The 72089-nt window shown below is 35.5% G+C and overlaps 2 protein-coding genes across 2 annotated transcripts; both read right to left on the reverse strand.

The window, feature by feature from the left end:
- Positions 1 to 23975: 23975 nt before the first annotated feature.
- LOC141659032 (uncharacterized) lies at positions 23976 to 32039 on the reverse strand. Its single transcript, XM_074465752.1, has 7 exons — positions 31524 to 32039; positions 30879 to 31167; positions 30659 to 30767; positions 30107 to 30227; positions 29214 to 29960; positions 25719 to 27615; positions 23976 to 24894 (listed from the first exon to the last, which is right to left on the reverse strand). The coding sequence occupies exons 2-7, from the start codon at positions 31072 to 31074 to the stop codon at positions 24467 to 24469; spliced, it is 3498 nt and encodes a 1165-aa protein (XP_074321853.1). The 5' UTR covers positions 31075 to 31167; positions 31524 to 32039; the 3' UTR covers positions 23976 to 24466.
- Positions 32040 to 52434: 20395 nt separating this feature from the next.
- On the reverse strand, positions 52435 to 53037 carry LOC141660949 (uncharacterized). Its single transcript, XM_074467927.1, has one exon. It carries the CDS (start codon positions 53035 to 53037, stop codon positions 52435 to 52437), a length of 603 nt encoding a protein of 200 aa, XP_074324028.1.
- Between the last annotated feature and the right edge of the window lie 19052 nt (positions 53038 to 72089).

Below are 72089 nucleotides of genomic sequence, written 5' to 3' on the forward strand. Positions count from 1 at the left end.
CTTCAGCTTCATTTTCATCAAGGCATTCCAAGCCTGGACACTTGTCATCATCAAAAGTCACATATGTGTTTTCCATAATCTTCTTTTGATTCATCACATAGACCTTGTTGGCAGTTCTCTCCAATGAATATCCCAGAAAAATTGCTTCAAAAACTTTTGAATCAAATTTTCCCACATATTCAGAGTTGTCTTTCAAAATATAACACTTGCTTCCAAACACATGAAGTTGTTTTACAGTAGGCTTTCTCTTAGACATGATTGAGTAAAGTGACTTTCCATGAGCCTTGTTAATGAGATATATGTTTTGATTGTAGTATGCAGTGTTAACAACCTCTTCCCAGAAAGTTGTTGGCAACTTGGCATCTTGCAGCATTGTTCTAGCAGCTTCAACTAATGTTCTATTTTTCCTTTCAACTACTCCATTTTGAGGTGTTCTAGCTGCTGAGAATTCTTGAACAATGCCTTTGTTTTTGTAGAATTCACTTAATGTTATATTCCTGAATTTTGTTCCATCATCACTTCTCAATCTTTTTACACAATTATGATCTTCAGCCTATTTTCTATCTTCTTTATGTGCTCAATTATGATATGTGGAGTTTCATCTTTAGAGTGCATGAACTCTACCTAAGTGTATCTTGAAAAATTATCCACCATCACAAGTGCATATTTGTTTCTTGAAATGGATAAGACATTTACTGGCCTAAACAAGTTCATGTGAATAAGTTGTAATGGTGCACTTACAGAATTCACAATTTTTGATTTGTGACTTGATCTTTTCATTTTTCCATTCTGACAAGTTTCACAAACTTCAACTTGAGCAAACTCCAGTTTAGGCATGTCTCTTACTAACTCTTTTTTGACTAAGGTGTTCATTGCCTTGAGGTTCAAGTGAGACAACTTCTTATGCCATAGCTTGCTTTGTTCTTCTGATGCCTTGTTATAGAAACAACAAATTACATCCTTATTTATTGAGTCCAAGTCTGAAACAAACAAGCTTCTTTTCCTTGCTCCTTTCATAGCAATTTCACCAGTTTTCTTGCTGATAAAAGTGCATTCTTCTTTGTTGAATAAAACTTCAAAACCTTTGTCTGCAAATTGGCTAACACTGAGAAGATTCACTTCAAGACCAGCTACCAGTTCTACATCATCAATGATAACATTTTCAGAAATCATCTTGCCATATCCCATTTTGAGTCCTTTGTTGTTGTCTCCAAAGGTCACCAAAGGGCCAGCCTTCTCCTCAAACTGTGATAGCAGGGCCTTATCACCTGTCATATATCTGGAACATCCACTATCTATGATCCATATGACCTTTTTCATTTTTTCCCTGCACACAATGAGTTTTAAGTGTGTTTAGCAACCCAAGCAGTGTTGGGTACTTTATTCTTGTTAACTAATTTAGCAGAAGTAAAATGAGTTGTTTCAGATAAAATAGAATTCAATGACTGTTGTGCATTTTCCCTATCTGCTATGGACCCAATTTTTGTTTCCTTGAAGTCTACTCTCAATTTGTGACAACTTTTCATCACTTTCAAGTTGCAAGGGATACAGTCAAACTTGTCACAGAATGAGTAGGGAACATTTGCATCTGCTTTATTGTATTTACAGGCTCCTTCAGCTGGCTTGCTAATAACCTTTTTACACATGTCAGTTAGGTGATTCACAGAGCCACATCTTTCACACTGCTTTCTTGAAGCATCAGCAACATTAGCAAAATTATTTCTTTAGTTTATCCCAATTTTCCCATTTCTGTTTTTCTTCTTCTTTCTTGCATCTTCAGTCTTGGTTTCTTTGACAGGTGTTTTAGAACTTTGATTATCCATGAGCTTCTCTTCAGTTTTGAAGGATTGAGTTGCTTCTGCATCTTTCTTCTCATTATCTTCGTCAGCAATTTCTTACTTGATAATCAACTATTCTTCACTAAAGTTAACTTCACATGCCTTGAACATAGGTGAGACAACCTTTTTCAGCATTGCTGGAACATTTTCATTTTATGTTGCTTTTTCTTTGTCACCTATATCTTTCTTCTTGTTGTTCAAGGCATCATCGTCAAGTCCAATAGCAATGTTTGCATATGGCTTATTTTTCTCATGGTATTGTCCAATTAACTCAGATGCATTCTTGAAGGACTTCACTTTAACTTCATTCTTTTCCAGCTTCTCCCTTAGCACTGCTTCATTTTCACTTGCACACTTGAGCTTGTTCTTCAGATATGCATTTTGTTGTCTTACAGTTTCAAGCTCCACCTACAACAATTTAGCTTCTTGTTTCTCACTTTCAAGCTTCTCATTTATCTTTGTCAGTCTGCTAACTTCTTCATTGGCAGCAACCATACTTGTATGTATGTGAAACATTTCTGTGCTCATCTTCTCTACAGTTTCCTTATATTGACTCACATTTAAATCAATGGTAGTGAGAGTCGGTACCTGTGATTTTGATGAGGATGACTCTCCTTTCTCCAAGGCCATTAGTGCATAATTTCCAACTTCCTCATCTTCATCATTATCAGAATCATCCCAATTTTTTCCCTCTGTAATATAAGCTTTGATTTGTTGTTTCTTCAGAAGAGCTTCATACTTTGCTTCCAGTTCAAGATAAGCTTTATCTTTCTTTGCTTTCTTGGGTTTCCTGTATTCTGTAGCAAAATGTCCTAGTCCATCACAATTGAAGCACCTTATCTTTGATCTGTCAACATATCCAGTTTTGTAACCATTTTTGCTATCAGGTGTGTACTTCTCTTTTCCTTTCCAGCTGCTGTCTTTGTTGAAAGACTGTCCTTTACCGTTGAAGAATCTTGGCTTCTTTACTCTTATGTTAGAGTACTTTCTTTCCAGATAGGCCATTGATTGATCAAGCTCATCAAGTTCATCTAAGGTGTAGAACTCATCTTCTCCAGTTCAGAATGACCTGTTCTTGTGAATCATTTGTTCTTTGCTCACTTGTTGAGGCAACTGGAGTTTAAGATCTTGGCACATCATTAAAGGTCTGGCTTTTATTGAAAATTAGAGCACTTGAACCATCTACAACATGCCCTTGACCAGTTCTCAATGATTTTCTTTGAATCATTTCTAATTCATAAGTTTTTAAGATTCCATAAAGAACTTCCAGTGTTATCCTTCTTAGATCTCTCCCTTCTCTGATTACTGAGATTTTCTATTCCAAATGATCAGGGAGTGTGAGCAAAAACTTCAAGTTCACATCTTCAGCTTCATAGGATTTATCATGGAGCTGCAAGTCATTTATGATCTTATTGAACCTTTCAAACACATCAGTGATACTTTCTTTTGGCTTGGTCATGAAACCCTCATATTGTGAAATTAGTGTCCTTCTTTGATTAAATCTAACTTCCTCAGTTCTTTCAGAGTATTTAAATCTTTTCCCAGATTTGCTTGGTAGTGTCACAGTTGACAATGTTGTTGTACATTACATTGTCAAGTGACTCTATCAATATCAGTTACAAGCCACTATCCAGGGAAACTTTCTTTTTTTCAGGCTCAGTGTACTCAGAAGGGTCTTTTGGAGCATAATGAGATGGAATGACCATATCACCATCTGTTGATTCTTTAACTCTAACCATAGAAGAGAATCTGAATATAGAGTGGATTGGCCATCCTGATAAACAACAACATTTTCTTTTTCCAAAGAGTGTAGTTAGCTTTGTCAAAGGTAGGAATTTTATTGCTACTAATTTTCTATGTTTTTATTATTCCAAGATCTTGAATCTTTTTACTTTCAGATTTTGCTCTGATACCACTTGTTGGGTAATGAATTACACACAGAGGGGGGTGGATGTGTTTTTGTGTTTTTATGCTTTTCTTGAACTATTTATGGTTGTGAACAAAGTAAATCAAATCTTGTAGTGAAATATGTTAATGCAGAAATTGAATAAAGAACACAGATCTTTCAAAACTCACTTAATTTTATATTAAAATTAAGAATGTTTTGCTACAAAATTTCTAGGCTCTTTGTTAACAAAGAGCTTAGCTTCTTTCTTGAGAGAATACAAGAGTTCCTGATCTAAAATTGTTACATCTAACAAAGGACCAGTGTTAACTTTATAATTTAGTTAACTGCTGGTTTACACAGTGTATAATAATACATGCTATTACCTTTAGTAAACTGTCATTTCTATTTTAGGAAAAGTATATCTTCCATTTCTGGATTAGAATATCTTTGCATATTGTGTTAACTTTGATCTTTCTTTATCAGTTAATCTTCGCCATTGATCTTGTACATTCTTCAAGCTGCTTTTTGTAGACTTGTCAATCCAGCTGGTTGGATTGTTTGTTGATTGTAAATCTTGGATGTTGAACCTGGTCTACAATTTTGTACTTTGAGATTTTACCTCGAGATCTCCAGTTTAGTTTACAGAGAACTTGACATCTCGATAAGTATATTGGCTTATCGAGATCTCTAATGCTCCATTGTAAATTTGACTTGTAGAGGTCTCTGAGTTCTCTACAAGAGAATTTGGCTTGTCGAGATCTCTAGTCTTCATATCTTCACTTTGACTTATTGATATCTCTTAGTTCTATAGTGGCTTATTGATTTATCGATAACTCAGAGTTCTCTAGTCAAATTTGACTTGTCGATAACTCAGAGTTCTCTAGTGAATTTTTTCTTATCGATATCTCTGAGTTCTCTAGTGGAATTTGATTTTTCGATAACTCATATTTCTCTAATGAATATTGTCTTGTCGATAACTCTGAGTTCTCTAGTGAAGAAATGACTTGTCAATATCTCCAATCTTCATATCTTCAATTTGGCTTGTCGTTATCTTTGAGTTCTTTATAAGTCATTCTGGAGTTCTCGAATTACTTCTCTATAACACTAAATTTGTGACTTGTAGAGATCTTGACTTAGAACATTTTTCCCAAAATATATTTATTCAACTCCAAGCTTCTTCATAATTCTTCTGAGGCATGATCTTCTTGATCTTCTTCCAAATAGAATTCTTAGGCTTGATATTGTTTAAAAGAAAAAGACTTCAGTCTGCTCTTTGACTTTTTACAGATTTTAAATGTTACAAAAACAAAATGCAAACTAAGATTACAATACAACTTACTTAGGGTCGTCAATTTGACTTAGTCTTATTATAGTACAGGCATGTCTTGCACAACAGACTTACTTCAGCACCAGCTTCTATCTCTAGAATACCTTGGTCTTCATTAGCAGCAGTTGTGAGTTGTAAAGATTGTTGTAGTCATAGTCAATTTTTTAACTCTTCTTTCATTTGTCTTACTCTATCCTCCTTGTCTAGATTGAGATCTAGTGATTTCTTTTAATGAACCACTAACTCCAACTAGCTCTTTACCTCTTCTTCTTTCACTGTTCTTCTGTCCCCCCTTATTACCTCCATCAAGATTTTCATCATTAGTATTTGTCAATGTCTGTTGTTTGCATTTAGATTTAATAGTTTTCTCCCCCTTTTTGGCTCACCAAGTAGTAGAGAAAGAATCAGCTCCATTGAATTTTGTACTTCTGTAAGTTGATCAGACATTTGAACTTGTTTAGCTTCCAATCTAGCTTGACTGGCTTCAATTGCAGTTTGTCCAGCAACTATTGGTGTAATTTGTTTCTGAATTTCTTGATGAGTAATCAGCCTTGAAGAAATCAATGATTTTTTGATTTGATTGATTTGAGAAGTTGTTGTTTCATGTGCTGTATATAAGGATCTGACAACCAAAGTTGATGCTTTCAGATGATTCAGCAGATCGGGATTCTCAATCTTCTGTTCTGTTATTTCCAGATGTACAACAGCTTTTGTTCTGGAAATAGAATATGTATCATCTTTCCATTTAGCATTCCAGAGATTATCAAAATAATCGTGTTCCTTCTTAGCATCTAACTCTTTCATTTTCTGTTGTCTCACATGTAAAGGCATATCTTCAGGGAAGAAAAGATCATCCTCAGGATCTATAAGAATATTTGAAACATTAGCTTTTTCACCATCATTAGATTCTTCAATAGAAACTGAATTCTGCACTATTTTTTGAACTTCATCACCATCTTCAGCAAGTAGAATAGAATTAGAAATTAGTACAGTATGTGATCCAGCAGCTTCAGAAGCTTCAACACCATCAGCAGTTAACCCCATATCTTCAAGAATTGAATATAAATCAACTAGAGCTTCAAAATTTACTTCCAGAACCTCAGTTCCCGTCGAAATGCCGTGGTGACCCTGAAATGGATGAAACTTTATGAATGGACTGTTGTGCAACTTCATCTTCAGCAACAACAGGGATTATGTCAGGTGATGGAATAGTAGAGTAAATGGACTATTTTTCAACAAAAACAGGAATTATCTCATGTGGTGGAATAGTAGAATGTATGGACTGCAAGAAAGTATCAGTACTTATGTGACACCCTCCAAACCCGGGGTCTAGATTTGGGGGGTCACTAGCCACTAAAATATAATAAAATAATCACAGCGGAATAATATAATTAATATGACCCCTTGCATGCACTGGATCGATCACAGATTATAGTATGGAACATGCACTAATACAAACCAACTGTTATCGTAAACCATAAGTCTAATTAGTTTTACAGATTATTCAAATTTTATTACAAACCTTTAGACTTATTCAAGCATCCCAAAACAGTCTACCTGGAAAAACACACCCAACCATCTACAAGCACTCGACTTCTGATCAAACCTGGAACTCAAGCCTGCTCTAGCTTAGCTGAAAGATTAGATTGACAAGTATGAGCGAAAAAAATGCTCAGCAAGCAGTATAAAATGTGCTTGAAATGATAAACCACATTCTGATAATAACTGAACAACAGGATAAAAATCAGTAATATTTGATCAATAATAAAAGCTTCACAAGCTATCAACATTAAACGATAATTTTTAGATTGGAATCCAAGTCCGACGGATGTACTATCACATGCAGATCAGCCCGTGTGATAGCACAAGGTCATGATTCGTAGAAATATGTCTCCAAAACACGAGTACTCAAATAAAAAGGTAATATACCTGCCTGTGGCAATAATGGTGTCATAATATTTCATATAATACATAGAAATAGCCCTTCGTTGGACCGTCCGTCCCGGTCACTTATGCATTCATCCAATCTATAAAATATTTTAATCAAAGGAGTCGAATCAAAGGACATCCTTAACCATATAACTCTCCATTTCTCATGGTCCAAAGTTATCTCAACAATCGATGGCGAAATAACTAGAACATTTAGTTATTCGCTAATCTCAATTCAATGTTTCAATGTATAGAGTAATTTATAGCGAAATATAAAATGTTTAATTATTCTGAACTTAGAATAGTATGGATATTGAAATAATAAAGTCCAGAGTCAATATCAATTGAATGATAAATGAAGATATAAGTACGTGCATAATATGATTCAAAATAAACGTCACTTGAACGATAAGTGAAGTTAGGGGTACTTGCCTGGTATGCTCGATAACAACTTACTATAACTCTGTTTATAGCTGCCGGCTACTATCTTCGTCTAACACTTGACAACACTCCCTGCTACTTGATTCCATAAACAAAAGGACTATCTTAAATGGATAGAACTAAACTTAATTGACGTAACTATACGTCTTGACATCTACCCGATCTTTTATAACTAAGCATGGCATTTTAAACTATAAACAGATAGCATACATATCACATAGCACGTAATCATGGTATTCATATATCACATAATCATATAGTTCATGTAACACATAAGTCAGATCGTTAAAAGGTAGGTCTCAGTGCGTTCAGAATGAAAATCGAGTCATTATTAGCATTTACCGATCAAATACCGACTCAAACTAATACACAAATCAAATGACATTATAATACAAAAGAAATTAGGACTTAAAAGTATTTTTATTGGAAGCGTAACATTTTTCTGAGTCTATACGCGTTCGTTTCGTATTAAACGGACGAACGGTTTAATTATTATGAATAAAATAAGAAATAAATAGATTTAAATCAATTAATAATAATATTAATTGATTTTTAAATACCAAAATATAATTTTTAAAACCTAAAAATAATTTTTTTAGAAATTATTTGAATTAATTATAAATAATTTACATTTATTTAACTATTTATAAATAAAATTAATTGATTAATTGATTTTTAATCAATTAATTAAATTCATAAATAATTAACTAAAATGAATTATAAATAATTAAATCAAATTGTATTTTTGAAAATAATAAAAGAAAATAATTTTAGAAATTTAAAATAATTCAAAAAATAATTTTTAGAATTAAAAATAATTATTAAATGATTTTTAAAATTAAAATAAATAATTTTTCAAAAATAGAAAATGTATTTTGATTTATTTTAAAACAGAAAATCTCCAAAAACAGAATTCTAGAAATCAATTGGGGTCTAGGGGATTAAAAATGGGTTATTTCCGGGTTTGAAAACGGGTCGTCCGGATTAATCCGGGTCGACGAAGAACATGAATAACCGCCGAAAAATTCTGCAGAATCCGGCGACTGCAGATTTTCCGGTTGGTTTCCGACCAGGCCAAAAACGGCCCTTCACAGCACGGATCGAACAGTTGGTTGGTCCTAAACGATTCTAAATTCATCCAGCAGTCCAGAACACACAACAACAACCATATATGCCGCTGCGATACTAAACTCCGTCCAAAAGCCATTAAAGCCGATGGGAACTTAAGGTTTTCCGGCGAAACACCCAAAACGTTCAATCCTCAACCAAAATTAACGATTCACATCACAAATCAAAGCTAGGAATCATACGAATACAGTCATATACTCAAAATCAACAACAAAACACGAATCAATCCCCAAAATCGAAATATAAAAACTGAAAACTCGAAAACTCGGGTTCGACAACCCGGGACTAAAACGATGCAACCAAATACACAAATCAATCCTAAACATCATTCTAAAGCTGTCTGTAACATCAAAATCAACCGAGAATCATCCAAAAACAAAAATTGATTTTCAAGAATAAAAAAATAAAAATCGACTTTTCGATTTACTGTACCTCAGATCAAGATGTTGATACCAATAGAAAGCTCTCGTTGAGAGGAAGATTTTGATTACTAGAACGTCTAATTTGGTTTCCAGAATCGATCAAAAATCACGATTGAAGTTGTTGCCCAGAATTTTACCCCCAAGAATGTTCTTGGTCTTTATGAATTTTCTGATTTTTAATAGAATAAAAATAAATAATTAAAACCAGTCCTGCTATTTATATTTTCACAAAAATTTTACCCCAAAATAAATTAAGGGTGTTTTTATCTCCTAATTATAATAATTAGGTCCCCAAAATAATAATTACGGGGAATAATTTTAAAAATGATAAAAATATAAAATTAATGTCAAAATTCCCCAAAAATTGCAAATAATTCGAAAATACAAAAATAAAGGGTATTTGAGATACGAATAATTTTATAAAAATAAAAACACGGATTTTGTGGGGTTCGACGTCCCGGTGGGGTCCCGGACCGTTGATTTTTGAAAAACGGAAATGATCCCTAAATTACCAGAAAATCCCGAAAACACGTAGAATACATTCAAACGCGCATAAAATGACATAAAACAGGTATCTTAATAAAGACGCTAATAAATACGCGTCCCGATTACAGATAAAGTCATATAATTGCAGTTTAAATGTATTTTAATCAATCGAAAATTTTTCTGGCCCACACAGAAACACACATAACAGTTATACCATCTAATATCATGGCAATAATCACTTTAAATTTATAAAACACATAATATTTATTTATTTAACACATAATATTTACATAATTTTTCCCGGATATTACAACTTAGACTTGCAGGAAATTAACAACACTTGGTACATCAGAGTTGATTTGAGGTTCAACAGACTGTTGTTCAGCATCTGTTTCTTTAGTACTCTGTGCACCTGCAAACATATAACAAGTAATACTTAATCTCTCTATTCTTTTAAAGTAGTCCCACTACTCCTCACACCACACATCTCATGACTTTTAATAGTCAGAGCTTCCTCACAAGGATTACTAAATCCTATCTCTCATCTACCTCTCCTTTTTCCAGGAAGGATCCTGCCTCTCTTTAATTCTATTTTTTCTCTCAATCTTTTCACACATCTCACAGAAAAAGCTCAGAAAGATTGTCCTACAGAAATAAGAGGTGGCTAAAGAAGGGTGATCTGTGGTCATATAACTAGAGGTAGTCCTTAAATAAGGTCTAGAAATAATCATACCAACAGGATTTATAGCATGAAGAATAAATGTTAAAAAGACTAAATTAGTATTTAGAATAAATGCTGATAAAGTAATAACAGTATTTATACCTTGTGAATCTGAAGTCACAATTGAACTCACAGTTAATACTGTGGTTATGACAGTTGTTGTTCACCAATAATGGGAACCTCCATTTGAATTGGAGAGGATTTAATCAGGTTACTGTCATGTACCATGATCTCAAACCTTGTTCTTCTTATAAAGAACTAACACATGAATGTGTTTATTGATAGCCGTCACAGAGTCTTCAGTAAAAACTAATGAAACCTATGTGTCTCTATTAGTATCATTAAGATATACCTCAGCAAGTAGTCTCTAACCAACTTAATGTTGTTTCTGAGTGGTGAGCATAATTTAAGAACTATGTCACTTAATTTTTGGCAACATTTGAGAAATGAATTCAAGTGTTTCAGTTGTAAGAAGAAATTTAAGATATAAGATTTATGAAGTTGAGACTGAGTGTGGACAACTTCATTGGTGGAAAAGAAAGTTTCAAAGAATGTTGATAAAACATAACACTTAAAGATTATAATTCTTATGAGATCGGAATTAAATCTTTCATAAATTTCTTCTGTTACTTCAGTTACTTCCTGTAGTGTGCTCAATCTAAACTGTAGTGATCATATGAACTTAAATAGAGATTAGTTTCTCACATGCACTATTAAAAAATTTCTGAAATTAAGCATGCAGTACTGATTTGAATATGAACAGTCAAAAGCATTCAAGCACAAAAAAGACAGTAAACATTCATTCACTTAAAGAGACAAAGAAAGTAGAAGAATATTATCATTAATTAAGAAGCAAAGTACAAGATTTTATAGAATTTTAAACATAAAACCCTAAAACAATCTAACCACTCAGACTTCTTCTTCTTTTCATCTTCTAGCTTCTTCATCGCCCTACGATGGAAGATGCATGACATAAAACCTGCAAAAGAAAATATATTCTCTTGCAATGTCAACCATTCAAGGCGACGTTGTTCTTCCTCGAGGCGACGTTGCTCAGCCTCCTCAGCCCTTGTCATCTCCTCGAAGTGGACGTCCATTTCAAAAAGATGAAGTCAGAGAGTGTCATCCCATTTAAGTCGATTAAAAATCGACTATGAAAGTCCATATGGAGGATAATCTTTGCCATTTAAGATTACCCTGAGAAGAAAGGGATCAAAATATAGCCTTCCATATTCAGGATTAACAACTGGTCGATAAACTCCATGAGTAAGAGAATAGACAGTGGCCATAGATTCTGAGAATACTGAATGAAGAATTTTGAGTATAGTTGAAATTTTTGAATGAAAAGGTAGTGAGAAGTTTTGGAAGTGGAGGGTATGTATTTATAGCAGAGGAGATAGAAACTGAAAAGACACTTTGATTAACCATGTAATAATTCATCATAATATGTATACACGATTACGCGTATCTAGGTGAACAAAAAGTAATCTCTCTCTTCATAATCCCAATGTAAGTAGTCAAGTGTTATTAGATACTTACATCAGTAGTTAACCCATTCAAGCAATTAAAAGATATTACACTAACTCACTGTTAATTAAAAATACTGCTTAACCATTTATTTCGAATAAATTCAAAATTAGCAATGAATTATAAACGTCAATCATGGTTTGACCATTATCAGTATTTTAATTACGACTATCAGGATTTATCAGTCAACACAGGTTTGACCAATATCAGAATTTAACAACTACGATCTATTAATTAAAGCAAGTTCAACTAATAACAGAACATATAAGCATAATCAATAGTTCTAACATGCAGCTTACAGATAGTATTCATTGAAGATAATTGCATGTTATCATGGCATCAACATTTAGCATAATAATCAGTATCTAACAAGTCCTAACACATAATAAGATACCATGCTTCAAATATCAGCAGTCTTAATTATCAGAGTTTGAGAATTGTCCTGATATCATTCCCAATTCATTCACCAATCTTGTGAAAGTAGCTTCACAGAGAGGCTTGGTAAATATATCTGCTGCTTGATGATCTGTTGGAACAAAGACCAATTCCACTATACCTGCTTCCACATATTCCCTTATGAAATGGTACCTGATGCTGATGTGTTTAGTCATTGAATGCTGCACTGGATTTCCAGTCATTGTAATAGCACTTTGATTATCACAATATATAGGAATAGCAGAATAATCTAACCTATAATCCAGTAACTGATTCTTCATCCATTGAATTTAAGCACAACTGCTTCCTGCAACAATATATTTTGCTTCTGCAGTTGATGTGGAAATTGACTTTTGTTTCGTGCTATACCAAGAAACCAATTTGAACCTAAGAAATTAGCAGCTTCCAAAAGTGCTTTTCCTGTCTATTTTGCAACCTAAAGAATCAGCATCCGAATATCCAATTAGCTTAAAATCTGAATCTCAAGGATACCATAATCCCAGATTCATGGTGCCTTTGAGATACTAAAAAAAATCATAACTAATAGATGAGGTACTCTTGGATCAGCTTGGAACCTTGCATAGAGACAGGTAGCATACATGATATCAGGTCTACTAGCAGTCAGATATAGGAGTGAGCTAATCATACCAATGTAGTCAATTATATCTACTGAAAAACCAGTATTTAAATCTAACTTGGTTGTAGTGGCCATGGGAGTTGATGTAGTTGAGCAGTCTTGCATTTCAAATCTTTTGAGTAAATTCCTGGTGTATTTGGATTGATTTATGAAGATCCCTTCATCAGTCTGTTTAACTTATAACCCCAGAAAGTAACTCAATTCTCCCATTATACTCATTTGATACATGGACTGCATTAACTTTGCAAATCTCTCATAGAGTTTATCATTAGTAGATCCAAAAATGATATCATCAACATATATGTGTACTAATAACAAATCCTTACCATGGTATTTATAAAAGAGAGTTTTGTCAATTGTGCCTCTTGTGAAACCACTTTCTAGCAAAAATAGAGCAAGTGTTTCATACCAGGCTCTTGGAGCTTGCTTCAGTCCATAGAGTGCTTTCTCCAGTAAGTAGACATGATATGGATACTTTGGATCAATAAACCCTGGAGGCTATTCAACATAAACTTCCTCTTCAAGTTCTCCATTTAGAAATGCACTATTTACATCCATGTGGAACACCTTAAACTTCTTCTGAGCAGCATAGGCTAGAAAAATTCTAATTACCTCAAGCCTTGTAACTGAAGCAAGTGTCTCATCATAATCAATTCCTTCTTATTGTGAATTACCCTTTGTAACCAGTCTTGCTTTATTCCCTGTGATAATGCCCTCACTGTCAGTTTTGTTTCTGAACACCCACTTTGTGCCAACTACAGATCTGTTCTTTGGTCTTGGCACAAGAGTCCGGACTTTGTTCCTTTCAAATTCATGAAACTCCTCTTGCATTGTTGTGACCCGGTCAGCATCTTGCAGAGCTTCTTCAACCTTCTTGGGTTCAGTTTGAGATAGAAAAGAATGGTAGAGACATTTATTTTGAGTGGCTTTTCTTGTTCTTACACCACTGTCAGGGTTTTCAATGATTAAATCAAGTGTGTGTGACTTAGACCATTTTCTTGCAGATGGAAGTTGACTCCTTGAAGACGAACCTCCCCCTTGATTCATGAACTCTCTATTGTTTATTTGACTAGTACCACTGTTATTTCCTGATGCTCCCGTTGAATCAGTGTTCCCATTGTTATCAGCATTTGACTCATCGGAGTTTGAGGAATATGAGTCTGATGATATTTCTTGAGTTGAATCACTTGTAGAAGTCTATGAATTTGAATCATATTGCTCCCCCTCAACATGTGCTTCAGTGTTAGAGAAAAATTTCCCCTGTTATGTGGAACATCAGAGCTTTGAGTAATATCAGGATTTACTGTATCAGGATCAAGATTTAAAAGTTCCGCATAAGGTACTTCATTTTTAAATCTCAATTTATCATGATCATCTGCATCTTCTAGACCTTTTATCTTCTTGTCACCAAAAGATACATGTATAGATTTTAAATCTTTTGAGTAAATTCCTGGTATATTTGGATTGATTTATGAAGATCCCTTCATCAGTCTGTTTAACTTGTAACCCCAGAAAGTAACTCAATTCTCCCATTATACTCATTTGATACATGGACTGCATTAGCTTTGCAAATCTCTCATAGAGTTTATCATTAGTAGATCCAAAAATGATATCATCAACATATATGTGTACTAATAACGAATCCTTACCATGGTATTTATAAAAGAGAGTTTTGTCAATTGTGCCTCTTGTGAAACCACTTTCTAGCAAAAATAGAGCAAGTGTTTCATACCAGGCTCTTGGAGCTTGCTTCAGTCCATAGAGTGCTTTATCCAGTAAGTAGACATGATATGGATACTTTGGATCAATGAACCCTGGAGGATGTTCAACATAAACTTCCTCTTCAAGTTCTCCATTTAGAAATGCACTATTTACATCCATGTGGAACACCTTAAACTTCTTTTGAGCAGCATAGGCTAGAAAAATTCTAATTACCTCAAGCCTTGTAACTGAAGCAAGTGTCTCATCATAATCAATTCCTTCTTATTGTGAATTACCCTTTGTAACCAGTCTTGCTTTATTCCCTGTGATAATGCCCTCACTGTCAGTTTTGTTTCTGAACACCCATTTTGTGCCAACTACAGATCTTTTCTTTGGTCTTGGCACAAGAGTCCGGACTTTGTTCCTTTCAAATTCATGAAACTCCTCTTGCATTGTTGTGACCCGGTCAGCATCTTGCAGAGCTTCTTCAACCTTCTTGGGTTCAGTTTGAGATAGAAAAGAATGGTAGAGACATTTATTTTGAGTGGCTTTTCTTGTTCTTACACCACTGTCAGGGTTTTCAATGATTAAATCAAGTGTGTGTGACTTAGACCATTTTCTTGCAGATGGAAGTTGACTCCTTGAAGACGAACCTCCCCCTTGATTCATGAACTCTCTGTTGTTTATTTGACTAGTACCACTGTTATTTCCTGATGCTCCCGCTGAATCAGTGTTCCCATTGTTATCAGCATTTGACTCATCAGAGTTTGAGGAATATGAGTCTGATGATCTTTCTACTGATATTTCTTGAGTTGAATCACTTGTAGAAGTCTATGAATTTAAATCATGTTGCTCCCCCTCAACATGTGCTTCAGTGTTAGAGAAAAATTTCCCCTGTTATGTGGAACATCAGAGCTTTGAGTAATATCAGGATTTACTGTATCAGGATCAAGATTTAAAAGTTCCGTATAAGGTACTTCATTTTCAAATCTCAATTTGTCATGATCATCTGCATCTTCTAGACCTTTTATCTTCTTGTCACCAAAAGATACATGTATAGATTTTAAATCTTTTGAGTAAATTCCTGGTGTATTTGGATTGATTTATGAAGATCCCTTCATCAGTCTGTTTAACTTGTAACCCCAGAAAGTAACTCAATTCTCCCATTATACTCATTTGATACATGGACTGCATTAGCTTTGCAAATCTCTCATAGAGTTTATCATTAGTAGATCCAAAAATGATATCATCAACATATATGTGTACTAATAACAAATCCTTACCATGGTATTTATAAAAGAGAGTTTTGTCAATTGTACCTCTTGTGAAACCACTTTCTAGCAGAAATAGAGCAAGTATTTCATACCAGGCTCTTGGAGCTTGCTTCAGTCCATAGAGTGCTTTATCCAGTAAGTAGACATGATATGGATACTTTGGATCAATGAACCCTGGAGGCTGTTCAACATAAACTTCCTCTTCAAGTTCTCCATTTAGAAATGCACTATTTACATCCATGTGGAACACCTTAAACTTCTTTTGAGCAGCATAGGCTAGAAAAATTCTAATTACCTCAAGCCTTGTAACTGAAGCAAGTGTCTCATCATAATCAATTCCTTCTTATTGTGAATTACCCTTTGTAACCAGTCTTGCTTTATTCCCTGTGATAATGCCCTCACTGTCAGTTTTGTTTCTGAACACCCACTTTGTGCCAACTACAGATCTTTTCTTTGGTCTTGGCACAAGAGTCCGGACTTTGTTCCTTTCAAATTCATGAAACTCCTCTTGCATTGTTGTGACCCGGTCAGTATCTTGCAGAGCTTCTTCAACCTTCTTGGGTTCAGTTTGAGATAGAAAAGAATGGTAGAGACATTTATTTTGAGTGGCTTTTCTTGTTCTTACACCACTGTCAGGGTTTTCAATGATTAAATCAAGTGTGTGTGACTTAGACCATTTTCTTGTAGATGGAAGTTGACTCCTTGAAGACGAACCTCCCCCTTGATTCATGAACTCTCTGTTGTTTATTTGACTAGTACCACTGTTATTTCCTGATGCTCCCGCTGAATCAGTGTTCCCGTTGTTATCAGCATTTGACTCATCAGAGTTTGAGGAATATGAGTCTGATGATCTTTCTACTGATATTTCTTGAGTTGAATCACTTGTAGAAGTCTATGAATTTGAATCATGTTGCTCCCCATCAACATGTGCTTAGTGTTAGAGAAAAATTTCCCCTGTTATGTGGAACATCAGAGCTTTGAGTAATATCAGGATTTACTGTATCAGGATCAGGATTTAAAAGTTCCGCATAAGGTACTTCATTTTCAAATCTCAATTTGTCATGATCATCTGCATCTTCTAGACCTTTTATCTTCTTGTCATCAAAAGATACATGTATAGATTCCATGACTGTCTTTGTTCTCTGATTATAAACTCTGAAGGCTTTTGTGGATAATGGATATCCTACAAAAATTTCTCCATTAGCTTTTAGATCAAATTTGGTCAGCTGTTTTGGATGAGTTTTGAGAACAAAACACTTACAACCAAAAATGTGAAAATACTTCAAATTTGGCTTCTTTGCCTTCACCATCTCAAATGGTGTTTTTCCATGCATGTTGATCAATGTTGCATTTTATGTAAAGTAAGCAGTTTGCACAGCCTAATCCCAGAAGTAGGTAGGCAATCTTACTTCTTTTAGCATGGTTCTTGCAGCTTCTATGAGAGTTCTATTATTTATTTCAACAACTCCATTTTGTTGTGGAGTTCCAGGAGCAGAAAACTCATGTTTTATCCCCTTGAGTTTGCAGAACTCTTTCATAAAGCTATTCTTGAATTCAGTTCCATTATCACTTCTGATGATTTCACTTTGTATGTTGATCTTTTTTTCAGCTACCTCACATGATCAAGAAGAATGGATGGAGATTCATCCTTGGTGTGCCGAAAATACACCCATGTGTATCTTGAATATTCATCAACAATTACGAGTGCATACCTCTTTTTGGCAATTGGCATAACATTCACTGGACCAAAGAGATCAATATGAAGTAGTTGATATGGTTCAAGAATGGAGGATTCAGTTTTACTCTTGAAAGATGTTTTCCTTTGCTTGGATTTCTAGCATGAGTCACATAAGCCATCAGGAGTAAACATTGCATTGGGAAATCCTCTCACAAGATCTTTGCTCACAAGTTCATTGATATTGTTGAAGTTGAGGTGAGAAAGTCTTTTATGACAGTTCCAGCTGTCTTCCACAGAAGCTCTACTCAGTAGACAAACTTCCGATTTATCAGTACTTGTGGAGACCATGGCTTCATATAAACTACCATGTCTTACACCAGTCATTGCAATCTTGCCATCAGACTTACTGACAATTTCACAATGCTCCTCATAGAAGTTGACATGGTAACCTCTGTCATATATTTGACTCACACTGATCAGATTATGCTTGAGTCCTGCAACTAGAGCTACATTTTCAATGATGACATTTTCAATTTTGATTTTTCCATATCCCAAGATTTTTCCTAAGTTGCCATCTCCATAAGAAACACTTGGGCCAACTTTCTCCTCAAATTCTGGTAGCAAAGATTTATAACCAGTCATGTGTCCTGAGCATCCACTATCCAAGACTAGAGTGTTCTTCTTATTACCCTTTAATTCAGCATTATCAGCCTCAGCATCAGTATTTTCCATGAGAGCATAATTGACTCCATCATTTGAATCTAATGAATCATCCTAGTTTCTCTTCTTTGAGATCAAGGCTGGTTTCTTCTCAGCTCTAGGTTTTCGGCAGTCAGCTGCAAAGTGTCCAATTCCATCACAGTTGTAACATCTCTCCTTTGACTTGTCAAGTTTTCCAGATCTTGATTTGTTCCAATAAATATTTCTTCTATTGTTCCTCTTATCAGAGTTTTAGGAACTGGAACCTTTTCTGGAAAATCTTCTCCCTTTCTTGAAGTTCTTGTAGACCATCTTCTTGAAGCTTTTAACCAGTAGAGCATCCATTTGATCTATGTCTTCATTGTTGTTATGTCACTGTCAACATCTGATTCATTATCAGTATTTGAGTCATCATCAGAGTTTGATGATTCATTATCTAACTTTGCAATCATGGTTTTTCCTTTGGAGTAGCTTTTCCTCCTAGCTTTCTCCTTTGGCTTCTCTTCAACTTTGAGTGCTACTGGTCTAGATTTAGATCCTTTCCTCTTGCTTCTTTGCTCCATCTGTAGTTCATGAGTTTTCAGAACTCCATAGATATCATCTAGAAGTGTGTTATCAAGTTGATAGTTATCCCTTATTGATATGACTTTAAAGTTCCACTTTTCAGGGAGAGCAAGTAGGAACTTCAAGTTTGAGTCCTCCAAATCATATTCTTTGTTGACAAGGGATAAATCATTCAGCAGCTTCTGAAATCTGTTATAGATCTCAGTTAAGGACTCATTGTCTCTTGAGTCGAAGTGCTCATATTCATGAGTAAGTACTGTACTCCGGTTCTTCTTGATAGTAGTTGTACCTTGACACTTTACTTCTAAAGCATCCCATATCTCTTTTGTTGTCTTACATTTAATAACCCTATTGGACATAACACTATCAAGACTGTTGTGCAAGATGTGTCTGACTTTAGTATCCTTCATAATAGATGAAAGATATTCAGGAGTATAGTCATTCTTGTCTTTGTCAACCATCTTCTCTGGTTCTCTTCCAACAGAAACAACTACCTTCATTGGTTTATGAGGACCATCATAAATCCTGTTTAGATATTCAGGATTTGTGGCTTCCAAACACATGGCCATCCTGACTTTCCAGTTTGGATATTCATGTATCTTCAGGATTGGCACCTTGATTGCTTCATAGCTACTCATGTTGCTGCTTATCTGTGATGTGGCTAGGGTTGGTGGTTTTGGATTCTGTGGTTCTTCTTCTTTGTCTGACATTATAGTTTGATTTTCAGATCTTAAACTGTTTGTATGTTAACAGCAAACTCTGATACCAATTGTTAGGCCCGTAATCAACTGTAAAGGGGGGTGAATACAGTTAATACAATCAATTCGACAAAATTTCGACATAATCAACAGTTTTTATATAAACAGATAAAAATGATTACAAACGTACTCTCTCGAAAGGATGAACAAATATCCATGAAAGTTTCTAGGTTATGCGAAAGATATAACAATGTTCGTAATACTTTTAGCATAAAACTAATATGTGCTTTATATAGAGCACAACTACACAATGTATACGGAATCCTATTTCATTAACAAAAAGGAAACCTAATACAATGCTTCTGAGATAAAGTCTTTCACCGCCTTGAGTTCATATTTCTTTTTCCTTATCGAAGTTTAACTGATGTGACAAATACTGATTACATCATCCGTTGACATCATCATCCGTTGATATCATCATCCGTTGATATAAGTTCTGATGTGAACTTCTGATAGTTTCTACTGATATCATCAATTGCTTCTAACACCATGTGACTCTGTCAACTTCTGTCAAGTCCCTATCAACTACTATCTTGTTTGATTATCCGTTGAAGCTTCTTAGATGTTATCCGTTGACACTACATTGGTGTCATCCGTTGAAACTTTCTTGATAGTATCCGTTGACAGCTTTAACTGATATTTGCTGAAGGCTTGACTTTTTTGTTGAAGGCATATTGGTTTATCAGTTGAAGTTTGTAGAGTCATCCGTTGAAACTTTGTAGATTAGCAGTTGAAGTTGTTTATTTAGCAGTTGATACTCTTTCACTTATACAAATTTATAGGGCATTTTATATTTACCCTTAACCCACTTAACATGACTTATAAACTACTAAACTTGCCAAAACCTAAAGCTATATAGTATACAGAATTTGTTACATACTTATTTACATAAGCTACTTCTTCAACGGATAGAAAACTGTGATTATTCGTTGAAGTCTACAAAAGAAACTAAATAAATCTAGTTAAGGTGTTTTGGTGAATTATCATCAATACTACAACATATTCCTAAAATGATCATTTTCCTATATATAATTATATAATTTTTTTAAAAAATCCGTGCATCGTAAATGGTCTAAACTAGTATAAAAAATGACGAATATTTTGCACAGGTGGAAATATAGTTAGTTTTATGCAAACTTAAATATTTGTTGTATCTATACAACTGTATGCTAACTTATTACCTGGATCACTTCAAATTTATGTGAATAAATTATTATTTGTTTGAAATTACCACTTGGTTCGTCGGATGTGTTTGATTTATTCTTATCTTTCCCTTTTTATACATTCGGCACATTTTAATTCGAGAAAATTTTACGAAACAGTCTCTTCCTTTTTTAAGATAACTAACATAAATCCAGTGCGATGCACGGGTTTCCATTAATATTTTAAATTTTTATTTATCAAATTATATTATATTTTTAAAATATTTATATAAATATATAATGATTATAAATTTATAATAAAAATAATAGAATAACATGTGGTCGTAATTTACTAGAATAAATATACTATTTCTAGTAGTTTAACAATTTAGTAGTTTAGCAGATATGTAACACTATTATTTATATCTTTTAATAATATGATAAGTTGTATTCGTAGTTTAGTATGATAAATATACTATATTTAGTAGTAGTTTAATAATTTAGTAGTTTATTAGATATATAACACTATTTATCTATTTTTGTAATATTCAAAATTAGGGAATTATCGTTGAACCAAACCGTTGAACCAAATTATCTCTATTCCGGCTATTATAATATACTAGCATAAATCCCGTGCGATGCACGGTTTTCATTAATATTTTAAATTTTTATTTATCAAGTTATATTATATTTTTAAAATATTTATATAAATATATAATGATTATAAATTTATAATAAAAATAATAGAATAACATGTGGTCGTAATTTAGTATAATAAATACACTATTTCTAGTAGTTTAATAATTTAGTAGTTTAACAGATATGTAACACTATTATTTATATCTTTTAATAATATGATAAATTGTATTCATAATTTAGTAGGATAAGTATATTATATTTAGTAGTAGTTTAATAATTTAGTAGTTTATTAGATATATAACACTATTTATCTATTTTTGTAATAATCAAAATTAGGGAATTATCGTTGAACAAAACCGTTGAACCAAATTATCTCTATTCCGGCTATTATAGTATAGTATAGACTAGCATAAATCCCGTGTGATGCACAGGTTCCCATTAATATTTTAATTTATTTATCAAGTTATATTATATTTTTAAAATATTTATATAAATATATAATGATTATAAATTTATCATAAAAATAATTGAATAACATGTGATCGTAATTTAGTAGAATAAATAGACTATTTCTAGTAGTTTAACAATTTAGTAGTTTAGCGGATATGTAACACTATTATTTATATCTTTTAATAATATGATAAGTTGTGTTCGTAGTTTAATAGGATAAGTATACTATATTTAGTAGTAGTTTAATAATTTAGTAGTTTATTAGATATATAACACTATTTATCTATTTTTGCAATAATCAAAATTAGGGAATTATCGTTGAACCAAACCGTTGAACCAAATTATCTCTATTCCGGCTATTATAGTATAGTATAGACTAGCATAAATCCCGTGTGATGCACAGGTTCCCATTAATATTTTAATTTATTTATCAAGTTATATTATATTTTTAAAATATTTATATAAATATATAATGATTATAAATTTATCATAAAAATAATTGAATAACATGTGATCGTAATTTAGTAGAATAAATAGACTATTTCTAGTAGTTTAACAATTTAGTAGTTTAGCGGATATGTAACACTATTATTTATATCTTTTAATAATATGATAAGTTGTGTTCGTAGTTTAATAGGATAAGTATACTATATTTAGTAGTAGTTTAATAATTTAGTAGTTTATTAGATATATAACACTATTTATCTATTTTTGTAATAATCAAAATTAGGGAATTATCGTTAAACCAAACCGTTGAACCAAATTATCTCTATTCCGGCTATTATAATAAAATAATTATATAAATATATAATGATTATAAATTTATAATAAAAATAATAGAATAACATGTGGTCGTTATTTAGTAGAATAAATACATTATTTCTAGTAGTTTAATAATTTAGTAGTTTAACAGATATGTAACACTATTATTTATATTTTTTAATAATATGATAAATTGTATTCATATTTTAGTAGGATAAGTATATTATATTTAGTAGTAGTTTAATAATTTAGTAGTTTATTAGATATATAACACTATTTATCTATTTTGTAATAATCAAAATTATGGAATTATCGTTGAACCAAACCATTGAACCAAATTATCTCTATTCCGGCTATTATAATAGCTTAAATCCCCGTGCGATGCACGGGTTCCCATTAATATTTTAAATTTTTATTTATCCAATTATATTATATTTTTAAAATATTTATATAAATATATAATGATTATAAATTTATAATAAAAATAATAAAATAACATGTGATCGTAATTTAGTAGAATAAATAGACTATTTCTAATAGTTTAACGATTTAGTAGTTTAGCAAATATATAACACTATTATTTATATCTTTTAATAATAGGATAAGTTGTATTCGTAGTTTAGTAGAATAAGTATACTATATTTAGTAGTAGTTTAATAATTTAGTAGTTTATTAGATATATAACACTATTTATCTATTTTTGTAATAATCAAAATTAGGGAATTATCGTTGAACCAAACCGTTGAACCAAATTATCTCTATTCCGGCTATTATAGTATAGTATAGACTAGCATAAATCCCGTGTGATGCACAGGTTCCCATTAATATTTTAATTTATTTATCAAGTTATATTATATTTTTAAAATATTTATATAAATATATAATGATTATAAATTTATCATAAAAATAATTGAATAACATGTGATCGTAATTTAGTAGAATAAATAGACTATTTCTAGTAGTTTAACAATTTAGTAGTTTAGCGGATATGTAACACTATTATTTATATCTTTTAATAATATGATAAGTTGTATTCGTAGTTTAATAGGATAAGTATACTATATTTAGTAGTAGTTTAATAATTTAGTAGTTTATTAGATATATAACACTATTTATCTATTTTTGTAATAATCAAAATTAGAGAATTATCGTTGAACTAAACCGTTGAACCAAATTATCTCTATTCCGGCTATTATAGTATAGTATAGATATAGATAGTATAGATATATACTATATAGTATATAGATTTGTCTACAACTTTCCCTAGACATAGATAGGGTCTTTCACAAAATAGCTTCTTCATTCTTTCCTATCTACACCTGGCCCCAAATTAATTTATGCACCGAATATGTTTAATTTGATTTATGTCTATTTATAAATATGTACTTGAAATTGTTCATAGTTAGCTGTTTACTTTTTTTTTTGCTTTCTTGCAGTTAACCAAATGTTAAACTTGTGTTCTATACTTCTATAATTTATATTTTTATAATTGACCCATAACAAAAAAATCCCTCACTCTTCATACAAAATAAGATGAGACCCCTCTAGTATTTTCTCACTAATATGAACAAATAAAATACACTTTATTGTTTTTCATCTATCTTTAAACTACTATAGGTCAATACAAACAGCTGCTTTCAAGAAATTAGCCACATATACATATAGATCAAGAAGGTAAATGAACACAACTGCTCATGTTGATGACATTACCATTCCTCTTATCACCTCAACAAGGTACTTGAAGCTTGCTCTAGTTGTCGAAGACCATTACCAAGTACAAATGACTAACAACCTTCAATATCTTGGTACTATTAGCCTAATAAATATCTGAACTTTACAAAGATTATGACACTACAAAGATGTGTTGTTACTAATAAACTATGCGAAAACAAATAGCATCTGGCCATGATGCTGTAAAAATCAACCCAAACAAATGAAAAAGACCCAGTACCTTTTCTTCCGAATTGGACGAAGAAAGAAGCACTTGCAGCCAATAGCACACTTCCAAGTGAACTTCTTTTTACATTATTGTACAATTGCATTTGGACTCCAGCTTAGGAGGTGCTTTCATACTCTTGGCATCACTATCATATGCTCCAACAATACGGTTTGTAGAAACGTCAATGTTTTCATCGTTACTGGTGTTGCTGGGAGGCTTCATGTCGCTTTCAGCTTGCCTTGGCTTAGTTTTTTGTTTTGAAGTGCGTTTCACTGCAGTTCTGGGTTGGACATCCTTTCTTTCAGGGTTCGCTTTTCCCAATATAGTAACCATCGGCCGAGATCCTTCCAATGGAGCAGGGTTTTCCTTTTCTATTGCTATGGTTGCAGCATCATAGGCCATATCATGAACAATAGAGCTGCAGAATAGTATTGTATCTGTTGCTTCTTCCAGAGTCAAGCTTCTAGCTTTAGATCCACCTTTACCCTCGACCATCACCGTCGATTCCTCTGTAATGAGCATGTTATTACTTATTAGAGTATCCACAATACAGAATACACTTGCAGGTTTATTTTGAGCAGGCTAAAAGATGTAAACATGCACACACCCGCATGTATTAATAAACGAGAACAAGAACATTAAAAACGTGATTGACTAATTGATACCTTGGCTTAAAACTAGGGTACTTGATATTAGATAAAGTTCTTCAATTTTATTATTAAATAATATAATACTATAATCCCAATGGTCATAGCTATTCTCCTCCCTTCTCTCTTGGAATGCTTCGGTACCTATCATGGACACTGGAACCTGTCAAATAACTAGTGCAACTTTCTTTCTTTTCTTCTGGAACTTTTTTCCTAAAAAACGTTGGCAAACTGATAAACTAACTGTATCAACTCCTATTTCTTGTACCTAGTTTTATTATTTTTCATTACTTATATGTGGCTTAGTATTAACAAGATTATGAGTCAGTTCTTATGGCATGGGTAAAAAGAAGTTGATGCTAGGGTAGGTACAATTTCTTTACCCTTAGAAACAGGTTTTTGCCTAGCAAATATTATGTTCAGTTACAGGTGACGACTGGGAGGAGCTTCTCCAAGTCAAAAGTATTTCAGATACAGAGTGGATCTAAATATACGGTGAACCTTACAATATTGTCAATCTAGTGTTAGAATATTTTTATCGACCTTGGCAGTGATTTTTGCACATGCATAATCTTTATTCTCCAATTATGTCATCTACAAGAAGAAGGATGTACCTACCAAGGACACAATATACGTGACTTCAAACATTAATATAATCTTAAAATATCGTATACACATGTACGTACCAAGGGTGCGATGTTCGACATTTGAATTATCAGGTTCCGGAAAGAAAATATCTTTATCAGATGTGGTAGTATTGTGAAGATCCAGTAATTCACCCATGCTGCTTCTTGAACTCGAGGAGACAGTATCATAAGGCATCTCCGGAGAACCTTGATGAACACTCTTAGTTTCTACTTCAGAAATTCTATCCAAAGAACTTTGAGAACTAAATTGAGGACCTTTCACCATGTCATCAGAAGAACTTGGCACGATTTCCTCCCCTACAACAGAAGACTCCAAGGAAATGACTGGTACTTCTACAGCCCCAACATTTTTCACATTGTTGGTCAAGTCTTCACCATTCTCGTATGGAGAAGACTCTTCAGAGTTCGCAAATGAAGTAAATATACTAAGCTGATGCTTTTCTAGTACATTGGTTGATGATTCCAAAGGAAAAGCATCCACGGTTCCACACTTATAGGTACTCTCACCATCAGTGTACACATTATCTTCTTCCATAGTTTCTGAAGATAGTAACTGGTCCTGAGCATCTACAAGTTTTACAACTGCATCATTTCTATCTTGGGAAAGTGATGCATCAGAACTTTGTTCAAGCATGCCTGGTGTAAGACTTGAACTTTGCAATGCAGGATTTGAAGCAGCAGACAAAGATGATCCAGTTCGTCGGTGTTTAGTGTTCATGTCATGCTTATAATTTTCCAGGTCAGATTGTTTCCCACTTTGCTGCCGTTGAACACGAGCCTCTGTTTGTTTATACAAACCCAAGTCAACCGAAGATGATGCAGACAAACTGCCATGTCCATAAGAGCTTCTTAAGCTATATGCACTATCTCTTACATATGATGAATCATCATACGAATTACTGCTGGCGGTAAAAGACCTGCTTTGGAGAAATGCACCTCTCCCACTGCTTGATCTGTTCAGCAGTACAGAGATGCCCGTACCTCCTGAAGCATTAACAGGTGGATAGTCAAGAGACTTTTTCATTTGCAGATCACCGGTAGCACCATCAGGTACACTGTAGGTAGTAGGTTGACCTACTACTTGCGGGTTAGCATGCCTCCTATCTCCTCCTTCTACCAAGTTCCCCGGAACAGAATCTGTGGACAGGAAATCCCAAATTGGCTCACTGTAGGAACTCGGGTTTTCCTTAGTCTCATGTTGGCGGATTCCTGAATCAAATATGATAGTCACTCCAGCAGACACCGGTAACACAACAGGAGGATCTGTTATGCCAAATGAACCCGACTCTTCCAAAATTTTCGTAGAAAATACCGGAGAGTTCCCAGCACTGATTGGGGTTGTCACAATATTGCTGATAGTCAAGAACACATCTGACCTGCAATCCTGACAAACATTTAATTCCCCATCTGTTATATCAGTAGCATAATATGTATTCCCGCAGCTCTGACAAAGTAACATGTCTTCAGGACCGTCATGATCCAAAGCAGCGTCAGAAGTTCCAGAGGCTGCAATAGTTTCCATACCAGTAGCATAGTTACTGCAATTTTCATAGCTACCTGTATCACAGTCAACCGTTAAGCTTCCACCTAAGTCAGCATGCTGAGAACAAAGAGATCCATCTTGTGTTTCAAGCGTAATACTTTCAATTAGTGCATCGCCCTTATCAAAATCAAAATCCTCATCCCGAGTATACACAAGAGTTGCCTCAAGGCACTCCACAAACGAACTAGTTACGTCCTCCTGATTTTGTTCACTTCCTTCAGTATCATGCTCTCCACCAGTGACCTGATCAGAACTTGCATTGCTGCTAGTTGTGATTGAATTTCTAGATGTAATTGCATGCTTTGCAGCACTTGTTTTCCCAGCATACAAGGTTGAACTGGGAACACTAGATAACAGCGGCCTGAACATATTCTGTGGACTTTTGCGATGATCCTACGAATAAAATGATAAATTATCTTTTCATGCGAGACGCATATACATTTAGAAAACACATGTACATTTAGCAATATACGTTACGACTTGCATAACAATCACACTAATTCCAATTCTCACATAACAAACCATTTAATAAAAATACTGAATATTCAAAATATAACAGTGAGATATCTTGATCTAGTATCTTTTCAGCATTTAGTGTGCATGCATAATCCTCAGCTCTGCTTTAAAAATTATTCTCATCTTAAAATGTTGCAAAATACTTCGGTGATAATCTAATATATATTTTTATGTCTATTTACACTATTTCTGTAGCAACATTAGAACTTCCAAATTATCATCACAGTGATAACTTGATAGTATATACAACGTTGCCCAGTTCAAAATTACAAGAACGTGATCAAATCGAACCGCCATACTTATATAACATATTTACTGATCCTAATCATTTTGCAAAGAATAACAGACAAATTTAAAGAAAGACTATCAGATTCAATATCACACACATTTAAAAAAATGTTCATATTACATCTAAGTTTTGCTCAAATTTTAGAAGAAGCCAACCAAAGTTCGAAACGTAGAATTAGTCACATAATGTTCATGTGACACTCAGTATTTCTCCATGCATCTCAGCAAGATCTGTGTCAAGTATGGATTTCGAGAAATATCAACAGGTGATGCTATAGGCATAACAGAACTGGATGATGAAAAACATTTATCTAACCTAAAAACAGTGATATGTGCATTGGGCTAACCTCAGGCGGCTATATAGGATAGCCCCATTTTTATTCAAGTCCGTGTATGTTATATTCATCACTTCAAACTGGGTAACTAGGTTATATAGGATATTCTGACCTTAAAACATTAAACCCTGAGCAATTTTATTTTTTTCCCTAAATGGAGGATGCATGCAAAATCTGACATTTGGATTTATATATGATTGTAAATCTTATTGTGTGTTTACGGAACTTTAAAATTTTCTTGGCAGGGAGGGACTTTAGGAAAGTATCATTGCTAATTAAATCTTTATTACTATTATTTTGGAAGTTCTAGCGTACATTAGTTGTCTTACGTTCCAAGATAGGTTAACTTAATTATTTAATACAAGTCTTATTATATCCGCATATAAAGGTCTGATGTACATTGATTATTTAAAATCGAGAACATTTAACGTTTTTCGGATTATGATCCATTAAATTTTCTCCTTTCAGCGGTCGAGAAACCCTTGGGGATAATGGTTCCTCCAAGTCCCGCGGTTACGGCAGCCTAGTTCTATCTTTTCATTGTTTTATTCCATAATTTTGTCATTTTGTGCGCTGGTTCCCGTCTATTGAAACCCTTGACATGTAACAGATATATACAAAGGCAGAAAATGAAATTATAGTACCAGGTACAGAAAAGTTATTCATTCTGTTTAATCAAATCAAATTTATATTATCTCCTGGTTCCAAATTAGGTTTATTGCTTCAGACGAATCAGTTTAATGAAGAAATCACTTAGATGAACAGCAGGATATCACATGTTTAAGTGCCAAGTCAAATCATATAAACTGATAAAACAATAAATTAATATTAATCAAACAAATAGCAAAATACCATTTGTCGAAGTGCCAAGTCGAAGGATCTCTTCGGAGCAGAACTAGAGGCTACTGTTCTATATAGTTTTTTGGAAAATGCTGGAGCTCTTTTATTTGGAGATGAACCCATCCTCCTTGTCGACAATTGCTCTGAGCTACCTATTGGAATGGATAGAAGAGAATCAGCATCATCATCACCAGAAGATGCAATTGAACCTTTACTTCGAGAGCTAAATCGATCTCGATCATGACTATGTGATGAACCGATACTTCTGGTTGTAGTTGGCGACATCGATTGTCGGCCAGACTTAGAAGGAAACTCTCTACCATTTCTGGATGCTGGTGAAGATCCCCGCACATATGATGCTGGTCGATCAGCAAGGGAAGTACGAAGATTGGGAGGTGCCTCAGAGGGAAAACCAGGAATGTTCGATTGCCAAGCCCTTACTTTTGGTGAAGCGGAGTTTCCTCTATTTGACTTTACGGGGGATATACCCCTTATACCAGAAGCCGCATTACTGATAGAACTTGTGCTCACCCTTCTTGGTGTTGGTGTGGTTGACCTTCGAGTGGGTGTCAAGGGTTTGCCAGGTGGGGGAGATGGCCTACGCAAAGGACTGACATGTCGTGAACTAGGGGTTGGACTTGAATGAGGTGCTGATGACGTCCTGCCTCTTGCTTGGACAACATTGCTGCTAGACTTGGGAGATGGGCTTAGGCGATTTGGACTGGCACTACCTCTACTGCTTCTTCGACTCTTTTCCATCTGTCATCACACATCAGTATTAGTGTTGTAAGCAAGGGATAGGAAGAAAAGAAAAAAAGACAATAGAAGAGTCAAATAACAATTTATAATATGAGGAAACTGCCAATAAATGTCGAGCCTACTAAAATAAAGTAAATTTATGATACCGTGGAAGATCTTGAGATTGAAATGGGTTGACTTCGTGGTCTTCCCCTCTGTGGAAAATTCAGTGGAGGTACCTCATCATCTAGAGAAGTGAAAAGCGGAGTGTCTGGAGGTGTTAACAACCTGCAAGAGTCCACACTTATGAAAACAAATACATATGTCTTGATGATAAAGATTAAGATTGCAACAATAGTGACAGAATAATGATCATTCATTCTTGAGCAAAAATAAATATTCAAAAGTAATATAGTTGTCCGCACAATGTCTTATTCAAAAGTCAAATTGTACAAACAGTTGTATAAGTACTCCACGTAACCACATTCTTCTCGTCAAATTTATGATGAAATGCAATTTGCTAATTTAGTGTAACTTTATGATCCGTTATAAACATGGTAACTTTATCTGAATGATTGGTACACAGAATACGGCTATCGGGAGTTGTTAACTTTGATTCCAAAAATATTAATCTAACTCTACATTTAAAAATACTGCAAAATGTGGATTAAAGAAGCATAGATAACAAACATTATAAAGTGTAGATCACAAAAACAAACCAGTCATAGTCATTCTTTTCCTCCTCGTCGTTTAGCAGGTTGCTACTTTCTCCTCGTACAGGAATGGATAACCCAAGCTTATGATCTGAAAAGTATCTCAACTTTGTAGCTGCAAACATAAACATCCAGATAAAAACAATTGTCAACATATTACAAACATAGCAAAACATTCTCACAATTCAAACAGGACTTGTATACAGAAGTAGGTATCGGGAATTACAGAAAGTGTCTTCAAAATCATCAGTAGACTGGAGCAGGAAATTGTCACGTTCTCTATTTTGAACCTCGTTAAATAAAGCAAGATCTTCTTCCTTCTCTTTAAAGAGTATCCCGCCTTCAAGACTGCGCCCTCTCTTGTGATTGTCTGGTTTAAGCTCCCGTCCAGGTGAGCGTCTCACTGATGGAGACGGAGGCATCTCCACTAACTAAATTATCTAAATGAGAACTTTAAACTGATTTCACTCTCATTGAACTTAAATGACCCCAACTCAAACTCCAATTGCACACCACTGTATAAACCAAACAGCATATAATGGAAAACAACACAAACAGTTAGTATAAACTTAAGCAGATGCACATTACTAACACCATTACAACTACATTACTAAACCAAAGATTCACAGACTCAAATGTATCAAAATTCCAGTCATAGAATCATAACCAATTCCATTAAACCGAAACCCGAAACGAGTAGCACAATAAACAAAAATTCTTGAAAGCAAGAAAGGTTCAAGATCCCACCTTTTTCACAACAATCAAGTAAACAACAATCAAAGATCCAATCTTTACAGCAAGCACATAAAATAAAACCCAAAATTCACAAAAAATAGAATACAATAAAACCACAATTGAGTAGTTGACTTACCAAAGACAAAAGTGAAGCAAGCTGAAAGTTGAAGGATTGAAAATGTGAAGAAAACAGAAAGAATGGGGTCAGATCTGGTGGAATTAAAGTTGGGTAAGCTTGAGATGAGAGTGAAATTCACTCTAAACCGCAATTATCCTTTTCTTGCAGTCTGAATATAAAAATGAAGACCTATCTATACACACACACATATACATACAAAGATAAAAAAAAAGGGGGGGATTGAGAGAAGCAGAGAAGCAGCAAGAAAGAATTAGAGGGGGGGGGCAGAAGGGTGGGGGGTTAAAGCTTAAATTTGGTCAGACTTTGTTTGTTTCTTCCCTCATCCGCAAGCTTCCATTTCTCTGTGCCTCCTCCTTGATGATGATTTGTTTTTATTTTCACTTTTTATTTTAATTTTTTAGTTGGCAAATACGTACTACAATTCACTATTATTTAAGTGGAAAGGGAAGGTTATTACAGGAGATGCCAAGCTGGAGCATAAAGAGAGAGAGATAGAAGAGGGGGTGTTTGACGTAGGATAAGGAATGTTTTGTTTTATGATTAGGTGGTCATTTTATGATTATTATTAATGTCTTTAATTAACTTTGCTTGCATTATTACGGCGGAGACTTTGTTTATTATGCGTGGTTTCACAGTTAACTGCCGCCTTTTCTGTCCCTCTTCAATATATTACTACTATCATGTGTCCATGTCTTAATTGGAGAAATATTGCCGAAAATATATTATTTTTACATTTTAAATGTCAAAAATATCGATGGTAAGAAGTGTCCGTTCAACGTACCGCGAATGCGTATTTCATTTTTTATAATTTTGATAAAGAATGTGTATTTGCCTTTAAAATTTTTAACGCATGACTACATAAAAAATAATAATATACATGCTAGATATGCATATTTTTTCTTAAAATTTAAAATGTCGAATACACATCCTCATACATATATTTTGTGAGTATTTTGAGCGGACATTCCCGTCAATTAATATTTTATAGGATGGTAATTTGGTCAATCGAAACGAGTTTAGTAAAAATTAAACCCGAACCCGATTTTTTAGTCAAACCCCCACACGAACCCGGAAAACCCCGAACCCATCAGATTTTGTTCGGGTTTAGTTCAGGTTCGGGTTGTAGATCTTTACCAAATTACACCTTAATTTTCAAAAACTCTAGTGAAAGATTATTAGTATCTGATTTGAGCAAAGTGCTCATAAGTTTAACAATATTGACATTTTTTGGGTTAAAAAATATGGTTCATAGAAGAAAATGAATCATAATTCTAAGAAAAAAATGTCTGTAAAATAATGCAACAATCCAAGCCTTTAGTATATTGGTATTGAAATGCTACTGAAAAGATTTTTAACGAAAATGTATAACTTTCTAGTACTAATATTAGTAATATATTATATTATATACTATATTAATACTTTTAAAATGTAAAATATTATTTATATATTAACACGGGTTTCTGATCGGGTTCGGGTCGAAACGGAATGGGTTTGGGATTTCGGTCGGGTTCGAAGAGATATGTTTTAAACCCGAATCCAAAACCGAAATATTCAGGTTCGATAAAACCCGATCGAATCGGTATGGATCGAGTATCCATCGATTCGGTACAAATTGTCATCCATAGTATTTTGGACACTTGCCCCCAAATGATGGTTATTTTGAGTTTTCACCCTTAATTTAATTCCATGTGTTTTTGTTTTGAAAAATGGAAATGTCACGTAGTGGAATGGAACTCTGAATTCACATCTATATCTGCATTTAAATTATTTAATATTATCATAATTTTTGTACTTATTTTTGTGGCTCTAACATTATTCTTTTATTTTTATAAATGGATATATTTTTGTTTTAATACTTGATTCATATTATGATTATGTCTTTCGATCAAATTTTCTTATATTTGATGTTATTCCCAGTGGACTAACAATGAGATTTACAGAAGGGGGGTTGAATGTAAATCTCAAAACTTTTTCAAGTTTTGAGCAGTTTCTAAGGCTAAGTGTTTTTGAGAACAAGTGTGTGTGAATTGCTTGAAGCCAATGCAGACAGATATATATTCAAACACAAATGTAAAGAACACAAAGATCTTAAAAACTTTTCTGGTGGATTTGTTGTTCCACCAGAGATGTGTTATTTCAGAAAATCTGTGATTCAAAGAATTAAATCAAAGTTGTTTCCTAGTACAAACTAGATGATTTTCTCTCTGGATATTTCTAAACAGCTCAGGAAAATTCTCTTCTAATTACTAGCTGCTACTTGGTTTATATATCACCAAGTTTACAAGTGAAGACAAAACTGTAAAATACAATTAAAAAGGTTCTTCACATGTTTCTTCTTCATTTCTCTATCAAATGCAATTTAGGCTTGGTTGTTGATCTTTGAATACTTCCTTGTTTGCATCAGAATGGAAATGCTGCATTTTCTTGATTCCTCCTAGAGGCTTCCACATTCCAGTTTGTCTCTGTCAACCCATGTGCCTCTGTCAGCTTATGAATTGTCACTATCAACTGCTAATGAACTAAGCATCCGTTGAAACTTTCATCCGTTGATGCCTTATCCGTTGAAGCTTTATCCGTTGATGCATTATCAGTTGAAGTTTTTATCCGTTGAAGCACTTGTCCGTTGATGGATATTATCCGTTGAAGCATTAGAGACATCCGTTGAAGCTTTGTTTCTTATCCGTTGAAGGTCTCCAATATCAGTTGATACTTCTTCACTTATACAAAATTACAAGGCATGAAATATTTACAATTAGCCCTCCTATTTGCATATCCACTAGTAGTCAACATGACTGATACTTTCCTACAACATCTAAGAATTACAACTTGAATCCAGAGAATGAAATATGCTACAATACTAAACTTATTGCTAAGTAAAGCTACTCCTTCAACGGATAGCCAAGATGGTCTTATCCGTTGAGGCTACAAACACTAGATTTCTACTTAAGTGTTTTGTTTAACTTATCATCAAACTAATACACATATTCCTAACAATCTCCCCCTATTTATGTCTACTAGAACTGTAGGCATAAATTTGGGTTTAGCTTGATGATAACAAAATACTTGACAAATATATTAACTGTAATAAAGCAGAAATTCAAAAGTGCTGCAAAAATATGTATGCTGAGATGGAATTGAAGAATTACATTATTTCCAAGGGTGCTCCTTTAGCCTGAGCAGATTAATTTCTTTTCCTTTGATCCCTTGTTCTCTTTCCTAGCCTCCTGTCATTCTCCTCTATTTGAAGTTGAAGTTGTCTGTAGTACTCAGCTTCATCTTCTTCATTGATGTCCAACTTAGATTGCATATCCTTGAGAGTTTCATTACTGGCAATCTTGAGCTGATCTTCAAGTCTGAAAAATCTTCTGACTCCTTTGTTGTCTCTGAACTCCATCAACCAATGAGGTGATTTGTGAACTGTTATTCCTCTTTCTTGAATGAGTAATGTTCTAGGCAAGGCATTGGGCTCCCACCAAGTTTTCCTTATGTTGGCAATCTTGTTGAGAATCTCAGTCTTGGCAGTCCTGGTAAAGCCAGAATCCCTTTGTATGGCTGAGTAGACTCTAACCAAGGTGGAGTAGCCTTCATTCAGAATCCTGTAGAGAGGCCAAGTTCTTTCCCCACTTCCTTTGTATTTGAACACTAGTCTTTCTGGTAGCTGTCTGTAGGCAGCAATTTCCCTTACTTCCTCCAGCTCATCCAGATAGAGTTCAATATCTGAAAATTCTTTTATGTCACAAATGTGAACATAGTCATCCTTAGAGGCTTGAGGCTTAGGCTTAGGCTTCTGAGTAAATTTGATTGAGGTTTTAGAGGGTGTTGATTTGATTCTTCTTTTCTGCTTCTTTGATGGTGGAGAAGAGGTTAAGAAGGTAGGCAATTTGATGGTGTCCCAATCAATTGGTTCCTCCTTAGGAATGATTGTTTCACCATGAATGTTCATGAAGGGGTCAGGCACAATGGGTTCAGGAATAGAAGGTAGTGGTTTGGATTTTGATTGGGTTTCTTTAGTCTTATCTACCATCTTTCTCTTTGTATTGGCCTTCTTTCTGTTCCCTTTCTGCCATTCCTCTCTTTCCTTACTTCTTTCTTCCATATCATTATCAACCATGTCCCCCATACCTTCATCTTCACTTTTGTCTTCAATTTCTTTCTTTTCTTCAGCTTGACTTGACTTTAGCTATTTTTCAAGCTTTGCTTGTGCTCTTTTGTCAGCCTTTAGCTTTTTGGCTTCTTCCTTCAACCTTCTGGTTTCTTCCCTCTTGGCTATTGAGAATTTGGGATGTCCTTGCATCACACATATGCTCTTTCCCTTTCTGAAGATAATAGCCATGTTCCTCCTTACAGCCATATCCATGGTCTCTTTGTGCTTTATGATACTTCCACCCAAAACCTTGTCTTCATCAGGTTTTGGAGGAGGAAAATCCACTTCTTTCATCTGAGCAAGGCTTAGAGGATTCTTTGTAGAGTCCTTATTGGATCTGTTGTTGGGCTTGAGAACCATAGGTTTCAGATTCTTGGAAGAAGTCTCTCCAACCTTATTCCTCCTTACTGGCTTGAGCTCCATAATAATTGGTTGCACCTTTGTGCTATGCTTCACAGATTGTGATTTAGAAGTTGTAGAACCAAAAATTTGTTGCATCTTTTCATCAATTTTCCTCCTTTTCTCTTTGACTTGCAATTAAGCTGCTGCTATCTGGATTAGATCAATTCCATCAAGCTTTCCTTTGATTTGAATAGTTGGAGAAGTGGTGATGGCAGGAACTAGCACTTGAGATATTTGAACTGTTGTTGATGGCTCTCCTTCCCCTTCCCCTTTATTCTCCCCCTTTTTATTATCATCAAGGGTAGGGGTCAAGCCTTGTGCTTTTGCCAGCTGCATTAGTAGATTTGTCTGAGTTTGTTGATTCTGAAGAATGGTGACCATAGAGTCTTCAATGATCTGAACTCTGTTTTCCAACCTGGGCAGCCTCTTGTCAGCATCAGATGCTTTCCTCAGTCTCCCCAACAAATCTTGCATAGTATCATAAGGCATGACTGAATCCAACTTCTCAGCATTGTAGGATTTCAGATCAGCAATGTCCTGCTTGAGTTCATCCACACTTAGATTCTGTTTGAAGTGCTGCAACTGCAAGAGATGCAGAGAGTCCAGATGAGCTTGAAGAATTGCCTTGGTACCAGCATCTGTAGTCTCCTGAAGGGCCTTCTGAATAGTCATTACTTGCCTGACCAAAGTGACACCAAACTCTCCTGGTGTAGATGCCTTTGCCCATGCCCAATCAGGGAGATCTGGAACAGAACTTGGGCCTGCTTCTCCCCCTAAGTTCATGCTCTCATCCAAAGAATCAGAGTCATTATCATTAGAATTTACTCCAAATTCTTCAGATGGCTCACCAGCTTGAGAAGGCAGCCTGTTAACAGCAGCTTTGTCTCTGAGAAGAGATTCTGAAGTGTGTACAATGTTTAAAGTCTGTTCTGCCTCCACATTGCCCTGAGCAGCCAATAATTGATAGGCTGGAACAGGGTGAGTAAAAGTGTCAGCATCCAAGGAAATGTTATCAATTACAGCTTTGTAATGTTGCTGAAATTGTCTTTCCTTTTCTGCATCATCCACTATCATTGACTCACTAGCAATGGCTAGATCCACCCTTATAGCTTCTGTACCTGCCTTTCTCTCATTTTCTCTATTTTCTTGCATCAGGGGCTCCCCCTGGCTCACACACACCCTCACACCCTCACCCTCACCTTCTAAGGTGGCACTCCTCTCACTTACTTTTGCCATGTTGGAAGAAATAGCATGCATATGAAGACTCTCAACCTCTCCTTTTGCCTGGGAGCAACCCAGCCTCTCACTCAAGATATCACTCCCTTCCCTCAAACCTAAAAGTGATTGTACAGTAACCATGTCTTCTACAGTTGGAGTTGTTTCTGTTATATGTGTGAAGACCATCAACGGATAGGGAGTATCCGTTGAAGTGGAAACTGATGGTATCAACGGATAACTGCTGTTAAGCTTATCCGTCGAAGAACAACCACTTGTCAACGGATGAGAGATATCCGTTGAAGAAGGAAAAGATGTAGATATAGAAAGTGACATAATTGTTGAATCTGTGTGAATTGATTTTAAGTGAGGTGACACAGATTCTTCAACCATATCTGAAAGAATTGGCTGATGATCCAACAAATCATCTAAAAGATGATGATCATCAGGTTTTGAGTAAGGCTCCTCCCTGAGTTTTAAGGAGGGAGAATCAGGAATTGATATGAATATCATATCCACATCCAGAGAGGGTGATGGAGAGTTTGATGATTGATATGTTTCTATTATGAGAGAATGGGGCTGTGACTCCACATTTGCTGGAATCACATCAAGCTGAATTTGAGAAGGCAAAGATACAGGTGGATGTATCTGTGCTGTGTGTGCCCCTTGTGTGGAAACTAGGATCTTGGCCTTCTTCTTCCTTGAAAAGGCTTTGATTGGTGAATGTGTGGCTTCAGTGTCCCTCCCTCTTTTGTTCTGTGTCCCTGGTTGGGGACTATTTTCAATAGTTGCACCCTTTTGGGAGGATGCAACTAGGAATGTGTTTGACACCTTTTGAACCACCACAGTCTTTTGAGAGACTGTGGTTTGGCTGGCTGGGGTACCACTCACCTCTCCCACCTTATCCTGGGGGGTTTCTTGATGTTCACCCCTCCCCTCACCACTCACACCCTGTTCACTCCCTTCAGGGTTTATGGTAGTTATTACAACTGTTGTCTTTTGAGAGACAACATAGGTGGTTTTCTTTGACTTGTGTTTTGAAATTTTAGTTTTGGTGGCTTTGGTAGGAACCTGTTTGGACAAAGACACAGATTCCATTGCCACACTGAAAGACAAAGAAACAATGGGGTTGGAAACAGTAGGAGTTATAGAAGTGTTTACCTCACTTACCTGTGGTGCATTCATGATTGGCAAATATACCAATGGCACCTGGCTGTTGAGGTTCATTCTCACAAGGTCTGCAAGGACCCTTTTCTCTTGTGCCCAGCATTTGAGTTTATTGTTCTCATTTGATATAATCAATCCTTCAGCAACATGGTTATCCAATAACATAAAGAATCTAGCATAGTAGATGTTATGTGGTCTATTAGCTTTGTTACCTAATCTGGAACCTAATTCTAGCATGACACAGTTGCTAAAATTAAAGTACCTATCAGAAACTAGCATATAGAGCATATTGACAAGAGATGAAGTTATGACATTTAAATTGCTAATCTTCCTAGAGAAAACTGTAATAAAGGCATCTCCAAGAAAACTCCATTCTTTCCTAAGGCCCTTCCTTCTAATACTACCTAAACTAGCAGAATCAAAAGCATAGCCTATGGAATCTAGCATAGCAGATACATCTTTATCAGTGTGTGATGTCATGGCATTGTTCTCAGGCAACTTAAAGCAAGACCGTATATCATCACAATTAATGCAATAATCCTTACCTTTGAGAGAGAAGGCAATAGTCATATCTATAGAGTTGAACTCTGTAGTTGTCCAAATCTCCTCAATCACCTCACAGTAGATGGTTGGGGCTTCCAGCATTGCATAGCTTAGTTTGCAGTTTTTGATGAAGTCCATCATCTTCTGATAATCAGAATGGGCTTCATTCTTTTCAACCAAGGCTACGAAATTATTCTTTTCATAAACAAATCCAGATTGAGACATAATTTTAACTACTGGTGCCATTGTTGTGAGTAGAGGTTGCAGAGAAAAACTTGAGAATTTTGGGAGAGAAGGAGAATAAAAATTACAAGAAAGCGTAAAGTGAAAATTAGAATTCAATGGGCTTTTATACTTTCTTGAATTAAAATATAAATAAAATGATTAAATGATACTTTTAAGTAAATTACAGTCGTTTAAGAATAACGAAAACTGTAGAAATTCTGAAAACTGCCTTTAATACAAATACATACAACAGTGTATATCTGTATCAACGGTTGAGGAAAAGAATCAACGGTTGTGACTCACTTAAAGTAACTGATGTGACACTTCAACGGATAAGGTAAATAGTTATCCGTTGATGATCAACACTATTTTATCCGTTGAGGGATAAAATTACCAGAAATGTATTTGTCTTTCAACGGATAATGAACATCCGTTGATAGAACAATTTTGGCTTTCAACGGATAGGGAATATCCATTGATAGGATAAGTCTTACTTAAAGCCAACTTTGTTCTTGCAGCAAATTCATTTCAGGCTTCAAGGCAGATTATATAGAGGACATAAATTATGAATAATTAAGCATACCTAGCTCACTTACTAATCTTGTGAATGTTGATTCATCAAGTGGCTTGGTAAATATGTCTGCAATCTGCTTTTCACTTGGAACAAAATGAAGTTCCACTGTACCTTTCATCACATGTTCCCTAATGAAGTGGTACTTGATATCAATGTGCTTGGTTCTTGAGTGCTGCACTGGATTTTCAGTAATGGCAATGGCACTTGTGTTGTCACAGAATATAGGAATTTTGTCAACAGTTAGTCCAAAGTCAAATAGTTGATTCCTCATCCATAGTATCTGTGCACAGCAACTACCAGCAGCAATGTACTCAGCTTCAGCTGTTGATGTAGAAACAGAATTTTGCTTCTTGATGAACCATGACACAAGCTTGTTCCCTAGAAATTGACAGGTGCCAGCTGTGCTTCTCCTGTCTATTTTGTAGCCTGCATAATCTGCATCTGAGTAGCCAATTAGATCAAAACCAGACTCTCTAGGGTACTAAATTCCTAGATTTGGAGTCCCTTTGAGATATCTGAAGATTCTTTTAATAGCCACTAAGTGAGATTCTTTAGGGTCAGCTTGAAATCTAGCACAAAGACATGTAGAGAACATTATATCAGGTCTACTAGCAGTTAAATATAAAAGTGAGCCAACCATGCCTCTATAACTTGAAATGTCCACAGACTTTTTAGCCTTGTTTAATTCAAGCTTGGTGGCAGTGGCCATGGGAGTTTTTGCAGATGAACAGTCAATTAAGTCAAACTTCTTTAAAAGATCATAAATATATTTAGTTTGACTAATGAAAATTCCACCACTAACTTGTTTAACTTGTAAACCAAGAAAATAAGTTAGCTCTCCCATCATGCTCATTTCATATTTACTTTGCATTAACTTAACAAACTTTTTACAAAGCTTATCATCTGTAGATCCAAATATAATATCATCTACATAAATTTGAACAAGTATTGTAGAGCCATTAACATTTCTAAAGAAAAGAGTTTTGTCAACAGTACCTCTTGTGAAGTGATTATCTAGAATAAATTTTGACAAAGTCTCATACCAGGCTCTAGGTGCTTGCTTTAGTCCATAGAGTGCTTTCAACAGATAATACACATAGTCTGGAAAGTTTGGGTCTTCAAATCCTGGAGGTTGGCTTACATAAACTTCTTCCTCCAGTTCCCCATTTAGAAATGCACTCTTGACATCCATTTGATAGACTTTGAAATTGGCATGGGCTGCATAGGCTAGAAAGATTCTGATGGCTTCAATTCTGGCAACTGGAGCAAATTTTTCATCAAAATCTATTCCCTCTTGTTGAGAATAGCCTTTATCAACCAATTTGGCTTTATTCCTTATGACAATGCCATTTTCATCCATCTTGTTTCTGAATACCCATTTTGTGTCAATAGAACTCTTGTTCTTTGGCTTGGGTACCAGCTTCCATACTTTGTTCCTCTCAAATTGGTTTAGCTCCTCTTGCATTGCTAAAATCCAATCTGGATCCAATAGAGCTTCTTCTACTCTCTTAGGTTCCTCCTGTGATAGAAAGCTACTATACAGACATTCATCTTGAGTAGCCCTTCTAGTTTGCACTTTACTTGTAGCATCACCAATAATCAGTTCAAAAGGGTGATTCTTGGTCCATTTCCTTTGAGGTGGTAGATTAGCTCTAGATGAGGTTGCCTCAGTATTGTCATATGTGAGATAGAATGTTGATTGGTTGACACTCCCCCTGAGTTTCTGATCCTTTGGAAGGAGTTGGGAGCTTTATCAACTGATGAAGTGACTTGATTATCCGTTGGCAGACTATGATCAACGGATGCTTCATTATGAACTTCAACGGATGATGCACTTTGTCTTTCAACGGATGCTGCATTGCTTCTTTCAACGGAAGCTGAATTATGACTTTCAACGGATGCAGTATTCTGTGCATTATCCAAAGGCAGATTTTGAATTCTTCTTGAGATGCCTTCTTCATCATTCTCATCTTCACTATCATCACAATATATCTCAATATTGTCAAATTTGAGTCCTTCATGATGTGCCTCATCTGTTAGTCCATCAATCTTTTTATCATCAAACACAACATGCACAGATTCCATGACAATGTTGGTTCTTAGATTGTAGACCCTATATGATTTTCCAGAAGAGTAACCAACAAATATTCCTTCATCAGCCTTTGCATCAAACTTCCCTTTGTGATCAGATTGATTCCTTAAGATGTAACATTTACAACCAAAGACATGCAGAAAGTTTAAAATTGGTTTTCTTCTCTTGAATAATTGATAGGGAGTCATGCCTTTTGCTTGATTGATTAGAGAAATATTCTGAGTATAACATGCACAGTTAACAGCCTCAGCCCAAAATTAAGTTGGGAGTTTTGACTCTTCAAGCATTGTCCTTGCAGCTTCAATTAGTGATCTGTTCTTCCTTTCCACCACACCATTTTGTTGTGGGGTCCTTGGAGCTGAGAACTCATGCATGATCCCATTTTCTTCACAGAACAACTTCATGGTTGAATTCTTGAACTCAGTTCCATTGTCACTCCTAATATTCCTTACATTAAAATCAGGGTGATTGTTGACTTGCTTGATATGATTGATAATGATTTCACTAGCTTCATCCTTTGATCCAATAAAATAGACCCATGAAAACTTTGAGAAATCATCTACAATCACTAGGCAATATCGTTTCCTTGAAATTGACAATACATTGACTGGTCCAAAAAGATCCATGTGTAGCAGTTGTAATGGTTCATCAATTGCCGATTCAAGCTTCTTACTGAGTGATACTTTCTTTTGCTTTCCTTTCTGACAAGCATCATACAGTCCATCCCTTGTGAATTCTACTAGAGGCATTCCTCTAACTAAGTCCTTTTTGACTAGATCATTCATTGTCTTGAAATTCAAATGGGACAGCTTCTTGTGCCATAGCCAACTTTCAACTGAGCTTGCTTTGCTGAGAAGACAAGTAATGGATTCTACATCTGTAGAGTTGAAGTCAGCTAAGTACACATTCCCTTTTCTAACTCCAGTTAGAACCACTTTATTGTCCTTCTTACTTGTGACAATACAGGCTTCAGAATTGAAGGAAACAGTATTCCCTCTGTCACATAGTTGACTGATGCTCAATAAATTGTGTTTGAGACCATCAACCAATGCAACTTCATCAATGATGACATTTTCTTTTGAAATCAAGCCATATCCCATAGTGAATCCCTTGCTGTCATCTCCAAAGGTTATGCTAGGGCCAGCTCTCTCCTTAAACTCTGTGAGCAGGGTGAAATCTCCTGTCATGTGTCTTGAACAGCCACTGTCCAAGTACCATAGATTCCTTCTTTTTCCCTGCACACAACAAAATCAATCAAGTTGATTTTGGTACCCAAGTTTCCTTGGGTCCAGCCTTGTTAGTCTTTTTCCTAGACTTCATTCCTCCTGCATCTTTTGACTTAGGTAACTTTGGGTCAACCTTGATCTCAGATGTGGTTGGTTGAAGTGTAGGGTTAGTCACAGAATCATTTAGCACATTTGATTGAATTTGATAAGGCATAGATTGTGCAAACATGTTATTCCACATAGGCATATTGTATGGCATGTGAGGCATACTAAATACAGTAAAATAAGGATTATTAATATATGGCGCATGTTTGCAAAATGTGCATGAGGATTCTGGTGAGACATAACAGGCATAGCATGCAGAGGTGACATAGACATGTTAGACATGGAGGGATTTGAAGGCATGGGAGCATGTTTAACAGATTTGCAATTATCAGATAGGTGATTAACACTTTTACAATGTACACAACTTTTTCTAGGAGCATACCTATCAGGTGTGTAATTGTTATGTTTATTAATCCCTACCTTCCCATTTCTTTTAGATTTTCTTTTAGTTTCCTTCTTATCCTCAACCAACTTAAGCCTATTTTTCAGCTGATCTAAAGTCATGTGTCCTATATTCACCTTACTGGCATCTTTGGATGTACTGGCTCCTTCTTTGACAAAGTTCTTGAAAGTTGAATCATCCTTCTTATTGAGATTTTTATTTTTAAAATTACTTGCCTGTTTTAATTGATGAGCCTTCAACGGATGCTCCTTTTCTTCCTTCAACGGATAACTTTCATCATCCGTTGATTCCACATCCGTTGATAATCCATCAATTAATTCTAACTCCTTTTTGTTTTTCTTCCAGGCATCCTCACAGAATGATTCAATTCCCTGAACCTTGGCAATCTGAACACTGACATCCCTAGATGTTTTCCAGGCCTTGATTACCTCTTGCTCACTTTCTAGCTATTTAGAAAGAATTTCTACTTTCTTAACAGCTTCTTCTAGTTCACTCTCAACAATCAAGCATTTAAGTTTTATCTTTTCAAGCTCAATTACCTGATCCTCTAACACAGCATTCCTATCACTTTAAAACACATTATTCTCTTCGATCCTAGTGTTTTCTTTAGCTAGTGATTTAAGGGAAACACGCAAATGATATGATTCATTGGACATATCATGTATGGCTTCATTGCATTCATGTTTAGAAAGCTGAGAGAGATCAGTAGTAATTACCTGGTTGCTTGATGAACTAGTTTCATTTTCATAAGAGTTAGCCATCAGGGCTAGGTTGACATATTCCATATCATCATCTTCATCGACTCCATCTGCTGCCCAATCATCTTGAGTGAGAAAAGCTCTTTCCTTTTGTTTGAGCAAATCAAAGTACTTCTTTTTGTAATCAACTTGCTCAAATTTCTTCTTATCAGAGGTTGGCTTCCTACACTCACTTGCAAAGTGTCCACTAATGCCACATTTATAACATTTGAACTTGGATTTGTCCACCATGTTTTTGTTTGGCTTAGTGAATTTTGTATTTTTCCTGAACTTCATCTTTGCAAACCTCCTGGACAAAAAAGTCAGATGTTCATCAACATCATCAGAGTCATCCTGACTGGAATTGTTTTCATCCTCAGCTACCTGCTCCTTACCCTTGCTTGATTCTGATTTGCTTGTGCCAATTTTGAGACTTGGCATTGTCTTTTCCTCATTCCTGGCTTCAACCTTCTCACTGTCAGCTACAAGTGCAACTGATCCTCCTTTTCTCTTCCCTTTTTCCAACAGCTCATCTTGCTCCATCTCAAGTTCATATGTCTTCAAAATTCCATATAATCTTTCAAGTGTGAAGTCCTTATAATCTTGAGAATTTCTTAGAGAAACAGTCATAGGCTTCCATTCCTTTGGTAGAGACCTTAGAAATTTTAAATTAGAGTCCTTGACTTGGTACACTCTCCCATACATCTTCAATCCATTCAACAGTTTCTGAAATCTGTTGAAGGTATCATTCAATGATTCTCCTTCTTCAAAGTGAAAATATTCATACTGTTGAATGAGAAGCTGCATTTTGTTTTCTCTAACTTGCTCAGTGCCTTCACAGATAAGCTGCACAGTATCCCAAATTTCCTTAGCAGTTTGGCTGTTAATGACATTGTCAAACATATCTTGATCCAGGCCATTAAACAGAATGTTCATGGCTTTCTTGTCCTTGTGAGCCTCTTCAATATCTTCAACAGTCCATTCTGCTTTTGGCTTGGGAATAGACTGTCCAACAGCAACTGTTGCAGTAGCAGCTGTGGCCACCTTGTGAGGGATGTGAGGACCATTTTCAATGCAGTTGATGTAGCTTTCATCTTGAGAGAGAAGATGTAAATGCATCTTCACCTTCCAGTGATGATAGTTATCTCTTTCCAAGATTGGAATCTTTACACCAATATCCTTCTTACTCATGATGTTAGTAGAATAGATCTTTAAACTCTTTGTAAGTTAAGAGCTCGCTCTGATACCAATTATTATTCCCAGTGGACTAACAATGAGATTTACAGAAGGGGGGTTGAATGTAAATCTCAAAACTTTTTCAAGTTTTGAGCAGTTTCTAAGGCTAAGTGTTTTTGAGAACAAGTGTGTGTGAATTGCTTGAAGCCAATGCAGACAGATATATATTCAAACACAAATGTAAAGAACACAAAGATCTTAAAAACTTTTCTGGTGGATTTGTTGTTCCACCAGAGATGTGTTATTGTAGAAAATCTGTGATTCAAAGAATTAAATCAAAGCTGCTTCCTAGTACAAACTAGATGATTTTCTCTCTGGATATTTCTAAACAGCTCAGGAAAATTCTATTCTAATTACTAGCTGCTACTTGGTTTATATATCACCAAGTTTACAAGTGAAGACAAAACTGTAAAATATAATTAAAAAGGCTCTTCACATGTTTCTTCTTCATTTCTCTATCAAATGCAATTTAGGCTTGGCTGTTGATCTTTGAATACTTCCTTGTTTGCATCAGAATGGAAATGCTGCATTTTCTTGATTCCTCCTAGAGGCTTCCACATTCCAGTTTATCTCTGTCAACCCATGTGCCTCTGTCAGCTTATGAATTGTCACTATCAACTGCTAATGAACTAAGCATCCGTTGAAGCTTTCATCCGTTGATGCCTCATCCGTTGAGGCTTTATCCGTTGAAGCTTTATCTGTTAATGCATTATCAGTTGAAGTCTTTATCCGTTGAAGCACTTATCCGTTGATGGATATTATCAGTTGAAACATTAGAGACATCCGTTGAAGCTTTATTTCTTATCCGTTGAAGGTCTCCAATATCAGTTGATACTTCTTCACTTATACAAAATTACAAGGCATGAAATATTTACAATTAGCCCTCCTATTTGCATATCCACTAGTAGTCAACATGACTGATACTTTCCTACAACATCTAAGAATTACAACTTGAATCCAGAGAATGAAATGTGCTACAATACTAAACTTATTGCTAAGTAAAGCTACTCCTTCAACGGATAGCCAAGATGGTCTTATCCGTTGAGGCTACAAACACTAGATTTCTACTTAAGTGTTTTGTTTAACTTATCATCAAACTAATACACATATTCCTAACAATCTCCCCTTATTTATGTCTACTAGAACTGTAGGCATAAATTTGGGTTTAGCTTGATGATAACAAAACACTTGACAAATATATTAACTGTAATAAAGCAGAAATTCAAAAGTGCTGCAAAAATGTGTATGCTGAGATGGAATTGAAGAATTACATTGTTTCCAAGGGTGCTCCTTTAGCCTGAGCAGATTAATTTCTTTTCCTTTGATCCCTTATTTTCTTTCCTAGCCTCCTGTCATTCTCCTCTATTTGAAGTTGAAGTTGTCTGTAGAACTCAGCTTCATCTTCTTCAATGATGTCCAACTTAGATTGCATATCCTTGAGAGTTTCATTACTGGCAATCTTGAGCTGATCTTCAAGTCTGAAAAATCTTCTGACTCCTTTGTTGTCTCTGAACTCCATCAACCAATGAGGTGATTTGTGAACTGTTATTCCTCTTTCTTGAATTAGTAATGTTCTATGCAAGGCATTGGGCTCCCACCAAGTTTTCTTTATGTTGGCAATCTTGTTGAGAATCTCAGTCTTGGCAGTCCTGGTAAAGCCAGAATCCCTTTGTATGGCTGAGTAGACTTTAACCAAGGTAGAGTAGCCTTCATTCAGAATCCTGTAAAGAGGCCAAGTTCTTTCCCCACTTCCTTTGTATTTGAACACTAGTCTTTCTGGTAGCTGTCTGTAGGCAGCAATTCCCCTTACTTCCTCCAGCTCATCCAGATAGAGTTCAATGTCTGAAAATTCTTTTATGTCACAAATGTGAACATAGTCATCCTTAGAGGCTTGAGGCTTAGGCTTAGGCTTCTGAGTAAATTTGATTGAGGTTTTAGAGGGTATTGATTTGATTCTTCTTTTCTGCTTCTTTGATGGTGGAGAAGAGGTTAAGAAGGTAGGCAATTTGATGGTGTCCCAATCAATTGGTTCCTCCTTAGGAATGATTATTTCACCATGATTGTTCATGAAGGGGTCAGGCACAATGGGTTCAGGAATAGAAGGTAGTGGTTTGGATTTTGATTGGGTTTCTTCAGTCTTATCTACCATCTTTCTCTTTGCATTGGCCTTCTTTCTGTTCCCTTTCTGCCATTCCTCTCTTTTCTTACTTCTTTCTTCCATATCATTATCAACCATGTCCTCCATACCTTCATCTTCACTTTTGTCTTCAATTTCTTTCTTTTCTTCAGCTTGACTTGACTTTAGCTATTTTTCAAGCTTTGCTTGTGCTCTTTTGTCAGCCTTTAGCTTTTTGGCTTCTTCCTTCAACCTTCTGGTTTCTTCCCTCTTGGCTATTGAGAATTTGGGATGTCCTTGCATCACATATATGCTCTTTCCCTTTCTGAAGATAATAGCCATGTTCCTCCTTACAGCCATATCCATGGTCTCTTTGTGCTTTATGATACTTCCACCCAAAACCTTGTCTTCATCAGGTTTTGGAGGAGGAAAATCCACTTCTTTCATCTGAGCAAGGCTTAGAGGATTCCTTGTAGAGTCCTTATTGGATCTGTTGTTGGGCTTGAGAACCATAGGTTTCAGATTCTTGGAAGAAGTCTCTCCAACCTTATTCCTCCTTACTGGCTTGAGCTCCATAATAATTGGTTCCACCTTTGTGCTATGCTTCACAGATTGTGATTTAGAAGTTGTAGAACCAAAAATTTGTTGCATCTTTTCATCAATTTTCCTCCTTTGCTCTTTGACTTGCAATTCAGCTGCTGCTATCTGGATTAGATCAATTCCATCAAGCTTTCCTTTGATTTGAATAGTTGGAGAAGTGGTGATGGCAGGAACTAGCACTTGAGATATTTAAGCTGCGGCTCTTTCTTTTAACACTAATACAAGCAGGTGTTTTTTTCCTCTGTAATTAGTACATAAACTAACATGCATACACACCCATATATATAGTGTACAATTTTGTTATCGTCATCCCTTACCTAAACACGCTAGATAGCCACCTTTTATTTAGGACCTTATAATAATACACAAGACCCGCTAGCTGTTGTTTTCCTTTTTTTATGTGCAGTCTACCTTATTTGTAGAGTTCAAATATGACTGCTCCATGAGTTTGTAGATAGCTGCTGTATGTCACCATTATAGAGTGCCACGTTCATTTTTCTACACGTATTTGACTCCCTGGATAATAAAAGTAGTTTGACAAACTTAATATAGCACACCATTTTTCTTGGAATTGCAAGACTGTGTAGATTTATCTTTCCCAGAGAGTTTGAAATTCTAACACTCCCCCTCAAACTCGACTTTCCATACCGAGCTTAATTTTCATTTTCTGAAATACATCCGGCTTCAAAGGCTTTGTAAATATATCTGCCAAATTTTCTTCGGTCTTGCAGTGCACCAGTTCCACAATTTTCTCGTTCACCTGTTCTCTAATGAAGTGATATTTGATATTTATGTGCTTGCTCCGACTGTGAGATACTGGATTTTTCGCGAGAGAAATAGCGGATTTGTTATCCACAAAAATTGTAACTGGATCTTCATTGACAAGATTTAACTCGCCTAATATGTAGTTTAGCCACATAGCCTGACATGCACACGCTGCTGCTGCAATGTATTCATCCTCACATGTAGAGAGAGCAACTGTCTGTTGCTTCTTCGATGACCACGAAAATATCGCCGCACCGATGTGAAAAGCATATCCCGAAGTGCTTTTCCCGTCATCCAAATCACCACCATAATCACTGTCTGAGTAGCCAACTAATTTCGAATCTTGTGAATGTGCATAAAATAATCCATGATTAAGTGTACCTTTTATGTACCTCAAAATTCTTTTAGCCGCCATGAAATGATCCTGCTTCGGTTTCTCCATGTACCTACTAACCAATCCAACTGCATACATAATATCTGGACGAGTAAAAGTTAGGTACCTCAGACTTCCAACCAAACTTTTGAACAACGTCGGATTTACCGACTCCCTCGTTGAATCAACTCTGAGCTTTATGCTCGGTTCTGCCGAAGTGCTTATTGGCTTGCATTCCTCCATTCTGAACTTCTTTAAAATTTGCTCCGCATATTTTTTTTGAGACATAAAAATCCCGTCTTTCTTTTGCTTCACCTCGACTCCAAGAAAGTATGACATTTGACCAATATCTGTCATCTCAAATTCGTTAGTCATAACTTTCTTAAAATCATCAAACATACCAGGGTTGTTTCCTGTAAAGATCATGTCATCCACGTACAAGCACACGATCATAATATCTCCCCCTGAATTTGTCTTTGTATAGAGGGCATGCTCGTATGGACTCTTCACGAAACCATATTTCTGAAAATATTTACCAACCCTTGTATTCCATGCTCGCGGAGCTTGCTTCAACCCATATAAGGCTTTCTTCAGTCTGTAGACTTTGTTTTCCCGGCCTTTCTGAACATATCCGGGAGGCTGCTCAATGTAGATTTCTTCTTCAAGATAACCGTTGAGAAATGCTGACTTGACATCCATCTAAAATATCTTCCACTGGTTCTGAGCTGCAATTGCTGTCAGAAGCTGTATACTATCAACTCTTGCAACTGGAGCAAATACCTCATCATAGTCAATCCCGTATCTTTGTTTGTAGCCTTTAGCTACTAGCCTTGCCTTGTACTTTTCCACTTCTCCTTCTTGATTCGTCTTGGTCTTATAGACCCACCTGACGCCAATTGCTTTATGTCCTTCTGGAAGATCTGTGAGCTCCCAAGTGTCATTCTTCTTGATAGCACCAATCTCTTCATCCATGGCTTTGTTCCATTTGCTTTCTTCAGAAGCCTCTTCAAATGTAACTGGATCACATTCAACCATTAAGCAAAATAATGAATAATTGAAGGATGTTTGTACCGGACTTGTAGCTTCATAGATATTATCCAGACTCCGTATCTTTCGTGGTACTCCCTCTGAACTGCTACTTCCTCCCATGGATGGTGTCGATCCAGGAGTTTGTTGATTTGGACTTGGTGGAGGAGTTTGATCATCATCTCCGTCATCTTCAATTTTCTGGTTATCACTTTCATCGTCATCACCATTGAAAAATAAACCAACAACTTTTCTTTCATCCTCGCTCCATTTCCAGTAATCAGATTCATCAAACTCAACATCTCGAGAAATGATTAAATTCTTCGTTAGGGGATTATAGAGTCTGTATGTTTTGCTTCTTTTGTCATATCCGGTAAAAATGCATTTCTCGCCTTTATCATCCAGCTTCTTCCTTTTCTGATCGGGAATATGGGCATAAGCAATACACTCGAAAATTCTGAGATGTCCAACTGATGGTTTGCTCCCGCTCCATGCTTCATTTGGAGTTTTGTTTCTGACACTTTTTGTTGGATAACGATTCAACAAATAAACTGCACAAAGAATGGCTTCCGCCCAGAAAGTTCTTGGCAAGTGCTTTGCTTTCACCATGCTTCTTGCCATGTCAAGAATAGTGCGATTCTTCCTTTCTGCAACGCCATTTTGTTGAGGAGTATATGCCGTTGTCAATTGATGATTTATACCATGTGCTCGACAGAAACTCCTGAACAAATTTGAAGTATACTCGCCTCCTCTGTCTGATCGGAGTGTCTTCAAATAATGTCCACTTTGTTTTTCCGCCAGTGCTTTGAATTCCTTGAATTTATCAAGAGCCTCCGATTTTTCTTTGATGATATACACCCAACTTTTCCTGCTAAAATCATCAATAAATGTTAGGTAATACCTATTACCTCCAAGGGATGAGATATCAAATGGACCAGCTATATCTGTGTGAACTATCTCCAATGGCCTCCTGGCTCTCCATGATTTTCCAACAGGAAAACTTTGTCTTTGTTGTTTCCCCTTGACACATGCTTCACACAAATTTTCTGGTTCATTGATTTCTGGCAAGCCGTCCACCATCTTTGTCTTTGGCAATAATTTCAATCCAGAAAATCCAAGATGGCCAAATCTTAAATGCCATAACCACGAGTCATTTTTAATGACTGATTTCAAGCACTTCTGCACTTTCGTCTGCATATCAAGTGTGAACAGACGATTCTTTGACATCTCCACATCTGCAATTAATTCTCGAACCTGATTTCTGATGATGAGAGAATTATCCTGCATCTTAATATTATACCCTTTCTCCACAAGTTGGCCAAGACTGATGATATTATTTTTCAAAGCAGGTATATAATAAACATCATTTATATACCTTTTCTCATCATTCTTTGACACAATCGTAATTGTACCTTTTCCTTTGACCGGAATTTTTGACGAGTCACCAAAAGTAACTTCTCCACTGATGGTCTCGTCTATCTCCGTAAATAAATCTTTATGACCAGTCATGTGATTGCTGGCCCCTGAGTCAAGATACCAAACATTCTTCTTGCTCTCCTCGTCTCCTTTATAAGTGAGGAACATAGCAGTGCCAACGTCTTTATCTTCTTTTGCTGCAGCAAAATGACTCCTTTCTTCCACCTTTGGTGTTCTACACTCATAACTGAAATGGCCATATTTTTTACAGTTATAGCACTGATATTGAGACTTATCACCTCGTTGTTGATATCCGCCTCGTCCTCGGCCTCTGAAATTTTGACCACGACCAGATGGCTGATACCTTTCAAAATTCTGGCCTCTATTGAAGGACTGCCTTCCTCGTCCTCGTCCACCTCGGTAGCCACCTTTAAAGCCACCTCTGCCACGCACAGAACTGCTACTGCCAGAACTGTCACCAATGGACACCTTACTTTGCAACGCCTTTTCCAAATGGCTTACATCATCATACTGGTTCATTCGCTACTCATGCGCTTGAAGTGAACCAACCAGCTCATCAATGGAAATTGTGGACAAGTCCTTTGACTCCTCGATAGAAGTAACAACGTAATCAAATTTCCTTGTCAACGAATAGAGTAATTTTTCCATGACCCGAACATCATCGAGACTTTCCCCATTTCTTTTCATCTCATTTGTCATCGTTTTCAAACGCGTAACAAATTCACCAATATTTTCGGAACTCTTCATCTTCAAATTTTCGAACTCCCCACGTAGCACTTGGAGCCGAACCTTTTTGACTTTCTCGACACCCTGGAATGATTTCTGCAGAATCTCCCACGCGTCTTTCGCCATTTTTGCATTTGAAATTTTTTCAAAGTTTGATTCGTCAACTCCTTGAATAATTGTATATAACGCCTTTTTATCTTTTTTCCGGGTCTCTTTCAAAATTATCTTCTCAGCATTTGACAGGGCTGCTTCAGCGGCTGCATCTGTGGGCTCGTCATACCCGCTTTCGACAATATCCCAATTATCGTAGGAACCGAGTAATACCTTCATTTGAATACTCCAGTTCCCGTAATTTGTACTCGTCAATTTTGGAATATTTGGTTGCACCATCGTCGCCATTTTTCACGAACGGAACCTTAGCTCTGATGCCACTTGTTGGAAACGTGGATGGGTTCCTTTGTATTTCTACAACTCAAATATAGTGTATATGTGTGTAGTGTCTTGTACGGTAAAAGTGAGGACTGAATCAATATCAAAAGAAAACACACTTTATATTATATAAAGCTTCAACTATTATCTTACATATATCAAGGCTATACCCAGAGAGCTGCGGCTCTTTCTTTTAACACTAATACAAGCAGGTGTTTTTTCCTCTATAATTAGTACATAAACTAACATGCATACACACCCATATATATAGTGTACAATTTTGTTGTCGTCATCCCTTACCTAAACACGCTAGATAGCCACCTTTTATTTAGGACCTTATAATAATACACAAGACCCGCTAGCTGTTGTTTTCCTTTTTTATGTGCAGTCTACCTTATTTGTAGAGTTCAAATATGACTGCTCCATGAGTTTGTAGATAGCTGCTGTATGTCACCATTATAGAGTGCCACGTTCATTTTTCTACACGTATTTGACTCCCTGGATAATAAAAGTAGTTTGACAAACTTAATATAGCACACCATTTTTCTTGGAATTGCAAGACTGTGTAGATTTATCTTTCCCAGAGAGTTTGAAATTCTAACAACGTTTTTAGCAGGAAAGATCGAGAGTTATTATAATTTAAAGACAAAAATAAGAGTTCCTGCTAAAAGATACGTATAAACTAGTCAATTTGGGTTGGTATTGACATGGGTTTTGTGAATCTATTTCTATTATGTCGTACTAATAATTTTGTAGGGATATTATACAAATAAGGTAGACTGAGCCTGCCTTCTAAACCAATCTTTCTATTTTAAAAAACAATTGACCTACAAGATTTTTCCTTAGATTTTATCCGATGTTTATACAGATATTTTTTGGGTGTAAAAATAACAGGATCCTCAGGCATAGTGGAGAAAAAAAAAATTCTATTTTCTCTTCATCTTTATTCTGGTGGATCATTATCAACACAATATGCTTTTCATAATTTTGTTTCTATATTGAATGCTTAAAATTCATGCGAAATAAACTATTTTTCTTTCTAATTTCGGAATTTAGAACTTTTCCGTTTTCATATATGATTTTTTTTATCGGGACTCATATATCATTTCTAATTTTTATAAAAAGCAAGGTTACGTATCTTAAAAATCCATTTACTCGGTTGTAATTTTTAAGTTGGAGTAATTGATCGATTTTTTATATAATCATTTTGTAACATCCCGCACTTCCGGACTATTAATTCTAAATCGAAACTAAAATGAAATACAATTTATTGATCTAAAATTCAATTACAAAGTTAACTATTACAAAACGGAGCTAACGGAAGTCCAAATGTCAATCTACTCCAATTCTAAATTATCGAACTTCAATGCTATCCAACTTGAAATATTGGCGAAACCTGAAAAATTGTAAGAATGAGCTGCGAAGCCCAGCATGAAAGCAATTGATTCAACTAGCAGACCAAGTAACATGAACACATATAACAAAATACGATAATCTATACAATACAAAACAAACACTTTCGATACATATTTTTATTCTTATTCGATACATATGATACACATAGCATATAAACAACAATAATTCAAAACTCATAATTCATGCCACAACCACTACAACCCGGTGATAACGGTCCTAAATAATCTGAAAACTGTCACTACAATCCGGTGACTACGGTCCAAAATTTTTATATGATATTTTCACAAAACACGACACAAATCAAAAATCCAAAATTTTCATTGGCACACCACACACACACACACATATATATATCATAATACATATTGTTAGGTAATGAATTACACACAGAGGGGGTGAATGTGTTTTTGTGTTTTTATGATTTTCTTGAACTGTTTGTGGTTGTGAACAAAGTAAATCAATTGTTGTAGTGAAATGTGCTCATGCAGAAATTAAACATGCAATAATAGAGAACACAGATCTTTCAAAACTTACTTAATTTTATATTAAAATGAAGAATATTTTGCTACAAAATTTATAGGCTCTTTGTTGATAAAGAGTTTAGCTTCTTTTTTGAGTGAATACAAGAGTTCCTGATCTAAATTGTTACATCTTACAAATGACCAGTGTTAACTTTATAATTTAGTTAACTGTTGGTTTACACAGTGTGTAATAAGACATGCTATTAACTTTAGTAAACTGTCACTTGTCATTTCCATTTAGGAAAAGTATATCTTCCATTTCTGGCTTAGCATATCTTTGCATATTGTGTTAACTTTGATCTTTCTTTGTCAGTTAATCTTCATCCTTGATCTTGCACACTCTTAAAGCTGCTTTTTGTAGACTTGTCAATCCAGCTGGTTGGATTGTTTGTTGATTGTAAATCTTGGATATTGAACTGGTCTGTAATTTTGTACTTTGAGATTTTACCTCGAGATCTCTAGTTGGTCTATAGAGAACTTGACATCTCGATAAGTATATTGGCTTATCAAGATCTCTAATACTCCATTGTAAATTTGACTTGTAGAGGTCTCTGAGTTCTCTATAAGAGAATTTGGCTTGTCGAGATCTCTAGTCTTCATATCTTCACCTTGACTTATCGATATCTCTGAGTTCTCTAGTGGCTTATTGACTTATCGATAACTCAGAGTTCTCTAATCAAATTTGACTTGTCGATAACTCAGAGTTCTCTAGTGAATTTTGGCTTATCGATGTCTCTGAGTTCTCTAGTGGAATTTAACTTATTGATGACTCAAAGTTCTCTGAGTTCTCTAATAGCTTTCCTGACTTCTCGATAATTCATTTGGAGTTCTTAGTTCTTGAATGACTTGTCGATATCTCCAAGCTTCTTCATAATTCTTCCGAGGGGTGATCTTCTTGATCTTCTTCCAGATAGAATTCTTAGGCTTGATACTGTTTAAAGGAAAAAGACCCCAGTCTACTCTTTGACATTTTTACAGACTTTAATGTTACAAATACAAAATGCAAACTAAGATTACAATACAATTTACTTAGGTTGTCAATTTGACTTAGTCTTGTTAAAGTACAAGCATGTCTTACACATTCTTCAAGCTGCTTTGTGTAGACTTGTCAATCCAGCTGTTGGATTGTTTACTGATTGTTTATCTTGGATATTGAACTGATCTGCAACTTTGTACTTTGAGATTGTACCTCGAGATCTCCAGTTTAGGTCTATAGAACACTTGACATCTTGATAAGTATATTATCGTATCGAGATCTCTAGTACTCTTTATTTAGTTTGGCTGGTAGAGGTCTTCAGTTCTCCATAAGGGATTTTAGGTTTGTCGAGATCTCTAGTCTTCACATCTTCATTTTGACTTATCGATAACTCTTAGTTCTCTAGTGGCTTTTTGACTTGTTGACATCCCATAGTTCTCTAGTCAAATTTACCTTGTCCATATCCCAGATTCCTCTAGTGAATTTTAACTTGTCGATATCTCTGAGTTCTCTAGTGAATTTTGACTTATCGATATCTCTGAGTTCTCTAGTAGAACTTGACTTATCGATAACTCAGAGTTCTCTACTGAATGTAGACTTGTCGATAACTCTGAGTTCTCTAGTGAAGAAATGACTTATCGATATCTCCAATCTTCAGTTCTTCAATTTGGCTTGTCGATATCTTTCTGAGTTCTCTAGTAGCTTTCCTGATTTCTCAATAAGCCATTCTAGGGTTCTCGAATGACTTCTCTATAACATTTAATCTGTGACTTGTAGAGATCTTGACTTCGAGTATTTTTCTCCAAACAAATTTATTCAACTCCAAGCTTCTTCAAAATTCTTCTTAGCCATGATCTTCTTGATCTTCTTCCAGATAGAATCCTTAGGCTTGATACTATTTTAGGAAAAAGACTCCAGTCTGCTCCTTTGCATTTTTACAGACTTTAAGTGTTACAAGTACAAAATACAGACTAAGATAACAACACAACTTACTTAGGGTTGGCCCCAAGCTTAGCTGATTACCAAAAATAACAGTTCATCAATCTTCACTTTAGATCAGATGTCCATTTGGCTTGCTTCATACTTTGATCAGGGACACTAATGACATTTTTATCTCCAGTGATCTTTGACATCATCACTTATATATTACAATCTCCCCCAACTTGTTCAATATGGAATTATGCACAAGTTCTGATTGATGATGTCAAAATTCTAACTAAATACAGAGATCAAATTCCCCATATGGTCTTCTTTTGTGAGGCAACATCCATCCATCTATTTTTGCATATAGATATATTCTCCCCTTTTTTGACATTATCTCCAGGTAGAAAGATCCAGCTAGATGCACATTATTCAAGCTTTTGTCATTGTCCATTTAGAATACTATCTGCAGCTTCAAGCTTCAGTGATGTCTGAAGTGATGAGTTCATCAAGTAGAATATGAGTTTTACTTAGATCTGCAGAAGAAGTCTGTCAGTAAAAAAAGTCCTAAGCTCTCTATTCTTTTGAATAAGTAGTCTCACTACTTCTCACTGCACTAATATCATGACTTTTAAGAATCAGAGTTTCCGCACAAGGAATACTAAATCCATACACTCATCTACCTCTCCTTTTTCCAGGAAGGATCCTTCCTCTCTTGTTTTCTATTTTTCTCTCAATCTTTTCTCTCATCCTCACATGAAAGGCTCAATTATTGTTTGACTTGCAGAAATAAGAGGTGGCTGAGAAGAGTTGTCTGTGATCATATGATTAGGGGTAATCCATATAGGTATAATCATACTCATTTCATCAGAAGAGTGATTACCAGTTTGAGGTTGTGAGGTGGATGGTTCATTAAAAACACCTGTGACTAGGGTCACAGTTTAACTCACAGATTGCTTTATGGTTTTGACAGTGTGTTTTCCTCCACTTATAGTGGGAACCTCCAATTGAATTGGAGGGGATTTGACTGGGTTACTGTCATGTACACCAGCCTCAAACCCTTGTGTGTCTTGTAACACACTGGCACTTAAATGTGCTATACTTGCCTTTCTCCTGACGGTATCATAGGCAATTATACTTCTAGCTTCAACTGCTAAGGCAGCTTCTGCCAGAGTTAAGAGGGGAGTTGTTCCTTCTTGAGGAACCTCCAATTAAATTAGAGAGGATTTAGATAGCTCCCCCTCAGGAGTACTACCCTCAAACCTTTCAGTCTGTGAAGACTGTTTTGTACATGAAGGTGCATTAGTGATATTCATGGAATCTTCAGTGAAAACTAATGAATTCCCATATTTGTGGTGGTTTCTTTTCTCAAACAACAAAACAACTGAAGAACATTTTGAAGTTTGTGTCTTTTTGTAAAACAGGTTTCTTTTGAGAGTCACCTGAGTGGGATTGTGTTTGAGTTTGTGTTTGTGTTGCTGTGCCTGGGTGAACTGCAGTTTGGTTTTGAAATGTTTTAGCTGCAGTTTAGCACAAATACCCAGTTGATTGATTATCTGAATTTCCTGTTATTATCTGAATAGATTGTGTTGGACCTGTAATGCATTGAACATATGTAATTTTTTGGAGTTTAATTAGACATATGCATGGTAAGATACTTAGTTGCAAGCATTATTGCAGAAAAGATAATAATCAATTCAGATATAAACACATAACAATCATTACACAAACAAAAAAAATGATAAAGAAGAAGTAGATTTTTCATTAATAATGGAAACAGAGTACATTAAGATATAGATTTCAACAAGTAAATCCTAATCCTAACTACTCTAGTTTCTGCTTCTTCTTCTCGGCCTCTATCCTCCTTTCCCGGTGCTGGTAAGCTATGGACATGGAGTGTGCAAGAGAAATGATTCTCTCCTGCAACTCCAGAGCAGCAAGACGTTGCTGCTCAGCTACCATGACACGTCTCTCCTGCTCTAGAGAGACTTCTCCCTCAAAGAATAGGAAGTTTATCTGATCGTCCCACGAGAGTTCGTCAAAGACGTCGAGGGAAACATCAAAGGGGCTGCAAACAATCCCCCTGATGTGGACATGCAGTCCGAAAGGGTCATAGTAGATTTGGTTGTCAGCCAAATGATGAGCGGGTTGATAAACTCCATTTACAAGCTTGTAGAAGACTGGGGAAGCCATTGGAGAGACAGATGAACAAGAGGTGAGTTTTGAAATTAGGGTGTTTGTTGAGAAAGAAAGTGGTGATGAATAATAAAGAGTGAAGGGTTTGAATTTATAGACGGAGAAAAGAAAGAAACCAAGAGACTCTTGAATTGCACGGTTAATAAGTGTAATAATCACACAAACATACTTTACGAGTATCTAGACAGTTAGAAGTGACTAGTCAGCCGCCGGCGCCCGACAGCGTCTTTGTTCCCCATGCAAGTACTCAAGAATCTTAGTTCACTTTCTAGGTTAACTATTCCCTATGCAAATAAACAAGTACTCCTTACACAAAAAGTAACCCTTCCTATCAGCAATATATCCCACTAGCTAATTCATCAAAACAAATATTGATAAGGAATTATTTGAATAAATTCAAAACACATAATTAGCATATAGTCAAATAAATTTAACTAATATCAGCATTCTCAAAACATCACATATAATGTACTAGTCTACTTACATTAGACTAATATATTCCACATTTTAAAAAATTGCACATAAGCACGTAAATGTGTCAATAAGTCTGAGTAATTATAGACAAAGTATGTCAAAAGTATTTTCTTGAACATAATTTATGAATTAAATTATTTCAGTTTTTCATACATTTTGTTTCTTTTGATCTGTTATTTATTAACTTCATATATTTAGGATATGAATTAATAGATATTCAGTTTGTTTAGTGTTAGTCACAAAACACGCGCTAATATTACACGCAAGTATACGAGTTCACAAGTAGTATAGAATCTTTTCTAGTTTGTTCCCACAGAGGCTGTATTGGTTAACTAATTAATTCACGCACTTAAGCAACAATGTATGGTTATTATTCAATGCTAAGACGATAACAAATTGAGGTTGTTTATAACTAAGAATTACGCTAACTATTATAACTACGAAATTAAGATTGACTGGATTAATATATATGACAAACATGGGATTCTAACTTCATTAAATACTTCATTCAATAGCCTTATTGTTCTCAACCTTAGCATGCAATGGTGATTACACTAATCAGACAACACGAAACTGATAAACGCCAACTTTCGTTGTACGAGTACCATACTACTAGACATCCACAAAAGAGATAGAAGCTGAATAGACACCAATTATTTTGAGACGTTATATGTCTATAGAATTTGACAACATAACGGTTTAAGCACAAGTTATCTATCTTGATTACACAGGGCAAGTAAGATGGGTAAAATTACCTACGAATCATGCATAACAATAACATATGAACATATGCTAGCATGACAAGTTCTAAATCCTTAAATTCACTGTCGCTTCATTAAGAATTATCACACTATCTTATAAGTTCGTGACGCTCATAAGACGAATACGGACAACCAATACTAGGATATCAATATATCACCACATACTAAGGCATCGAAACAATTTAACTAAAGAAATCCATAAATAAATCCGCTAGAACCCCACGATAATGATTAGCCCATGATCGGACTCATCATCAACGTGGGTTCTTATGAAAATATGGTATAACAAACGTAGTCTTTATAACGAATAAATAAAACCAAGTACAAACAAGAGTAAAGGTTCACAAGTAAGAAAACTAGCATCCAAATACAATTTAAAACAAAGATTCACAAGTAAAAATAAGATCTTCTTCGCCTTCGTTGAATTGTGCTAAAACGGTCTTCTTACGGCTCTCCTTGCACTCTGGTATGTCTCTCTCATAAAATCGTTCTTATTTGAATATATATAGTAGCCCTTTGCAATCTGGAAGTCTCCCCACTTAGAATTGAATTAGAATCAGGATTCATATTTTCCGCACCGGCGCGGCCGTGTGCTATCACAGCGCGGGCGCGCTGTCATTCTGGAATCCTGGCGCGGCCACACGCTATCATAGCGCGGGTGCGCCGTCCTTCTGGGAAAAACTCAGATTTTAACTTTTTCCTTGCTGCTTCGAGCCGGCTTTCCACGAGCTTTTATTCCAACACCACCTTGACACCAAATTAGCACCAAAATAATGCTAATTCACCTGATTCACAGATTAATGCCTAAAATGCAAAAATACTAGAAAACACGTTAAAACACTTAACAACTTGAGTACAAATGCATCAATTCAAAGCTTATTAGAACATTATAAAGTGTCATAAATTCCACTCAACACTTAGAATTTTGAGAAATTCCAAGTTAAAATATGTATCGAGAAGTCTGGGTATTTATAATAAAAGTAAATGACTTGTCGAGAACTCAAAAATAGACATTTGGAGTTAGTCTATCGAGAAGTCATTTTGAGAAATGAAGTACATATCGAGAAGTCATTTTAAATTACTCTTTTAGAGAACTCAAACTTGACTTATCGAGATGTCAAATAAATACCTAGTTTGTCCAAAAAGTGGACTTAACTAATTCTAACTTTTATTTGAATAAATTCAAAATAAAATTAGAATAAATTTTCCAAAAGTATTTAACCAAAATAATTTATTAATTTAAATTATCTCAGTTCTGAGTTATTGATAAGTCAAAAATTGTACTTGTAGAGAACTTTGTGAATAAACACTACTAGAGAACTCTACAAGGACTTAGCGATAAGTCATTTTTAGCCAATCGAGAAGTCACTCGAGAAGTCAGTAAATTGACTTATTGAGGACTCACTCGAGAAGTCCTAAAATGACTTGTCGAGAAGTCAATTTTTACTTATCGAGAACTCAGTTCTCTATATACTTTTGGTTTTTGTAATTCTTCCTTGTGTTAATTTTACATATTATAATGTAAATTAACAACTGAGCAATTTACTTAGAATTTGAAAAATTCCAAGTTGAATTTAAATTTGAAAAACAAATATGCAGAGATTTCTGAAATATTTATAATTCATATTTCAGTTAATTTCCAATTTAATCAAATTAAATTTGATTTACTGGAGATTAATCTGCTGTAAAACATTAGTTGAGTTCTTGCCTTAGGATGAAGAATTAAGCATTCCAATTTCACCTACAAGTCTAGTGAAAGTTGCTTCATCCAAAGGTTTAGTAAAAATGTCAGCTAATTATTTTTCTGTTGGTACAAAAATGAGCTCAATAGTACCATTTGTAGCATGTTCTCTAATAAAATGGTACCTGACATCAATGTGCTTTGTCCTAGAATGATTAACTGGATTAGCTACTATAGATATAGCACTAGTATTGTTAAACATAATAGGAATTTTGTGTAACACTAGGCCATAATCCATTAGCTGATTTCTAATCCAAAGCACTTGAGCACAACAACTTCCTGCAGTTATGTATTCAGCTTCAGCTGTAGAAATTGATACATATTCTTGTTTCTTGCTATACCAAGATACAAGTATTTATCCAAGAAATTGACAGCTTTCACTGGTACTCTTTCTGTCAATCCTGCATCCAGCACAATCTGTATCTGTGTAACCAACAGCTTTAAAACCAGTTCCCTTAGGATACCATAATCCCAAGTTTGGAGTCCCCTTCAAGTATCTGAAAATCCTCTTTACAACCATCAAATGTGATTCTTTTGGATTGGCTTGAAATCTTGCACATAGACATTTTGCAAATATGATGTCTGGTCTACTTGCTGTTAAGTAAAGCAATGATCCAATCATCCCTCTGTAGCTTGAGATATCTACACTTTTGCCTTTTTTATCTTCATCCAACTTTGTTGCAGTAGACATATGTGTAGATGCAGGTGAACAATCAACCATACCAAACTTCTTCAATAGATCCTTGACATACTTAGTTTGGCTGATGAAGATACCATCACTTCTTTGACTGACTTGAAGTCCAAGAAAGTAACTTAGTTCCCCCATCATACTCATTTCATATTCACTTTGCATAAGCTTGGAAAATCTTTGGGAAAGCTTTTCATTAGTAGAACAAAAGATGATATCATCCACATAAATCTGAACTAGGATCATATCATCACCATGTTTCTTGAAGAAGAGAGTCTTGTCTATGGTACCTCTAGTAAAACCATGCTCAAGTAGGAAATCTGATAGTGTCATACCAAGCTCTAGGTGCCTGTTTTAGTCCATAAAGAGCCTTGAGTAACTTGTACACAAAATTTGGAAATTTCGGATCCTCAAAGCCAGGAGGTTGTTGCACATTAACTTCTTCTTCTAGCTCACCATTCAGAAAGGCACTTTTGACGTCCATTTGATACACTTTGAAGTTTGAATGTGCAGCAAATGCTAGGAAAATTCTTATAGCTTCAAGTCTTGCAACTGGAGCAAAAGTTTTATCATAATCAATTCTTTCTTCTCGTGAGTAGCCTTTTGCAACCAACCTTGCTTTGTTTCTGGTAACTATACCATTTTCATCCATCTTGTTCCTGAACACCCATTTTGTTCCAATAATGCTTCTATTCTTTGGTACAGGAACTAATTTCCGGACTTTGCTTCTTTCAAACTGATTCAGTTCTTTCTGTATGACAGATATCAGTCAGGATCCAGAAGAGTTTCATCAATTTTCTTAGGTTCTACTTGAGACAGAAAACATGTATGTAGGCACTCATTAGCAGTTGCACTTCTAGTCCTCACACCAGCAGTGGGATCACCAATAATTGCATCTCTAGCGTGACTCCTATCCCACTTCCTTGTATGAGTTTGTTGACTTTTGCCTTCATTATTTTCTTCATTGTTGTTATGACTACTGGACATTCTTCTCTTTATCCCCCTGAGTTTGTGCTCTCAAATTCAGGTGTTTGAGATGAGTTTCCAGTTTCATGATTTTCCTGTTGAGTAGTCTCTTCATTTAATGTCTGTTTTACATCAACTTCATCTTCTCCATCAGAGTCACTATCAATGTTGAGGTTTTCAAATGCCGGGGCTTCAGCTTCATTATCATCAAGGCATTTCAAGCCTGGATATTTGTCATCATCAAAGGTCACATCTGTGCTCTCCATAATCTTCTTTTAATCAGTCACATAAACTTTGTAGGCTGTTCTTTCCAGTGAATATCCCAAAAAAATTGCTTCAAAAACTTTTGAGTCAAATTTTCCTACATATTCAGAGTTGTATTTCAAAATGTAACACTTGCTTCCAAACACATGAAGATGCTTTACAGTAGGCTTTCTCTTAGACATGATTGAGTAAGGTGACTTTCCATGTATCTTGTTAATGAGATATCTGTTCTGAGTATAATATGCAGTGTTAACAACCTCTTCCCAGAAACTTGTTGGCAACTTGGCATCTTGCAGCATTGTCTTGGCAGCTTCAACCAATGTTCTATTCTTTCTCTCAACTACTCCATTTTGTTGAGGTGTCCTGGCAGCTGAGAATTCTTGAACAATGCCTTTGCCTTTACAGAATTCACTTAATGTAGGATTCCTGAATTCTATTCCATTGTCACTTCTCAATCTTTTCACACAATTGTAATCTTCAACCTGTTTTTCTATCTTCTTGATGTGCTCAATTATGATGTGTGGAGTTTCATCTTTAGAGTACATGAACTCTACCCAAGTGTATCTTGAGAAATCATCCACCATCACAAGTGCATATTTGTTCCTTGAAATTGATAAAACATTCACTGGCCCAGATGAGTCCATGTGAATAAGTTGCAATGGTGCACTTATAGTATTCACAGTTTTTGACTTGTGACTAGATCTTTTCATTTTTCCTTTCTGACAAGCTTCACAAACTTCAACTTGAGCAAATTCCAGTTTGGGCATGTCTCTTACTAACTCCTTTTTGACTAAGGTGTTAATTTCCTTGAAATTCAAGTGAGACAGCTTCTTATGCCATAGCTTGCTTTGTTCTTCTAATGCCTTGATGTAGAAGCATCAAATACCATCCTTGTTTATTGAGTCCAAGTCTGCAACAAACAAGCTTCTTTTCCTTGCTCCTTTCAGAGCAACTGCACCAGTTCTCTTGCTGATAAAAGTGCATTCTTCTTTGTTAAATAAAACTTCAAAGCCTCTGTCTGCAAATTGGCTAACACTGAGAAGATTCACTTCAAGACCAGCTACTAGTGCTACATCATCAATGACAATATTTTCAGAAACAATCTTGCCATATTCCATTGTGAATCCTTTGCTGTTGTCTCCAAAGGTCACCAATAGGCCAGCAGGGCCTTATCACCTGTCATATGTCTGGAACATCCACTGTCAATGATCCATATGACTTTCTTTACTTTGCCCTGCACACAATGAGATTCAGGTATGTTTAGTGACCCAAGCAGTGTTGGGTACTTTCTTCTTGTTAACTGATTTAGCAGAAGTAGAGTGAGTTGTTTCAGATAAAATAGAGTTCAATGATTGTTTTGCATTTTCCCTTTCTGATGTTGACTCAATTTTTGTTTCTTTAAGGTCTATTCTCAGTTTGTGGCAACTCTTCATCACTTTCAAGTTGCAAGGGATGCAGTCAAACTTATCACAGAATGAGTAGGGATCATTTAAATCTGCTTTATTGTATTTGCAAGCTCCTTCAGTTGGCTTACTAACAATATTTTTACAAAGGTAAGTTAGATCATTTGCAGAGCCATATTTTTCACACTTCTTTCTTGTGACGGCCTCAACCCCGGGGTCAGGAGTTGACGTCATCAACAATCAGCCACAAACATAATATAATCAATTTCATGATAGAATATAAATACGACCCCCAATTCCAAGATCTTTTTCAGGTTTAAGTATGACTTAGGTTACTCAACTAACATAACTCGAATTACCTTACACAATCCTGACCACTAATTTAACGCAACAACTAAACAGACCTCATCTGGTCTGAGGACAACTACCTCAGAGGAGCCTGACATGAAAGGAGCTGGAACTCTGCCCTGACTACCGCACAAGCATCTTCTAGGCATCTGTAATACATACAAAATATTCTGAAAGGGTGAGCAATTGCTTGCTCAGCAGCACCACTATATGAATAACGAGTAAAACAGTTTAAAGTAAAGCAGTTATAGGAACATAATTCATAACTCGTTAGAACCATGTAAAACAGGTGTAAACTGGATACAAAAACTAGCATGCTCTGTAAAACAATATCATCAGTAGTGTGCTGTATATAAATACCAGAGTCAAATTTTAGTATGCTAATCATTTTTATAAAACCGCTGTATCAACTATTTATGCTCTTATATAAATCACAAATCCCAATCAGATACATAGCGGATATGTGAAGACAGCTGGTCAGGCTATCAACACCAGAAGGCTCTAACTGCCATCCCATTTACCTGTTCCGGAACTCAGAGACTAGCCAGGTCTCTTACCTGCTGGACTAATCGGTTTTATAGCGCGCGCAGCCGAATTAGCCTCTTACGCCACCTCAATAGGCCTACTCTGGCCCCAATGTATCCCATATCTGACCGTTTTATCCAGTTTTCAAAACACTTGTACCTATCTCATTTTCAAAATCCTTTATTTAACCAGCACACAAATAAAATCCATTTCGCAAATCATTCCATTCGAGATAGGTACCTTTTTGAAGTTACTTCTCCCCAAACAATTTGAAAACAGTGATTTATAACTACGGGGATACGCAACTGAAAACTTTTCTGTTCCATTACGAGAATAAAACATTTAGCTATTCATATACACTGAACCATAAAAGAATGGTCAGGGGTACTTGCCTTGCAGAGCTTTACAACTATCACTGACTGATTTTGATAGACTTGAACGTTCGGTCCCTCATGGAAAAATAATTGTCTCATTAGAAGACATCCCTGCTTCGCAGTAATCTATCTCAAGATAGTATCCAGGACTCTCAGGGTTCTTCGCTTGGGAATCTCGAGGCACTTGCCGACTGATCACTAGATTATCTTAGTTCGATATCAGTTCTTGAGTCCTTCGACTAGAACCTATAGAGTCGAAATACCCTATGTTAGACGTCTAGGTATGCTTGACATATCCTCAATAACACATCTACCCAATCGATATCAAATCCCGACTCGTACTTATATATTATTATAATACACGCATAAATGTAGGGTTCACGTTCTCAAAATTGATTTGGTGTTCATTTTTAGAAAATACGCTTACTCGTCATTTTACAAAATTAGGGTAATTGGTTTTTAACAAAACATTCACAACAACATGCAATCACGTTTCGCACAGAATATATATATATTTATACACGTCTATACTTGCTCGACGTCCCGATAATTACCGGATACGCTCCCGTATTTCTGTAGTTCAATTTCCCGGAAGTCGGGTAGCGTCTCCTCTGTTTATCGGACTACCCGTCGAACCAATTCGACGTCAAATCACAAACACAACCAATCAATTCAGTCCAAACCAATCACACAATCTACATTTCACAATTTCCCAACCACCATTTTAAATCAACTAATTTTTATTATATCTTTTATTTGTATTCGTATTTTTATATTTATTTATTTGTATTTTATTTTAAAATATTAGGACTCAGAATTAAATCATCATCGTCCACCGTCCGCTCGTCGAAATTCATCGCGGACGGCAGTAAAAATTTGTCGGTGCCCGATTAATTTCGGGTTTCCATACAAATTTTTACCGATTAAACTTTCATAACTATCAACAAAAAATCCAGAAATCAAGTATATTTCATCAAATTTTTATTCTCAGAAAATTAAAAATAAACACTTCGAATTCATCCAAGAAACTGAAGAATCAAATCACAACAGACAATCAATAGCCAGGCAACAGCAATATCAAGCCAATACACCAGCAAAAGTATAACAGGCCACGGAACCGCGGCAAGGTAACGGTCACGCGCCACCATCCTCACCGGAAATCGGGAGGGGCGGCGACAACAACAATAAAAAAACAGAACATCACATTCGCTCATATACATACATGTATATACACGGATGAGCATGAATCAACAGGAACATCGACAACCTGAGAGCACCGAGGCGCGGCGAAAAGTCGCAGGAAATCGGCACAACAGCGGCGAAAGAGGGAAAGAAGAGATAACAAGAAAATGGGGATAAATAAAACCGAGAGACAAGAAAAGAAAACGGGAGAGGACCCGAGGAAAAAAAAACTGCGACCCGGAAAAAAAATTAGAAAAGAAATGAAAAAAATACAGTTCTGCCACGTATCTGTGGCTTAACAGCAACGAGACACGTATACAAGTTAACACCCGAGAGTTTAATTCTATACCGTATTTCACAATTTATCGAACTAAGATATGTATAAAACCAATCCATAAAATTACAAAAATAGACTTAAAATACTGTAAATATCCCGAAGTTTATAAAAACATAATTTTCGAAATTTTAGGACAATTTTTAAAATACAATTTATACCAGCTTTTATCAATTACACGACTCGACGCGCGGGTGAAACTTACTCCGAAAATTCCCAAAATAATTTTAAAATTCTCAGAATAATACGAACATAATAAAATATAATTTTCATAATTTTTGAAGGTTTCCATAATTAGATATGAATTTTACCATTAAACAGACTCAGAAAATCATTTAAAAATAAATTGTCACACCCCCAACTTAAACAGCAAAATAAATATAGCTATTACATCATTTTAATGAAGAATACACAACCAAATCCAAAATCTTACAGTTTAGGGTTTGGAACAGCCCAACACTACCAACTATTACATCTGAATACAAATACCGAGTCCTCACACAACTATTAATACTTATTCTACCTGAGCTCGAACATAAGCATCAGCATCACAGGTCTTACGGGCAGTCTGCTTGAATCTAACCATAGCTGCTAGCTGTAATATCAGGGTAAAGCAAGAAGTGAGTCGAGTGCTCAACAAGTGCTAACAACACAACACAAAACATAAATCGAGATATACTTTTAAGAATGCCAATGGAAAGACATAACTAATGATAACGAGAGATAAAACTATGTGAGATGGCATCATTTTGCTTGTATCAAAACAATTTTTTAAAAAATCATGTCTTAATCAATATCATTTTATGACGCTACGGATTACAGCCGGTGATCAGCCGCGAAGTAATCCCGAACCTCGCTGGGTTCTAAAACATTAACGGGAATCCCTAGGCAACTTTTAAGCCTAATATAAGTGTGGAAATGACTCGCGTCTCAGTCTAGATCCACTATTCAAGAAAATATTTATCCCCCTTTGGGACTGAAAACCCATATTTTATTTATTTCAAAAGCTGATGCCGAATTGTAACAAAATCTCTTTTAACAATACACATTTTTATTAAGGGAATATAGATCAACTCGAAACACGGGAAATATGGTACTAAATCTCAGGGCCATAATTCACAAAGCTTTACTCTATTAGGGTAACCAAAAGGTTTTCATATGTCAGAACTTGGACAGGAAAATATGGTGAGACTAATGGATAATATGAAGGGGTAATGCCAAACTGGGCTTAAAGCAATGGTTTCTCGTCAAGGTACAGGTGTTAGATCATTAAGAAGATAAGCTTCACGAATACTATGGGTGTTAAGGTAATGATCTCTAGCTCAGGATGAATGTATATATATCAGAATTGTCAAGCTTTAGGATAGGAAAGAGGGTATCAATCAATGAGGAATCAGGTTGGTAAGTTTCTGACTATCAAAGTTCAAGGTAAGGTTCTATAGGGGTTCAAGTATCAGGATGAGATATCAATACTTAGGAATCATCATCATGTTAATCAAGAGGATCAATCAAGTAATATAACAACTCTTTATTTTATCATGGCATTTAACTATCATGAAGAGACTTTTGAACTACTTGCAATACATACTTGAGGGTTCATGGCATCACTATGTAATTCAAAGATAAACGAGAGATACGCTTGATTTAAACATATCAAAATGACTCAGGATAATTGCATCGATAAATATGAACTATTTATAGTAAATATGAAGGTCAAGTTGAATCACTTGCCTTGAGATAGGCTGGACTGGTCTGACTGGTAGGAGCAACTGGAGCTTCACTCGACTTTTATGGCAAGTTTTCCCTCGTCTCGAGATCCTACATAAATAATAATAATCCTCATTATAATATATTCTTACCATCTCAACCTATTTACAACCCGAAATTAAACACGGATGACACTTAGGCCTATATGCACTTAATTTATATCCACCTTTATATTTCAATTGTACACACGTAGCCACATAATCACATATCATATATTAATACCAAATAATACCATAATGCAACACTAGGCTTGGATGATCTCGACTCACAACTTAAGTCACTTGGTCGCTAAACTAGACAAGATCTTCAAATTTTGGCTTCCTAACTCGATGTGCCTTTCCTAAATTATCCAAAACCTATTGACCCTCACTTGTGCCTTTTGCTCTACTGACCTTATACTATCTTACAACTATGGTGTTCGACCTAATACTCACTTCTAAGTGTTCTAAAACTATGTGATAAGTGAAAGTGCTCAGTGGTGCAAATTTCAGAATGACAACTATGGTTTCTTGAGTACATTAGACACTCTTAAACCACAAGCTTTCCTTCAAAACTTTTACACAAGACTCTCCTGACCTAAGGGCATCTCACAAACTTGATGTGGCTCAAGGGCCTGGCTTGGGCCTTCTTGGGCCTAAGCTAAAATCCAAGGTTCCCCTGTTTTTTTGGGCAGAAAATGCCCTGACTTGAATTAACTTGCGACACATGGTTCTAACTCATATCCTATGAACTATGGTTGTAAAAACTTCTCTGACACTCCCTCTAACTAAGGCCCAATTGGGCCTAATGAGGGCCTACCCATGACATGGTCAAATCTCCCTATTTCTAAGTTGCAACAAAACTGTCCCCTGCTGAACAGATTTTGTTATTCTACTTGTGCACCTAACCAAATGACATGCAAACCTCCAACCAACTCCTAAAACCTTTTATATACTCCCAATACTAACTTCTGGTAGCTTGGGCCTCAAAGTGCACACCAATGACATGGTCAAAACTCACTCTAAACCTCAGGGTGCTATACTGATTTTTCTGCAGAAACTATAACTCTCATTTTCCAAGGTTTTGACTTGACAAACCCAACTAACAACAACTAAATACTTAAACCAAGACTTATACATGGTATTCTACTGAACTAACTCCCTTATTCTCAAAATAATCCTTGGCGAGATCATCCTTACCTAAGGTACAATTATGGCAAAACAAAAGAGACTACACTTCATAAATCACAAATCTTCATGCTTTTGAAACAACAAGATATATATTTTTATAAAAGATAACCACGAATTATTACCATGCAACAAGAAGCATAAATCAATATTAACACATTATTCCTACTGAAATTAAGGCTCACTAACAAAATTTTTCCAAATGATCAAAATCTTACAACATTCTAAGAGAAATCCACATGCATGCATGCCTTCGGGTTTTTCAAACCAAAACAACACATTTTCTACATATGTTCTATCATAAAATTGACATGCAAGCCTAGCATAAGATATACCTAGATGATCACTTAGCATGCAAAGAGTTTTATCAAGACTTCACTAAGATTTTCATGTTATCATCACAAAACACACAAAGTGGAACATGACAACCAAAACACCATCCATTCGGCTCCTATCAAGTCATGGCCGAATGGATTAGGGTGAAAACAACAATTGCATGAGTGTAGCATACTCATGTCTAGCCATTCTCAACCCTTTGCTACTATAACTCATGGTGAAAGCCTTGAATTCACAAGAATCAAGGATATTCACTTGGAGTTTTAACAAAACACCACCATGCAAGGTCAACACATAAGTTTTTCTACTCTAAACTCTTAAGATATACAAGAACAACATGTAGGGAGTAGGATTACTTGATAATAGGATGATTGTTTGAGTGAGAAATGAAGAAAGAAGGGGATGGGGGCTCGGTTTTTGGGAATTGTCGAGAGGGGAGGGGGAAAAACCGAGAGGAGGGGGGAGGAAAGGAGAAGTGTGGAAATGGTGGGGGGAATGTGGAGTAATAATCATGTTAGTTTGGTTTTTATTTGGCCAAAAGTGAGTGGATTTGAGATTTTACAAGAGTAACCTTCCAATATAGTTAGGTAGATTTGCATGCAAGGGTAAAAGGGTAATTTGGTTAGTAGAATGAAAGTGAGTGGGGTTGGAAATGTCTTCCTT

Source organism: Apium graveolens, chromosome 5 (genome assembly GCF_009905375.1).
Source record: "Apium graveolens cultivar Ventura chromosome 5, ASM990537v1, whole genome shotgun sequence".
Lineage (NCBI taxonomy): Eukaryota > Viridiplantae > Streptophyta > Magnoliopsida > Apiales > Apiaceae > Apium > Apium graveolens.

Coding starts and splice junctions, on each gene's coding strand:
- LOC141660949 (XM_074467927.1), bottom strand. CDS start 53,037: ATGGCGACGATGGTGCAACCAAATATTCCAAAATTGACGAGTACAAAT.
- LOC141659032 (XM_074465752.1), bottom strand. CDS start 31,074: ATGCCTCCGTCTCCATCAGTGAGACGCTCACCTGGACGGGAGCTTAAA. Junction 29,961..30,106: donor CAATCTCAAGATCTTCCACG/GTATCATAAATT, acceptor GTGTGATGACAG/ATGGAAAAGAGTCGAAGAAG. Junction 24,895..25,718: donor TGTCGAACATCGCACCCTTG/GTACGTACATGT, acceptor TGCTCATTACAG/AGGAATCGACGGTGATGGTC.